At 70.6% G+C, this 66284-nt stretch overlaps 5 protein-coding genes across 8 annotated transcripts in view; 3 read left to right on the plus strand and 2 right to left on the minus strand.

The window, feature by feature from the left end:
- SNRNP70 (small nuclear ribonucleoprotein U1 subunit 70) overlaps nucleotides 1–8282 on the minus strand; it is a 9568-nt gene extending 1286 nt beyond the window's left edge. Inside the window, exons 1-9 of one of the 3 annotated variants that reach the window (XM_068929260.1) lie at nucleotides 8159–8282; nucleotides 7154–7311; nucleotides 6994–7056; nucleotides 5867–5921; nucleotides 5700–5764; nucleotides 5549–5611; nucleotides 4079–4160; nucleotides 954–1055; nucleotides 795–882 (exon numbers count right to left, since the gene is read on the minus strand). In XM_068929260.1, coding sequence (XP_068785361.1) covers nucleotides 795–882; nucleotides 954–1055; nucleotides 4079–4160; nucleotides 5549–5611; nucleotides 5700–5764; nucleotides 5867–5921; nucleotides 6994–7056; nucleotides 7154–7300 — 665 coding nt within the window. In that variant the 5' untranslated portion in view covers nucleotides 7301–7311; nucleotides 8159–8282. The remainder of the gene's footprint in view (nucleotides 1–794; nucleotides 883–953; nucleotides 1056–4078; nucleotides 4161–5548; nucleotides 5612–5699; nucleotides 5765–5866; nucleotides 5922–6993; nucleotides 7057–7153; nucleotides 7312–8158) is intronic. The other 2 variants (XM_068929262.1, XM_068929261.1) reach the window with 2 other exon arrangements.
- Nucleotides 8283–13086: 4804 nt separating this feature from the next.
- KCNA7 (potassium voltage-gated channel subfamily A member 7) lies at nucleotides 13087–18170 on the plus strand. The gene is made up of 2 exons (XM_068929253.1): nucleotides 13087–13605; nucleotides 16836–18170. The coding sequence occupies exons 1-2, from the start codon at nucleotides 13087–13089 to the stop codon at nucleotides 18168–18170; spliced, it is 1854 nt and encodes a 617-aa protein (XP_068785354.1).
- Nucleotides 18171–21520: 3350 nt separating this feature from the next.
- Nucleotides 21521–34164, plus strand: PNKP (polynucleotide kinase 3'-phosphatase). Its single transcript, XM_068929254.1, has 16 exons — nucleotides 21521–21730; nucleotides 24029–24091; nucleotides 25091–25365; nucleotides 25495–25574; nucleotides 25683–25740; nucleotides 26582–26689; nucleotides 27352–27423; nucleotides 27959–28007; nucleotides 28486–28556; nucleotides 29178–29270; nucleotides 30198–30294; nucleotides 30387–30448; nucleotides 30886–30995; nucleotides 31965–32052; nucleotides 32581–32642; nucleotides 33953–34164. The coding sequence occupies exons 1-16, from the start codon at nucleotides 21613–21615 to the stop codon at nucleotides 34071–34073; spliced, it is 1527 nt and encodes a 508-aa protein (XP_068785355.1). The 5' UTR covers nucleotides 21521–21612; the 3' UTR covers nucleotides 34074–34164.
- A 1-nt stretch (nucleotide 34165) lies between these two features.
- RUVBL2 (RuvB like AAA ATPase 2) lies at nucleotides 34166–48859 on the minus strand. Of its 2 annotated transcripts, none has more exons than XM_068929257.1 (15): nucleotides 48760–48859; nucleotides 47683–47731; nucleotides 47337–47392; nucleotides 46209–46350; nucleotides 45445–45574; nucleotides 45264–45330; nucleotides 43716–43822; nucleotides 41795–41888; nucleotides 41560–41683; nucleotides 39094–39188; nucleotides 38889–39007; nucleotides 38671–38790; nucleotides 37459–37588; nucleotides 35223–35337; nucleotides 34166–34230 (listed from the first exon to the last, which is right to left on the minus strand). In XM_068929257.1, exons 1-15 carry the CDS (start codon nucleotides 48769–48771, stop codon nucleotides 34205–34207), a joined length of 1386 nt encoding a protein of 461 aa, XP_068785358.1. In that variant the 5' UTR covers nucleotides 48772–48859; the 3' UTR covers nucleotides 34166–34204. The 2 variants fall into 2 exon arrangements, with proteins under 2 accessions (XP_068785358.1, XP_068785359.1); XM_068929258.1 differs by having other exon boundaries at nucleotides 35223–35322; nucleotides 48760–48839.
- Nucleotides 48860–49978: 1119 nt separating this feature from the next.
- GYS1 (glycogen synthase 1) overlaps nucleotides 49979–66284 on the plus strand; it is a gene marked incomplete at its 3' end in the record, with an annotated part of 24565 nt that continues 8259 nt past the window's right edge. Inside the window, exons 1-8 of the mRNA XM_068929259.1 lie at nucleotides 49979–50039; nucleotides 52482–52602; nucleotides 54267–54448; nucleotides 59125–59316; nucleotides 64053–64241; nucleotides 65123–65267; nucleotides 65365–65482; nucleotides 65962–66082. Of these exons, the coding sequence (XP_068785360.1) occupies nucleotides 52485–52602; nucleotides 54267–54448; nucleotides 59125–59316; nucleotides 64053–64241; nucleotides 65123–65267; nucleotides 65365–65482; nucleotides 65962–66082 (1065 nt within the window). The remainder of the gene's footprint in view (nucleotides 50040–52481; nucleotides 52603–54266; nucleotides 54449–59124; nucleotides 59317–64052; nucleotides 64242–65122; nucleotides 65268–65364; nucleotides 65483–65961; nucleotides 66083–66284) is intronic.

Consider the following 66284-nt stretch of genomic DNA (forward strand, 5'->3'; position numbering starts at 1 on the left):
CCAAAAGCCTTTTAACCCCCCACGGGGTCCTCCAGCACCCCAAAACCTACCCTGTGCCTACTCCATACCACCCACGGGGTCCTCCAGCACCCCAAAACCTATCCTGTGCCTACTCCATACCACCCACGGGGTCCTCCAGCACCCCAAAACCTACTCCACACCCCCCAAAAACCCCCCACGGGGTCCTCCACCACCCCAAAACCTACCCTATGCCTCCCCCAAACCTCCCACAGGGTCCTCCAGCACCCCAAAACCTACCCTATGCCTCCCACAACCCCCCCACGGGGTCCTCCAGCACCCCAAAACCTGCCCAGAGGCTCCCACAAACCCCCATGGGGTCCTCCACCACCCCAAAACCTACCCTATGCCTCCCCCAAACCTCCCACGGGGTCCTCCAGCACCCCAAAACCTACTCCACACCCCCCAAAAACCCCCCACGGGGTCCTCCACCACCCCAAAACCTACCCTATGCCTCCCCCAAACCTCCCACAGGGTCCTCCAGCACCCCAAAACCTACCCTATGCCTCCCACAACCCCCCCACGGGGTCCTCCAGCACCCCAAAACCTGCCCAGAGGCTCCCACAAACCCCCACGGGGTCCTCCACCACCCCAAAACCTACCCTATGCCTCCCCCAAACCTCCCACGGGGTCCTCCAGCACCCCAAAACCTACCCTGCACCTCCCACAAACCCCCCACGGGGTCCTCCAGCACCCCAAATCAGGACCCCACAGCCCCAAACCACCCCCACAGCGCCTCCCGACACCCCCCAAACTCCCCCCCCCCCAACACTCACCGCTCGTCGTAGCGGGACGTGTCGTCGCGGCCCGAGTGCCGGATGTTGACGTCGGCGCCTCCCCGGCGGGTGCCCCCCAGGCCGCCCCCTGCGGAGAGGAGGGGGTCAGTGGGGAGGGGTGGGGGGATTTGGGGTGCTGGGGGGGGGAGGGATCCTCACCGAGGCGTCGGGGGCGCCAGCCCTTGACCGTCCGCCCGCGCTCCACGTCCACCAGCACCCGGCGGCCGTCGATCTTCTTGCCGTCGGCGTGTTTGTAGGCGGCTGTAACGGGGTGGGGGGGGGGGGTGGAAATTGGGGAGGGGGCGGGGAGGTTGCCGAGGGTGGGGGGAGGGGGGCAAAGGGGGGGGCGGTTAGGCGCAGGCCGTCCGCGCCAGCCCGCCCCCCCCCAAAAAAACCGAACCTCCCCCTTCCCAAAAATTGAACAAAAAAAAAAAAATCACTCTAGACCCAACTATTTGCCCCAAAACGGAGCACAAACACCCCCCCCCTCCAAACCACGGTGCTGCTTTTTCGGCGGGGGGGGGGGGGGGAACACCGCGGTGCCCCCCCCCCGGCGCACGGCTGCAAAGGAAAAAGGTTACGGACGTCAGCGTGTCCCCCCCCCGCCCCCCCCATGCAGCGCCACGAAGCCGGTCCGCGTCCCCGTGTCCCCCCCGAGGGGGGGGTCACCCCAAAATATCCCTCCGCGACACCCCCCCCCCCCGCGCTGTCACCACCAAAGAGCACGGGGCGGTGGGGTTTTTTTTTTTTTTGGGGGGGGGGGGAGACAAAAACAGCCTTTACCTGGAGGCTAAAGCACCCCAACTCATCACATCGGGTCTCGGCGCGCGTGGCGGGGGGGGGGGGCGCCGCCTTACCTGGGCGGCATCATGGCCGCAGCCCCCCCCCCAAACCTTTTGTGTCCTGTGTGTCCCCCCCCGCCCAACCCAACCTCCCTCCCCCACCATTTCGGAGGTGAGGGGGCACCGAAGGCGGTTCGGGTGCCCCCGCCTCCCCCCCCCCCCTCGGAGGGGCCGGCAGGGTGACGGCGGCCCCCCCCGCCTCTCCCCAACCCCCAAAACCATCGGGTGCCCCCCACCCTTATGAGTCCTTGCGTGGGGGGGTGGGGGGCGAGAGCGAGCGGTGGGGAGCGGGTCCGTGCCCCCCCCCTCCCCTTTCCCGGGTGACGCTGTGCGGCGGCGGCGGCTGTTGGGGGGGGGGGGGGGAAGCCAAATCCGGCTGATGCTGCTCCTGGACAGGCGGCTGGGGCCTTACCTGAGACCCGTCCTACCTCATCACACCAGTAACCCCCCCCAACCCCGAAACCCCCCCCCTTCCTTCACACACACCCAAAAACCACTGGTGGGGAGGGGTTTCCATAGCGATACCCCCCCCCACACACACACACGCACATACACCCCGCTCTCCTTGCCGCGGGGTTGGGGGGGGGCAACAGCCCCCCTTACCCCAGCTCGTCACCCCACCGCCACCAACAACCCCCCCACCCTCGCCCGCGGTCACCGGGGACCGCGGGGGCCGGTTGTCCCCACCCTGGGGGGGGGGGCCCACCACGGCCCCCCCCCCAAATCCCGACACCCCCCCCGCCCCAAAGGATGCTATCGGCGTTGTGGGGGGGGGGGGAGCTGCGCGACGCTGTAGGCCCTACACAAACAGCCCGGCTCGGGGCGGGGGGGGTCCCCGGCCGGCTGTATTTTTTGGGGCAAAGGGGGTGGGGCGCCGTTGGCACCCTACCCCCCCCCCCCCAATAATTTTGGGCAACGCGTCACCTCCGCTCACACCCCCACCCCATGCGGGGTGGGGGGGGACAGGAAGGTGCTAACGAGCCGAGTTAACGAACAACCTGGTGGTGGGGGCCGGCCCTGCCTTGCTGCCCCCCCTTCCCCCCCCCCAAAAAATCAGCTCCAAGGGGGCAATGGGGGGGGGGGTTCCCCCAATTCGGTCCTGTCCCCCCCCCAAAGTGGGGGCCACGCGGCCCCCCCGGCTCAGCAGAGACTGAGACCGAGAGGGTGCGGGATGTGGGGGGGGGGGACACACACACGCACCGGCGGGGACACGGCTGCATCACGCCAGCCACACGCGTGTGCGGTGGCAGCGGTGGGGGGGGGGGCTAAACGCCGCCGAACGGGTGTTTTGGGGGGGGGGGGCAAGGAGACACCCCCCGCAGCGTACCGAATCCACCGGGATTCCCAAACGGGATAACCCCAGCTGGGAGGGGGGGGGGGGCGGGGAGGACAAACACCTCTCCGAACCGCGAAACAACAGCGGCCGGGATGACCGAAACGAGGGTTTAACACCCACCCGGCGTCGGGACGGCGGTGTCCCGGCGTCGAGGAAGGGGGGGGGCGAAAAAAAAAAACACCCTTTTTTCTTTTTCCTCCGTGCTCCCCCCCCTCCTTCGGCGGCGGGTTAGCTTAAGGGAGCCCCTACCTGCCTGAAGGGTGTGCGTCGCGGTGTTCGTCGGGGACGGGGTAGGGTGGGGAACGGTGTAGTCTTACCAAGCATACAAACCCTTATACCAACCATACACTGAGGTGTTGTAAGGGGGAAGCATAAGGATCAGCTGCAAGCCAGCAGTGGCAATAGCCATCAGAAAGGTGGCTGCAGTGACAACAAGAACACAGAGTTAATACACGCCGCCCGCGACAGGCGTCCCCGAGAGCGCCGCTCCTTTCAAAACACATATATCTCGCTATATACCATAACCCTGCTTTTTTTTTTTTTTAAATATAGTGGGGGAAAAAAAAAGCAGCCCCGCCGGCCGGAGGCGCTTCGGGCCCCCCCCTCCCCGAGAAGGGGGGAAAAAAAAAAAAGCCGGAGGACGATTGAAAAGAAATAAAAGAGGGGGAAGCGAGTGAAGGGGGCGCAGGGGGCTGCGCTTCGCCCCCGCCTGTCTCCTCGGCGGAGCCGCGAAACAAAAAGCAGGAGGAAAGGAAAAACCGTGGGGAAAAATGAAGCCGTGCCGGGGGTATTTCTTTTTTTTTTTTGGCCCCCCCCCCCACCCCGCGCCGTGCCCGCTGCGTACTTACCTGCGGCGCCGAGCCGGGTCCTCGAGGGACCCGAGGGCCGGGGACCGCACGGCGCAATCGACAGGCGTGAAAACATGCGGGTTTTGGTTTGGTTTTTGGTTTGGTTGGTTCGGTTGTCTCGGGTTTTGGGGTTGTTTTTTCCCCACCCCTTTTTTTTTTTTTTTTAAATGTGTGGTTTGGTTTTTTTTGTTTGTTTTCGGTGCGGTTGAAAGGGGGAAGGCGGAAAAAGGGGGAAGGGGGCCGGGGGGGGGTACTCACAGTGCATGTCCCGCTCGTGCTCGTACTCGATGAAGGCGTAGCCGCGGGGTTTGCCGGAGCGCTTGTTGTACACCATGTAAATCTGGGGGGGGGGCGGGATGGGTTGTCTGTCTACCCCGGGACCCCCAGCGAGCTGTTTGTCACCCACCTCCGCGCCGGGACCCCCACTGAGCCCCCTGACCCGGTCCCGAATCAGCCGCTTGCCCCCCAAGACCCCCATTGAGCCCCCTGCCCCGGTCCTGAATCAGCCGCTTGCCCCCCAGGACCCCCACTGAGCCCCCTGCCCTGGTCCCGAATCAGCCGCTTGCCCCCCAGGACCCCCACCGAGCCCCCTGCCCTGGTCCCGAATCAGCCACTTGCCCCCCAGGACCCCCACTGAGCCCCCTGCCCTGGTCCCGAATCAGCCGCTTGCCCCCCAGGACCCCCACCGAGCCCCCTGCCCTGGTCCCAAATCAGCCATTTGCCCCCAGGACCCCCACCGAGCCCCCTGCCCTGGTCCCGAATCAGCTGCTTGCCCCCCAGGACTCCCACCGAGCCCCCTGCCCTGGTCCTGAATCAGCCACTTGCCCCCCAGGACCCCCACCGAGCCCCCTGCCCTGGTCCCGAATCAGTCGCTTGCCCCCCAGGACCCCCATTAAGCCCCCTGCCCTGGTCCTGAATTAGCCGCTTGCCCCCCCAGGACCTCCACCGAGCCCCCTGCCCTGGTCCCGAATCAGCCGCTTGCCCCCCAGGACCCCCACCGAGCCCCCTGCCCTGGTCCCAAATCAGCCATTTGCCCCCAGGACCCCCACCGAGCCCCCTGCCCTGGTCCCGAATCAGCTGCTTGCCCCCCAGGACTCCCACCGAGCCCCCTGCCCTGGTCCTGAATCAGCCACTTGCCCCCCAGGACCCCCACCGAGCCCCCTGCCCTGGTCCCGAATCAGTCGCTTGCCCCCCAGGACCCCCATTAAGCCCCCTGCCCTGGTCCCGAATTAGCCGCTTGCCCCCCCAGGACCTCCACCGAGCCCCCTGCCCTGGTCCCGAATCAGCCGCTTGCCCCCCAGGACCCCCACCGAGCCCCCTGCCCTGGTCCCGAATCAGCCGCTTACCCCCCCAGGACCCCCACCGAGCCCCCTGCCCTGGTCCCGAATTAGCCGCTTGCCCCCCCAGGACCTCCACCGAGCCCCCTGCCCTGGTCCTGAATCAGCCACTTGCCCCCCAGGACCCCCACCGAGCCCCCTGCCCTGGTCCTGAATCAGCCACTTGCCCCCCAAGACTCCCACCGAGCCCCCTGCCCTGGTCCCGAATCAGCCGCTTGCCCCCCAGGACCCCCACCAAGCACCCTGCCCTGGTCCCGAATCAGCCGCTTGCCCCCCAGGACCCCCACCGAGCCGCCTGCCCCAGCCCGAACAACCCGCTTGCCCCCCAGGACCCCCAGCGAGCCACAGAGGACCTCAGAGCCCCCCCAGGACCCCCCCCCGGCTCCCTCACCCGCTTGATGGGGCCGTAGACCTCGAACTCGCGTCTCAGCTTGGACTCCGTCGTGTCGTAGTTCTGCGGGGAGGGGAGAGCGCGGGCTGGGGGGGGGGCGACGGCGGAGCCCCCTCCCCAGCCCCCTCGCAGCCCCCAGCCCCGCACTCACCACTCTGGCCACGAAAAGGGTTTTGAAGGCGTCTCCCTGAGCGTTGGGGTCGTTGTGGGGGTCCCCTAGGGGCAGGAAAAAGGGTGGAAAACAGTCGGAAAACGGCTCCCGGTTGCCCCCCCCCGACGGAAAAGCCGGAAGCGTCCGTCTGTCCCGGCGCCACTTACACATCTTGAGTTCGTTTTCCACCTCCTGCTGCCGCCGCTCGATCTTCTCGCGTCTCTGCGGGGAGCGAGAGGGGGTCGGAGAGGGGAGCGCGGCGCCCGCCAGCCTCCAAACCCCGCGATTTTGGGGGTCGGTGGTGCTTCGGGGTCCCTCGGCGGGTGGGGAGAGCCCAAAACCCCAAGGCCGAGCCCCACGGCGGGCACGGCGGACCCCAAAACCCACACAGGTCACGCAGAGAGCGACGTCGAGGTGAAGCAGCCCCAAAATCCAACCCGAATCCCCAAAATCCCGCGATTTCGGGGGGCCGACGGTGCTCCGCGGCCCCTCGGCGGGCACGGGGGGAGCCCCAAAACCCCACGGCGGGCACGGGGGGAGCCCCAAAACCCACACAGGTCACGCAGAGAGCGACATCAAGAAGCAGCAGCCCCAAAACCCAACCCGAATCCCCAAAATCCCGCGATTTTGGGGGGCCGACGGTGCTCCGCGGCCCCTCGGCGGGCGGGGGGAACCCCAAAACCCCACGGCGGGCACGGGGGGAGCCCCAAAACCCCACGAAAGGCACGGGGGGAGCCCCAAAACCCACACAAGTCACGCAGAGAGCGACGTCGAGGTGAAGCAGCCCCAAAATCCAACCCGAATCCCCAAAATCCCGCGATTTTGGGGGGCCGACGGTGCTCCGCAGCCCCTCGGCGGGCGGGGGGAACCCCAAAACCCCACGGCGGGCACGGGGGGAGCCCCAAAACCCCATGACAGGCACGGGGGGAGCCCCAAAACCCACACAAGTCACGCAGAGAGCGATGTCGAGGTGAAGCAGCCCCAAAATCCAACCCGAATCCCCAAAATCCCGCGATTCTGGGGGGCCGACGGTGCTCCGCGGCCCCTTGGCGGGCGGGGGGAACCCCAAAACCCCACGGCGGGCACGGGGGGAGCCCCAAAACCCCATGACAGGCACGGGGGGAGCCCCAAAACCCACACAGGTCACGCAGAGAGCGACGTCGAGGTGAAGCAGCCCCAAAACCCAACCCGAATCCCCAAAATCCCGCGATTTTGGGGGGCCGACGGTGCTCCGCAGCCCCTCGGCGGGCAGGGGGGATCCCCAAAACCCCACGGCGGGGCGGGCGGCACCTACCTTGCGCTCCATGCGCTCCTCCCGCGTCTCGGCGCGGGTCGGCGGCGGGGCATCGCGAGGGTCCTGCGGAGACGGGGGGGGGGATATAGGGGGTGATATAGGGGGTGGTATAGGGGGTGGTATAGGGGGGCCAGGCGGGGGGCCGCGGGGCCGGGCGCACCTCGAACTCGCGGATGTAGGGGGCGATGCCGCTGTAGGGCTGGTTGTGGTGCTTCTCGTGGGGCAGCTTCTCCAGGGGGGGCAGGTAGGGGATGGGGTCGCGGGGGGCGAAGAGGGCCAGCAGGTTGGGGGGCAGGAACTGCGTCATTTTGGGGCTGACTGCGGGCAAAAAAACCCTGTGACTGAGTGGCGCCCCCCCCCCCAGCCCCACGCAGCCCCCCTGGACCCCTTTTTCCCACACCCCCAGCCCCACAGAGCCCCCCCAGCCCCACACCAGGCTCCTCCCCGCGCTCCTAACCCCACACAGCCCCACAACAGGGCCCTTCCCCAAACCTACAGCCCCCCCGGCCCAACAACAGGCCCCTTCCCCACACCCACAGTCCCACCAGCCCCACAGAGCCCCCCCCAGCCCCACACCAGGCCCCTCCCTGCACTCCTAACCCCACACAGCCCCACACCAGGCCCCTCCCCGCACTCCCGGCCCCCCCAGCCCCACACAGCCCCCCGCCCGGCCCCATAGAGGCCCCCCCCCGCACCCCCGGCCCCACACAGCCTCACACCAGGCCCCTCTCCGCACCTCCGGCCCCCCCAGCCCCACAACAGGCCCCTTCCCCACACCCACAGCCCCCCCCGGCCCCACACAGCCCCCCCGGCCCAACAACAGGCCCCTCCCTGCACCTCCAGCCCCCCCCAGCCCCACACATCCCCCCCCAGCCCCACACCAGGCCTCTTCCCCACACCCACAGCCCCCCCCCGGCCCCTTACAGCTCCCTCGGCCCCACACAGCCCCCCCCGGCCCCCCACCAGGCCTCTTCCCCACGCCCACAGCCCCCCCCGGCCCCACACAGCCCCCCCAGGCCTCACACAGCCCCCCCCGGCCCCCCACCAGGCCCCTCCCCGCACCTCCGGCCCCCCCGGCCCCACACCAGGCCCCCTTCCCGGCACGGCCCCGGCCCCACACCGCCCCCCCCACCCCCATCCCCATCCCCCCCCCACGTGACCGCACCCGCCGCACCGGCCCCCCGGGCGCTCGCGCTCCCTCCGCCTGCTCCGGCCTGGCCGCTGCGCGCGCTCTGCGCCTGCGCGGCCGCATCACCGCGGCCCCCGGATCGCGCCGCCGCCGCCGGGACTCGCTGCGGGCGCCGGCGGCTGTGGGCGGAGGAGGGGGGGGGGGAGGGGGCGGGGCCCGCGCGCGCGCGCCGCTGGGGACGCGGAACCGCCGCCGCCAGGCAGCGGATCCCTCCGCCGCGCCGCTGCCGGCAATATAGTCCCCACCCCCCCCACCCCGGCCGCTGCCGCCGCCGCCGCGCTGTTGTCAAGGCGACGGGCCCGCCCCCCCCTCCATAGCAACCTGAGGGCGGGAGACCCCTTCCTTAGCAACCGGCGGGAGGGGGGGGGCCCTGGGGGCGCCATGGCGACCGGGGTGGTGACCTCTGACCCCTCCTCCATGGTGACCGGGGTGACGACCCCTGACCCCTCCTCCATGGCGACCAGGGTGGTGACCTCTGACCTCCTCCATGGCGACTGGGGTGGTGACCCCTGACCTCCTCCATGGCGACCGGGGTGGTGACCTCTGACCCCTCCTCCATGGTGACCAGGGTGGTGACCCCTGACCCCTCCATGGCGACCGGGGTGGCGACCCCTGACCCCTCCTCCATGGTGACCAGGGTGGTGACCTCTGACCCCTCCCCATGGCGACCAGGGTGGTGACCTCTGACCCCTCCTCCATGGCGACCGGGGTGGTGACCTCTGACCCCTCCTCCATGGTGACTGGGGTGGTGACCTCTGACCCCTCCTCCATGGCGACCGGGGTGACGACCCCTGACCCCTCCATGGCGACCGGGGTGACGACCCCTGACCCCTCCCCATGGCGACCGGGGTGGCGACCCCTGACCCCTCCATGGCGACCAGGGTGGTGACCCCTGACCCCTCCTCCATGGCGACCGGGGTGGTGACCCCTGACCCCTCCTCCATGGCGACCAGGGTGGTGACCTCTGACCCCTCCATGGCGACCGGGGTGGTGACCTCTGACCCCTCCTCCATGGCGACCGGGGTGGTGACCTCTGACCCCTCCTCCATGGTGACTGGGGTGGTGACCTCTGACCCCTCCTCCATGGCGACCGGGGTGACGACCCCTGACCCCTCCATGGCGACCGGGGTGACGACCCCTGACCCCTCCCCATGGCGACCGGGGTGGCGACCCCTGACCCCTCCATGGCGACCAGGGTGGTGACCCCTGACCCCTCCTCCATGGCGACCGGGGTGGTGACCCCTGACCCCTCCTCCATGGCGACCAGGGTGGTGACCTCTGACCCCTCCATGGCGACCGGGGTGGTGACCTCTGACCCCTCCTCCATGGCGACCAGGGTGGTGACCTCTGACCCCTCCTCCATGGCGACCAGGGTGGTGACCCCTGACCCCTCCTCCATGGCGACCGGGGTGGTGACCTCTGACCCCTCCATGGCGACCGGGGTGACGACCCCTGACCCCTCCATGGCGACCAGGGTGGCGACCCCTGACCCCTCCTCCATGGCGACCGGGGTGGTGACCTCTGACCCCTCCCCATGGCGACCAGGGTGGTGACCTCTGACCCCTCCATGGCGACCGGGGTGGTGACCTCTGACCCCTCCTCCATGGCGACCAGGGTGGTGACCCCTGACCCCTCCTCCATGGCGACCGGGGTGGTGACCTCTGACCCCTCCCCATGGCGACCAGGGTGGTGACCTCTGACCCCTCCATGGCGACCGGGGTGGTGACCTCTGACCCCTCCTCCATGGCGACCAGGGTGGTGACCTCTGACCCCTCCTCCATGGCGACCAGGGTGGTGACCCCTGACCCCTCCTCCATGGCGACCGGGGTGGTGACCTCTGACCCCTCCATGGCGACCGGGGTGACGACCCCTGACCCCTCCATGGCGACCAGGGTGGCGACCCCTGACCCCTCCTCCATGGCGACCGGGGTGGTGACCTCTGACCCCTCCCCATGGCGACCAGGGTGGTGACCTCTGACCCCTCCATGGCGACCGGGGTGGTGACCCCTGACCCCTCCTCCATGGCGACCGGGGTGGTGACCTCTGACCCCTCCTCCATGGTGACCGGGGTGACGACCCCTGACCCCTCCATGGCGACCGGGGTGGTGACCTCTGACCCCTCCTCCATGGCGACCGGGGTGGTGACCTCTGACCCCTCCTCCATGGTGACCGGGGTGGTGACCTCTGACCCCTCCATGGCGACCGGGGTGGTGACCTCTGACCCCTCCCCATGGCGACCGGGGTGGTGACCTCTGACCCCTCCTCCATGGCGACCGGGGTGGTGACCCCTGACCCCTCCTCCATGGTGACCAGGGTGGTGACCCCTGACCCCTCCATGGCGACTGGGGTGGCGACCCCTGACCCCTCCTCCATGGCGACCGGGGTGGTGACCCCTGACCCCTCCATGGCGACCGGGGTGGTGACCTCTGACCCCTCCTCCATGGCGACCGGGGTGGTGACCTCTGACCCCTCCTCCATGGCGACCGGGGTGGTGACCCCTGACCTTCCCCATAGCAACCGAGGTGACCACCTCATCCCCTCCCTAGCAACCAGGGTGACGACCCTCCTCCCATAGCAACAGCCACCTTATCCCTGCCATAGCAACCAGGGTGACGACCCCCCCATAGCAACCACAACACTGTTCCTGTCACCTCTTAGCAACCAGGCAAACAGCCCCCCGTCACCTCCTAGCAACCGCGTGACAACCGCTATCCCCCCCACGGCAACCAGGGTGACAACGTACCCACAACAACCCTCATCTACCTTTGTCTTAGCAACCAGGGTGACAATTCTCACCATAGCAACCATGACCTGTCCTTGCCCTAGCAACCGCGGTGACGACCCCCCCTCAGCACCCGTGACCTGTCCCAGCCATAGCAACCGGGGTGACAACCCCCCCCCAGCAACCCCAACAACAGTCCCGTCACCCTGTAGCGCCGGGTGACAACGCCCATGCGGACGGGGCCCGGACGCCTGGGTCCCTCCCCCACCCCCGCTATGGGGCCGGGTGTCACGGCTGGGGGGGGGGAAGGACACGGGAGAGGGCCCAGGCGTCCGGGCTCCCCATCCCCCCCCCGAACCGCCGTCGCCACCTCGTTATTTTTAGCCCGCGGGGTGTTTTGGTGGCGGGGGGGGGGGGAACCCGACACCGTCGGAGCCGGGCGGGTGTTTACGGGACACAGCCGGCGGCGGGACGGCGGTCGGGGACGCCCCGGTGACGGGGGGGGGTGGGGGGACGGACGGTGGTGGGGGACACCCGGGGGGCGGCGGTGGGGGACAACCCCTCCCCGGGGCTGGCGCGGTGACGGCGGCGGGGACCCCTGGGTGACGCGGGGACAGCGGACGGTGACAGGCGGACGGCGGCGGTGGGGATCCCTCGGTGACGACGGTGGGGGGTGGTGGGGGCAGGGGACCTCCAAGGACTTAGCGGGTGACCCACGGGTGTAGGAGGACACCTGGGACCTCCAAGGACTTAGGGGGTGACCCACGGGTGTAGGAGGACACCTGGGACCTCCAAGGACTTAGGGGGTGACCCACGGGTGTAGGAGGACACCTGGGACCTCCAAGGACTTAGGGGGTGACCCACGGGTGTAGGAGGACACCTGGGACCTCCAAGGACTTAGGGGGTGACCCACGGGTGTAGGAGGACACCTGGGACCTCCAAGGAATTAGTGGGTGACCCATGGGTGTAGGAGGACACCTGGGACCTCCAAGGCCTTAAGGGGGTGACCCACAGGTGTAGGAGGACACCTGGGACCCACAAGGACTTAAGAGGGTGACCCATAGTTGTAGGGGGGCACCTGGGACCTCCAAGGACTTAGAGGAGGTCCCAGGTGTCCCTCTACATAGGGGCTTAAGGGAGTGCCCTATAGCTGTAAGGTGGCACCTGGGAGGGTCCCTGTCACCAGTGGGGTCCCCCCATTACTCTCACTAGGGAAGGGTCCCCACCACCAGGTGGGATCCCATCCCCATCACCAGGAGGTTCCCCATCACCAGGTGGGTCCCCATCACTAGGTGAGATCCCATCACTACCACCAGGTGGGTCCCCACCACCAGGTGGGATCCCATCCCCATCACCAGGAGGTTCCCCATCACCAGGTGGGTCCCCATCACTAGGTGAGATCCCATCACTACCACCAGGTGGGTCCCCACCACCAGGTGGGATCCCATCCCCATCACCAGGAGGTTCCCCACCACCAGGTGGGTCCCCATCACCAGGTGAGATCCCATCCCCATCACCAGGAGGTTCCCCATCACCAGGTGGGTCCCCATCACCAGGTGAGATCCCATCCCCATCACCAGGAGGTTCCCCACCACCAGGTGGGTCCCCATCACCAGGTGAGATCCCATCCCCATCACCAGGAGGTTCCCCATCACCAGGTGGGTCCCCATCACCAGGTGAGATCCCATCCCCATCACCAGGAGGTTCCCCACCACCAGGTGGGTCCCCATCACCAGGTGAGATCCCATCCCCATCACCAGGAGGTTCCCCACCACCAGGTGGGTCCCCATCACCAGGTGAGATCCCATCCCCATCACCAGGAGGTTCCCCACCACCAGGTGGGTCCCCATCACCAGGTGAGATCCCATCCCCACCACCAGGAGGTTCCCCACCACCAGGTGGGTCCCCATCACCAGGTGAGATCCCATCCCCATCACCAGGAGGTTCCCCATCACCAGGTGGGTCCCCATCACCAGGTGAGATCCCATCCCCACCACCAGGAGGTTCCCCATCACCAGGTGGGTCCCCATCACCAGGTGAGATCCCATCCCCACCACCAGGAGGTTCCCCATCACCAGGTGGGTCCCCATCACCAGGTGAGATCCCATCCCCACCACCAGGAGGTTCCCCACCACCAGGTCCCATCGTCCCCCGCCTTCCTCCTTCCCCGGGGACGGCAGCCATGGGCGAGCCGCAGGGCTGCTGCGAGCGGGTGGCCATCAACGTGGCGGGGCTGCGGTTCGAGACGCAGCTGCGGACGCTGCACCGCTTCCCCGACACCCTCCTGGGCGACCCGCGGCGCCGGCGCCGCTTCTTCGACCCCCAGCGCCGCGAGTACTTCTTCGACCGCCACCGGCCCTGCTTCGACGCCGTCCTCTACTACTACCAGTCCGGCGGGCGCCTGCGGCGGCCCCCCAACGTCCCCCTGGACGTCTTCCTGGAGGAGCTGCGCTTCTACCAGCTGGGCGAGGAGGCCCTGGGGCGGCTGCGCGAGGCCGAAGGCTTCCTGGCCGAGGAGGAGCGGCCGTTGCCCCGGCGGGATTTCCTGCGCCAGGTGTGGCTGCTCTTCGAGTACCCCGAGAGCTCGCAGGCGGCCCGGGCGGTGGCCCTCGTCTCCGTCCTCATCATCCTCGTCTCCATCGTGGTCTTCTGCCTGGAGACGTTGCCCGAGTTCCGGGACGAGCGGGACTTCTCGTTGCCCGTGAGCGCGCCCGCCGCCGCGTCCTCGTCCCCCTCGTCCTCCTCCTCCTGCTCCGTGTTCTCCTTGTCTTCATCCTCCTCCTCCTCCTCCGTGTTCTCCTTGTCTTCATCCTCCTCGCCCTCTTCCTTGTTCTCCTTGTCTTCATCCTCTTCTTCCTCCTCTGTGTTCTCCTTGTCTTCATCCTCCTCCTCTTCCTCACTCTCATCCTCTTCTTTGTCTTCATGCTCGTTCTCCTCTTTGCTCTCCTTCTCTTCGTTCTCCTTGCCCTCCTCGTTGTCATCATCCTCGTTCTCCTTGTTTCTCGTCTTCTTCATCCTTATCCTCTTCGTCCTCGTCCTCCTCGTCCTCTTCCTCCTCCTCGTTCTCTTTGTCTTCATGCTTCTCGTCCTCCTTGTCCTCCTCGTCCTCCTCGTCCTCGTCCTTCTCCTCGTTCTCCTTGTCTTCATTCTCCTGGTCCTCCTCATCCTCCTTTTCCTCATCCTCATCCTCCCGTTCTTCCTTGTCCTCCTCGCGCTCATCTTTGTCCTTCTTCTCCTCATGCTCCTCGTCCTTCTTCTCGTCGTCCTCGTCCTCCTCGTCCCTCTCGTCCTTGCTCTCTTTCTGCTCCTCGTTCTCCTTGTTCTCCTTGTCTTCATCCTCCTCCTCCTCGCTCTCCTCTTTGCCCTCGTTTTCCTCCTCTTCCTCATCCTCCTCTTCGTTCCCCTGGTCCTCCTCTCCCTCGTCCTCCTCATCCTCCACCTCCAGGCGTCCGGGTGCCCTCCAACCCCCACCAACCCTGCACGGGGAAGGGGCCCAGGCGTCCGGGTGCCCTCTAACCTCTTTGTACCCTGCACCGGGAAGGGGCCCAGGCGTCCGGGAGCCCTCCAACCCGCACCAACCGTGCACGGGGAAGGGGCCCAGGCGTCCGGGTGCCCTCTAACCTCCTTGTACCCTGCACGGGGAAGGGGCCCAGGCGTCCGGGAGCCCTCTAACCCCCTCCAACCCTGCACGGGGAAGGGGCCCAGGCGTCCGGGTGCCCTCTAACCCCCTCCAACCCTGCACGGGGAAGGGGCCCAGGCGTCCGGAAGCCCTCCAACCCCCTCCAACCCTGCACGGGGAAGGGGCCCAGGCGTCCGGGAGCCCTCTAACCCCCTCCAACCCTGCACGGGGAAGGGGCCCAGGCGTCCGGGGGCCCTCTAACCTCCTTGTACCCTGCACCGGGAAGGGGCCCAGGCGTCCGGGAGCCCTCTAACCCCCTCCAACCCTGCACGGGGAAGGGGCCCAGGCGTCCGGGTGCCCTCTAACCTCCTTGTACCCTGCACCGGGAAGGGGCCCAGGCGTCCGGGAGCCCTCTAACCCCCTCCAACCCTGCACGGGGAAGGGGCCCAGGCGTCCGGGTGCCCTCCAACCCCCTCCAACCCTGCACGGGGAAGGGGCCCAGGCATCCGGGAGCCCTCTAACCTCCTTGTACCCTGCACAGGGAAGGGGCCCAGGCGTCCGGGTGCCCTCTAACCCCCTCCAACCCTGCACGGGGAAGGGGCCCAGGCATCCGGGAGCCCTCTAACCTCCTTGTACCCTGCACAGGGAAGGGGCCCAGGCGTCCGGGTGCCCTCCAACCCCCTCCAACCCTGCACGGGGAAGGGGCCCAGACATCCGGGAGCCCTCTAACCCCCTCCAACCCTGCACGGGGAAGGGGCCCAGGCATCCGGGAGCCCTCTAACCTCCTTGTACCCTGCACAGGGAAGGGGCCCAGGCGTCCGGGTGCCCTCTAACCCCCTCCAACCCTGCACGGGGAAGGGGCCCAGGCATCCGGGAGCCCTCTAACCTCCTTGTACCCTGCACAGGGAAGGGGCCCAGGCGTCCGGGTGCCCTCCAACCCCCTCCAACCCTGCACGGGGAAGGGGCCCAGGCGTCCGGGGGCCCTCTAACCCCCTCCAACCCTGCACGGGGAAGGGGCCCAGGCGTCCGGGTGCCCTCCAACCCCCTCCAACCCTGCACGGGGAAGGGGCCCAGGCGTCCGGGTGCCCTCCAACCCCCTCCAACCCTGCACGGGGAAGGGGCCCAGGCATCCGGGAGCCCTCCAACCCCCTCCAACCCTGCACGGGGAAGGGGCCCAGGCGTCCGGGGGCCCTCTAACCCCCTCCAACCCTGCACGGGGAAGGGGCCCAGGCGTCCGGGTGCCCTCTAACCCCCTCCAACCCTGCACGGGGAAGGGGCCCAGACATCCGGGAGCCCTCTAACCCCCTCCAACCCTGCACGGGGAAGGGGCCCAGGCGTCCGGGAGCCCTCTAAGCCCCTCCAACCCTGCACGGGGAAGGGGCCCAGGTGTCCGGGAGCCCTCTAAGCCCCTCCAACCCTGCACGGGGAAGGGGCCCAGGCGTCCGGGTGCCCTCCAACCCCCTCCAACCCTGCACGGGGAAGGGGCCCAGGCGTCCGGGGGCCCTCCAACCCCCTCCAACCCTGCACGGGGAAGGGGCCCAGGCGTCCGGGTGCCCTCTAACCCCCTCCAACCCTGCACGGGGAAGGGGCCCAGGCGTCCGGGAGCCCTCTAACCCCCTCCAACCCTGCACGGGGAAGGGGCCCAGGTGTCCGGGAGCCCTCTAAGCCCCTCCAACCCTGCACGGGGAAGGGGCCCAGGCGTCCGGGTGCCCTCCAACCCCCTCCAACCCTGCACGGGGAAGGGGCCCAGGCGTCCGGGTGCCCTCCAACCCCCTCCAACCCTGCACGGGGAAGGGGCCCAGGCGTCCGGGTGCCCTCCAACCCCCTCCAACCCTGCACGGGGAAGGGGCCCAGGCGTCCGGGTGCCCTCTAACCCCCTCCAACCCTGCACGGGGAAGGGGCCCAGGCGTCCGGGTGCCCTCTAACCCCCTCCAACCCTGCACGGGGAAGGGGCCCAGGCGTCCGGGTGCCCTCCAACCCCCTCCAACCCTGCACGGGGAAGGGGCCCAGGCGTCCGGGGGCCCTCTAACCCCCTCCAACCCTGCACGGGGAAGGGGCCCAGGCGTCCGGGAGCCCTCCAACCCGCACCAACCGTGCACGGGGAAGGGGCCCAGGCGTCCGGGTGCCCTCTAAGCTCCTTGTACCCTGCACGGGGAAGGGGCCCAGGCGTCCGGGAGCCCTCCAACCCGCACCAACCGTGCACGGGGAAGGGGCCCAGGCGTCCGGGTGCCCTCTAAGCTCCTTGTACCCTGCACGGGGAAGGGGCCCAGGCGTCCGGGTGCCCTCTAAGCCCCCCTTTCCCCCCCCCGCAGATGCTACCGTCGTCGAGCAGCCGCTCCAACGGGAGCGACGTCCCTCCGCCGGACTCCTGGGCCCCGGCGGGTGGGGCGAGCGACCCGTTCTTCGCGGTGGAGACGCTGTGCGTGTGCTGGTTCAGCCTGGAGCTGGCGGCCCGCTTGGCCTCCAGCCCCAGCAAAGGGGCCTTCTTCCGGGACGCCCTCAACGTCATCGACGCGGTGGCCATCGCGCCCTACTTCGTGGCGCTGGGCACGGAGGTGGCGCGGCGGCGGGGGGCCGGCGGCGGCGGCGGGGGGCCGGGCCAACAGCCGGCGGCCGCCCTGGCCGTGCTGCGGGCCGTGCGGCTGGTGCGGGTCTTCCGGGTGTTCAAGCTGTCGCGGCACTCGAGCGGGCTGCAGGTGCTGGGCCGGACGCTGCGGGCCAGCCTGCGCGAGCTGGGCCTGCTCGTCTTCTTCCTGCTCGTCGGCGTCGTCCTCTTCTCCAGCGCCGTCTACTTCGCCGAGGCCGAGGCCGCCGGCACCGCCTTCACCTCCATCCCGCAGGCCTTCTGGTGGGCCGTGGTGACCATGACCACGGTGGGCTACGGCGACATGGCGCCCGTCACGCCCGGCGGCAAGCTGGTGGGCTCGCTGTGCGCCCTGGCCGGCGTGCTCACCATCTCGCTGCCCGTGCCCGTCATCGTCTCCAACTTCAGCTACTTCTACCGGCGCGAGGGCAGGGCCGACGCGCCGGCCCGCGCCGCCTCCCCCCGGCCCTGCCCTCGCCACCCGGCGCCCCCCTCGCCCAAGGGCGCCGCCGGGGCCCTGCAGAACGGGGCCTTGGGCGAGGGCGCGCCGCGCGACGGCGCGCTGCGCGACGGCGCGCTGCGCGATGCTGCATTGCACGACGGTGCATTGCACGACGGTGCGCTGCGCGACGGTGCATTGCACGATGGTGCATTGCATGACGGTGCACTGCGCGACAGTGCATTGCACAACGGTGCATTGCACGATGGTGCATTGCGCGACGGTGCATTGCGCGACAGTGCATTGCACAACGGTGCATTGCACGATGGTGCACTACACAATGGTGCATTGCACAACAGTGCACTACGCGATGGTGCGTTGCACGATGGTGCGTTGCACGACGGTGCACTACGCGACGGTGCGTTGCACGACGGTGCATTGCAGGATGCTGCGTTGCACAACGGTGCGTTGCACGACAGTGCACTATGCAACGGTGCGTTGCACCACGGTGCATCGCACAGCGCTGCGTTGCAGGATGGTGCATTGGGCGACGGTGCGTTGCACCACGGTGCGTTGGGCAGCGGCACCGTGGCCCCCACGGGGCGCCGGGTGACGCAGGTGTGAGCGGGGCGCACGGGGGCGCACGGGGGTGCTGGGGCCGGGGCTGGGGCTGTGCTGCGCGACGGTGCACTACGCGACGGTGCATTGCACGACGGTGCACTGCGTGACGGTGCACTACGCGACGGTGCGTTGCACGATGGTGCGTTGCAGGATGGTGCGTTGCACAACAGTGCGTTGCACGACGGTGCACTATGCAACGGTGCGTTGCACCACGGTGCGTTGCACGATGGGGCATGGCAAAACGGTGCGTTATGCAACGGTGCATTGGGTGACGGTGCATTGCACGACGGTGCATCGCACGATGGTGCACTATGTGACAGTGCATTGCCCGACGGTGCGTTGCAAAACGGTGCACGGGGCGGCGGTGCATGGGGCAGGCGGGTGACGCAGGGCCGAGTGTGCGACACCGGGTGTGCACGAGGGTGCACGGGGAGGTGCCAGCGGGGAGACCCGGCCATGGGTGCGCGCGAGGGGGCACGCACGAGGACGCACACTCGCACGAGGATGCACACGGTGCACGCAGAAGGACATTCGCACAAGGACGCTCACACGAGGATGCACGCGGTGCACGCACGACGGTGCACGCACGAGGACATTTGCACAAGGATGCACACGATGCGTGCACAAGGGTGCACGCACAAGGACATTTGCACAGGGACACTCGCACGAGGAAGCACACGACACACGATGGTGCATGCACAAGGACGTTTGCACAAGGCCGCTCGCACGAGGATGCACACGATGCATGCACAAGGGTGCACGCACAAGGACGTTTGCACAAGGATGCTCGCACGAGGGCGCACGCGTGGGAACGTGCGCACAGGGACACAGGCCGGAGGACGCGGCCACGGGGGGGACGCGCACAAGGGTGCGCACACGCAAGGACACGTGCACGAGGACGCGTGCATGATGATGCATGCACAAGCACACACGCACGGGGCTGCACATGCACAAACAGATGTGCACAAGCACACGTGTGCAGGGACACGTGCACGAGGACATGCGCATGGAGCCCCACGTGCACGAGAACGCGTGCACCGGGACACGTGCACAAGCACACGCGCACGGAGCTGCACACGCACGAGCACACGTGCACGAGGACACGCCTGCACCAGCACACGCCTGCACCAGGACACGCCTGCACGAGGACACACCTGCACGAGGACACATGCACGGAGCTGCACACGTATGAACACGCGTGCACGAGGACACGTGCACAAGGACGCGCGCACGGAGCCCCACACGCACGAGCACGCGTACACCGGGACACGTGCACGAGGACATGCGCACGGAGCTGCCCACGCACAAGCACGCATGCACCAGGACACGCATGCATGAGGACACACATACATGAGGACACATGTGCACGAGGACACACGTGCACGAGGACACGTGCACGAGGACACGCCTGCACGAGGACATGTGCAAGAGGACACGTGCACGAGGACACGCGTTCATGAGAACACGAGTGCACGAGGACATGCCCGCACCAGGACACGCATGCACCAGGATACGCGTGCACGAGGACACACCTGCACGAGGACACGCATGCACGAGGACACATGTGCACGAGAACATGCATGCACGAGAACACGCGTGCACGAGGACATGCCTGCATGAGGACACGCGTGCACAAGGACACACGTGCACGAGAACATGCGTGCACGAGGACACATGTGCACGAGGACACGTGCACGGAGCTGCCCTCGCACGAGGACACGCGTGCATGAGGACACACGTTCACGAGAACACGCGTGCACGAGGACACGCCTGCACGAGGACACGTGCACGGAGCTGCCCTCGCACGAGGACACGCGTGCACGAGGACACACGTTCACGAGAACATGCGTGCACGAGGACACGCCTGCACGAGGACACGTGCACGGAGCTGCCCTCGCACAAGGACACGCGTGCACGAGGACACACGTTCACGAGGACACACGTGCACGAGGACACGCCTGCACGAGGACACGTGCACGGAGCTGCCCTCGCACGAGGACACGCGTGCACGAGGACACACGTTCACGAGGACACGCGTGCACGAGGACACGCCTGCACGAGGACACGTGCACGGAGCTGCCCTCGCACGAGGACACGCGTGCACGAGGACACACGTGCACCGGGACACGGGGACCCCCGGGGACGCTCGCCGCCCCGCTGCGGCCCCACGCGTGTGCGCGGCCCCCGCCCCCGGCCCCGTCACCGGCCCCAAATAGCCGCGGCGGTGACACCCGATCTCCCCCCCTCCCCCGCCCGGCCAATAAAGGTGACGCCTGGGTGACGCGCGGGGGGTCGCGCCGCGTCCTGGGGCCCCCCGGACGCCTGGGCCCCTGGTGGGGGGGGGGGCGCCCGGACGCCTGGGCCCCTGGTGGGGGGGGGCACCCGGACGCCTGGGCCCATGGTGGGTGGGGGGGGGCCCCCCGGACGCCTGGGCCCCTGGTGGGGGGGGGCACCCGGACGCCTGGGCCCCTGGGTGGGTGGGGCACCCGGACGCCTGGGCCCATGGTGGGTGGGGGGGGGCCCCCCGGACGCCTGGGCCCCTGGTGGGGGGGGGCACCCGGACGCCTGGGCCCCTGGGTGGGTGGAGGCGCCCGGACGCCTGGGCCCCTGGTGGGTGGGGGGGGGGCACCCGGACGCCTGGGTCCCTGGGTGGGGGGGGGCACCCAGACACCTGGGCCCCTGGTGGGTGGGGGGGGGCACCCGGACTCCTGGGCCCCTGGTGGGTGGGGGGGGGGTGCCCGGACTCCTGGGTCCCTGGGTGGGGGGGGGCGCCCGGACGCCTGGGTCCCTGGGTGGGGTGAGGGCGCCCGGACGCCTGGGCCCCTGGTGGGTGGGGGGGGGCGCCCGGACGCCTGGGTCCCTGGGTGGGTGGGGGGGGCACCCGGCCTCCTGGGCCCATGGGGGGGGATGGGGACCCCCCCGGACGCCTGGGCCCCTGGGTGGGGGGAGCGATTGGGGTGCCCCGGAGTGGGGGCGGGGGGGGGAGAAGCGGTCGGGCGAGCTCACGTGACCACCCCCCAGGTGGGGGGGGCAGATCACGTGACAGACACCCGCCCCCATTGGAGGCGGAGGTCACGTGACAGAGCCCCTCCCCTCCCCCCCCGGGGAGGTCCGTCCCCAGCGGGCGCCGCCAGGGGGCGCGCGGGCTCCTCCCCCCCCCCCGCCCGGAACCTTGAAGGGCCGGAACGTTTGTGCGCGGCGCGGGCGGCAGCGGCGCCGGCGCCATTTTGCGGCGCCATTTTCCGGCGCCATTTTGCGGCGTCGTTTTCCGGCGCCATTTTGCGGCGTCGTTTTCCGGCGCCATTTTGCGGCGTCGTTTTCCGGCGTCATTTTCTGGCGTCATTTTCCGGCGCCGTTTTGCGGCGGCGGCGGCAGCAGCAGGTCGCGGTGCCGGTTCGGTGCCGGTTCGGCCCCCGGTTCGGCCCCGGCGGCCTCGGGCCGGACCATGCGCTGCTTCCTGCAGGGCGCGGGCGAGCCGGTGGCGCTGCCCGACGGCGTGGCCGTGCTGCTGGGCCGCGGGCCGCTCACCGGCGTCACCGACCGCAAGTGCTCCCGCCGCCAGGGTCCGTCCGGGCCCCCTCGGCGGACCCCCCTCCCCTTCCTTCTCCCCCCTCACCGGGCACCTCCGCCCCCCGGGGTACCTCGACCCCCCCCCCGGGACACCCTGACCCCCCCCCGGGGCACCTCGACCCCTCCCCGGGGCAGCCTGACCCCCCCGGGGCACCTCGACCCCTCCCCGGGGCACCTCGACCACCCTCAGGGCACCCTGACCCCCCCCGAGGCATCCTGGGACCCCCCCTGGGGTACCTCGACCCCCCTCAGGGCACCCTGGAACCCCCCCGGGGCACCTCCACCCCCCCGGGGTACCCCGACCCCCCTCAGGGCACTCTGACCCCCCCCCCGGGCACTCTGGAACCCCCCTGGGGCACCTCTGCCCCCTGGGGTACCCTGACCCCCCCCCCAGGGCAGCCTGACCCCCCCGGGGCACCTCGACCGCCCTCAGGGCACCCTGACCCCCCCCCCCGGGGCAGCCCGACCCCCCCCCGGGGTACCTCGACTCCCCTCAGGGCACCCTGACCCCCCCCGGGGCACCCTGACCCCCCCCGGACACCCTGACCCCCCCAGGGCAGCCTGACCCCCCCGGGGCACCTCGACCGCCCTCAGGGCACCCTGACCCCCCCCCCCCGGGGCAGCCCGACCCCCCCCCGGGGTACCTCGACCCCCCTCAGGGCACTCTGACCCCCCCCGGGCACCCTGGAACACCCCCCGGGGCACCTCTGCCCCCCGGGGCACCCCGACCCCCCCCCCGGACACCCTGACCCCCCCCCCGGGGCAGCCGGGACCCCCCCCTAGGGCAGCCGGGATCCCCCCCCCCCGGGGCAGCCTGACCCCTCCCTGGGGCACCTCGACCCCCCCCCGGACACCCTGACCCCCCCCCCGGGGCACCCCGATTCCCCCCCCCCACGGTACCTCGACCCCCCAGGGGCACCTCGACCCCCCCCGGGGTACCTCGACCCCCCTTAGGCCACGCTGGGGCCCCCCCAGGGTGTCTGACCCCCCCTCCCGTTAGGGCAGCCTGACCCCCCCCCACTTGGAGCACCCCGATCCCCCCCCAGGGCAGCCTGAACTCCCCCCCCCGGGGCACCTCAACCCCTCCCTCAGGGCACCCTGGGACCCCCCCAGGGGGCACCTTGACCCCCCCCTTAGGGCACCCTGGGGCCCCCCCGGGGCGTTCACACCCCCACAGGGCACCCTGGGACGCCTCCGGGGCACCCTGACCCCCCCCGGGGCAGCTGGGACCCCCCCCTTATGGCAGCCTGACCCCTCTGGGATACCTTGACCCCCCCCGGGGCACCCTGACCCTTCTCAGGGGCACCTTGATTCCCCCCCCAGCGCATCCTGGCCCCCCTCCCTCCCCGGCACCGTGACCCCTGCCAGACACCCTGGGGCACCCTGGGACCCCCCCCCAGACCCCCCCCAGCACCCTGGGCACCCCAGGACCGCCCCCGACCCTCCCCTAGCCCCCTGGATGCTGCAGTTCCCCCCCCCGGGCACCCCAGGACCCCCCTAGACCCCCCCCAGCACCCTGGGCACCCCAGGACCGCCCCCGACCCTCCCCTAGCCCCCTGGATGCTGCAGTTCCCCCACCCCGGGCACCCCAGGACCCCGCTAGACCCCCCCCAGCACCCTGGGCACTCCAGGACCCCCCCCCAGACCCTCCCCTAGCTCCCTGGATGCTGCAGGTCCCCCCCCCCGGGCACCCCAGGACCCCCCACCACCCCCCTGGGCACCCCAGGACCCCCCCCCCAGACCCTCTCCTAGCTCCCTGGATGCTGCAGGTCCCTCCCCCTAGGCACCCTGGGACCCCCCACCACCCCCCTGGGCACTCCAGGACCCCCCTAGACCCCCCCCAGCACCCTGGGCACTCCAGGACCCCCCCCAGACCCTCCCCTAGCTCCATGGATGCTGCAGGTCCCTCCCCCAGGCACCCTGGGACCCCCCACCACCACCCCAGGCACCCTGGGACCCCCCAGGACCCCCCTGGGCACCCTGGGACCCCCCCCAGACCCTCCCCTAGCTCCCTGGATGCTGCAGGTCCCCCCCCCCCCAGGCACCCTGGGACACCCCAGACTCCCCCAGGCACCCCGGGACCCCCCCCCGATCCCCCCCCAGCACCCTGGACACCCCCCAGGCCCCCCCCCAGACCCTGCGCAGCCCCCCCCCCCGGACCCTGCCCGCCCCTGGGCCCCCCCCAACCCAACACCTGCCCTCCTGGGGTCTCACCCCCCCAGGTGCCGGGTTGTGGGGTGGGGGGGGTCCCGGGGGTCCCCATTTCTCACCCCCCCTTCCCCCCCCCGCAGTGGAGATCGTGGCCAACTACGCGGAGCGCACGGCCCGGGTCACCCAGGTGGGGCCGGGGGGGGGTCGGGGGGGGTGTTTGGGGCATAACAGGGGTGTTCAGGGGGGGTGGGGGGTATTTGGGGCATGATGGGGGCATTTGGGGGGTGCTTGGGGCTGCTGGTGGGGTTTGGGGGGCAATAGGGGCATTTGGGGGGTATTTGGGGGGTGCTGGGGCAGTTTGGAGGCAATAGGGGCATTTGGGGGGGCTGAGGGGTATTTGGGGCATAATGGGGGTATTTGGGGTTTTGGGGGGCAATAGGGGCATTTGGGGGGCTGGGGGTATTTGGGGCATAATGGAGGGGTTTGGGGGGCAATAGGGGTATTTGGGGGGCTGGGGGATATTTGGGGCATAATGGGGGGGTTTGGGGGGTGCTCGGGGTGGCTGGGGGGATTGGGGGGCAATAGGAGCATTTGGGGGGGCTGGGGGGTATTTGGGGCATAATGGGGGGGTTTGGGGGGTGCTCGGGGTGGCTGGGGGGATTGGGGGGCAATAGGAGCATTTGGGGGCGGGGGGTATTTGGGGCATAATGGGGGGGTTTGGGGGGCGCTTAGGGTGGTTGGGGGGATTGGGGGGCAATAGGAGCATTTGGGGGCGGGGGGGTATTTGGGGCATAATGGGGGGGTTTGGGGGGCGCTTAGGGTGGTTGGGGGGATTGGGGGGCAATAGGAGCATTTGGGGGCGGGGGGGTATTTGGGCCATAATGGGGGGGTTTGGGGGGCGCTTAGGGTGGTTGGGGGGATTGGGGGGCAATAGGAGCATTTGGGGGCGGGGGGGGTATTTGGGCCATAATGGGGGGGTTTGGGGGGTGCTCGGGGTGGCTGGGGGGGATTGGGGGGGCAATAGCATTTGGGGGGGCTGGGGGGGATTTGGGGTGTGACAGTGATGTTTGGGGTAGGTGGGGGTATTTGGGATGAATGTAGCTGTTTTTAAAAGGGCTCCAGCTGGTTAGGGGGGTCGGGGGGCTCTCGGGGGGGTCACATCACACCCCGAGGGGGGGCACTGACCCCCCCCCCGCCGGCAGCGGGGCGTGAACCCCACGTCGGTGGGGCCGGCGGCGCTGGGCCGGGGGGGCTCGGCCACGCTGCGGCCCGGGCAGCCCCTCTGGCTGGTCAACGGGCTCTACCGGCACGAGCTGCGTTTCGAGGAGCCCCCCGAGACCCCCTCCCCACCCCCCAAAAGACCCCGCCGCTCCCCCGAGCCCCCCCCGGCCCCCGAGCCCCCCCCAGCGGCTCCGCTTGGCACCGCCACGGCCCCCTGCTCGTCTTCGCCGCCCCCGGCCTCCGGCCCAGCGCCCAGGTACCGGCCCCTCTTTTTTTTTCGGGGGGGGGAGAGGTCCCCCTATTTTGGGGGGGTCCCCCTATTTTGGGGGTCCCCCCCTGGGATTTTGGGGGGGATTTGGATGATTTTTGCTCCCCCACCCCCCAGATCGCCGGGTTCGACCTGGACGGCACGCTCATCGGCACCAAGTCGGGGAAGGTGTTTCCCACCGGCCCCGAGGACTGGAGGTGGGGAGGGGTCCGGGGGGGTCCTGGGGGGGGGCTGGGGGGCAGGGGGGGCCCCTCGGCCTCGTTTTTGGGCTGACCCCCCCCCCCCTTATTTTTCTTTTTCTTTAGGATTTTGTACCCTGAAATCCCCAAGAAGCTGAAGCAGCTGCACAGCGACGGCTACAAGGTGCGGAGCCCCTCCTGCCCCCCAGCCTGCCCCATAGCCCCCCCCCAGCCTGCCCCATAGCGTCCTCTCTGCCCCCCATCCTGCCCCATAGCGTTCTCCCAGCCCCCCAGCCTGCCCCATAGCCCCCCCCACCACCCCCCAGCCTGCCCCATAGCGTTCTCCCAGCCCCCCAGCCTGCCCCATAGCCCCCCCCACCCCCCAGCCTGCCCCATAGCATCTTCTCTGCCCCCCATCCTGCCCCATAGCCCCCCCACAGCCCCCCAGCCTGCCCCACAGCCCCCCATCCTGCCCCATAGCCCCCCACAGCCCCCCCATCCTGCCCCATAGCCCCCCCACAGCCCCCCAGCCTGCCCCATAGTGTTCTGTCTGCCTCCATCCTGCCCCCTAGCTTTACATAGCTCCCCTCAGCCCCCCAGCCTGCCCCATAGCCCCCCCACAGCCCCCTAGCCTGTCCCATAGCCCCTTTCTGCCCCCATCCTGCCCCATAGCGTTCTCTCTGTCCCCCAGCCTGCCCCATAGCTCCCTACAGCTCCCCATCCTGCCCCATAGCCCCCCACAGCCCCCCCATCGTGCCCCATAGCGTCCTCCCTGCCCCCCAGCCTGCCCCATAGCCCCCCACAGCCCCCCCATCCTGCCCCATAGCGTCCTCCCTGCCCCCCAGCCTGCCCCATAGCCCCCCACAGCTCCCCAGCCTGCCCCGCAGCCCTCCCCACTCCCTCGTTCCTCCCCACCTCCCCCCATACCCCACTGTTGCCCCCCTGCCCCCCATCCCGCCCCCAACCCACCCCCCGAGCCCCCCATCAGCCCCCGCTGACCCCCCCCTTGCCGCCCCCCCCCCCAGATCGTCGTCTTCACCAACCAGCTGGGCCTGGCGCGGGGCCGCCTGCGCCCCGCCGACTTCCAGGCCAAGGTGGAGGCCGTGGGGCAGCGCCTGGGGGTGCCCCTGCAGGTGAGCCCCCCCCCCCGGGACCCCCACCACCCTGAGGAAACCCCCCCGGGACCCCCACCCCAAGCAACACCCCCCCCCCCGGGGACTCTCGCCCAGGGGGCTTCCACCCTGGGGGCACCCGCAGTGGGGGGGCTGCCACCCCGGGGACCCTCATGCTGGGGGGGGGGCTCTGCGCGACACCCCCCTGGGAACCCCCCCCCACCCTGAGGAACCCCCCCCGGGGACCCCCACCTCAGGGATCCTCATGCTGGGAGGGGGGGTTCTGGAGGTGGCCACCCTGGGGGGGCTCTGGGGACCCCCCCCCACCCCAGGGACACCCCCCTGGGGACCCCCACCCTGAGGAAATCCCCCCCCCCCAGGGACCCTTGACCCAGGGGCTTCCATCCCGGCGGCACCCGCAGTGGGGGGGGGCACTACCCCAGGGACCCTCATGCTGGGGGGGGCGGCTCACCCTGGGGGGGCTCTGGGGACCACCCCTACCCCAGGGACACCCCCCTGGGGACCCCCACCCCAAGGGCCTGCACCCCGGGGGTCTTTGGAGACCCCCACCCTATGCCCCCCACCCGAGGGACCTCTACCTTGTGTGCCCCCCCGCCCCAGGGGACTCCGGGCCCCCCCACCATCTCAGGGCCCCCCCCCATGACCCCCCACCCACCGCGCAGGTGCTGGTGGCGACAGGGCCGGGGATCTACCGCAAACCCGTGCTGGGCATGTGGGAGCACCTGTGCGAGCAGGTACTGGGGGCACTGGGAGGGGCTGGGGGGGCACTGGGAGCACTGGGAGGGGCTGGGGGGGCCACTGGGGGGCACTGGAAGGAGCTGGGGGACGCTGGGGGGCACTGGGAGGAGCTGGGAGGCCACTGAGAGGAGCTGGGGGGGCCCTGGGAGCACTGGGAGGGGCTGGGGGGATGCTGGGGGGCACTGGGAGGAACTGGGGGGCACTGGGAGCCCTGGGGGGGGGGCCTGTGGGCCACTGGGCATGCTGGGGGGGCACTGGAGGGGCACTGGGAGGTACTGGGAGGGGCTCAAGGGGCACACTGGGAGCACTAGGGGGGCCTGGGGGGGGCGCTGGGTGTGCTGGGGAGCACTGGGAGCACTGGGGGGGGCCAGGGGGGCACTGGGCACACAGGAGGGCACTGGGGGGGCTTGGAGGGGGGCACTGGGCAGACTGGGGGTTACTGAGGGGGCCTGAGGGGGGCACTGGGTGCACTGGGGGGGTCCGGGGGGGCACTGGGCGCGCGGGGGGGCCGGGACTGAGGGTCTCGCGCAGGCGAACGAGGGTCTGGCCGTGTCGGTGGAGAAGAGCTTCTACGTGGGGGGTGAGCGGGGTCGGGGGGGGGCTTTGGGGTCCTGGGGGGGTCCCGGAGGGGTCCTGGGGGGGTCTTTGGGGTCCGGGGGGGGTCCCGGAGGGGTCCTGGGGGGGTCTTTGGGGTCCAGGGGGGGCCCAAGGGGTCTTTAGGTAGCTTTGGGTGGGGGTCTTTGGGGTCCTGGGGGGCGTGGGGGGGCTTCAGGGTCCCAGGGTGGTCCTGGAGGGGCTGTGGGGGGGGCCCTGGGGGGGGGGGCTGGGGTCCCAGGAGGGGGTTGGGGGGCCCTAGGGGGGGTTGGGGGGCGCTGGGGGTCCTGGGGGGGGGAGTTGGGGGCTATTGGGTCTCAGGGTGGTATTGGGGGGCACTGAGGGAGTTTTGGGGGTCCAGAGGAGGGTGGGGGGGCACTGGGGGTCCCGGGGGGGTCCCAGGGCTGCGGGGGGGGGCTCTGGCCCCCCCCAACCCCCACCAACCCCCCCCCGTTTGCCCCCAGACGCCGCCGGGCGCCCCCCGAACTGGGCCCCCGGGCGCAAGAAGAAGGATTTCTCCTGCAGCGACCGCCTGGTGCGACCCCCCCCCCACTCCCAGTGCTCCCAGTGCTCCCAGTTCCCCCCCCCCGGGGCTCCCAGTGCCCCCAATGCCCCCCCTGGGCTCCCAGTGCTCCCAGTTCCCCCCTGGGGCTCCCAGTGCCCCCCCCCAGGGCTCCCAGTCCCCCCCTGGGGCTCCCAGTGCCCCCCCCCAGGGCTCCCAGTCCTCCCCCCTAGGGTTCCCAGTGCCCCCAGTGGGGTCCCAGTGCCCCCCCCACCAGGCTCCCCAGTGCCCCCAGTGGGGTCCAATGCCCTCTCCCAGGCTCCCCAGTGCCCCCAGTGGGGTCCTAGTGCCCCCCCCGGGTCTCCCAGTGCACCCTGTGTGGTCCCAACCCCCCCCAGGGTCTCCCAGTCTCCCCAGTGTAGTCCCAGCCCCCCCCCGGGGCTCCCCAGTGCCCCCAGTGGGGTCCCAGTGTCTGCTCAGGTTCCCCAGTGCCCCCAGTGGGGTCCCAGTGCCCGCTCAGGCTCCCCAGTGGCCCCCCCCCAGGGTCTCCCAGTGCCCCAGTGTGGTCCCAGCCCCCCTCCCCCCTCTCGGGGGCTCCCAGTGTCCCCAGCGGGGTCCCAGTGCCCCCAGTGGGTGACGCGGCGGCGCCCCCAGTTCGCCCTCAACGCGGGGCTGCGCTTCCACACGCCGGAGGAGTTCTTCCTGGGCTGGGGGCCGGCCGCCTTCGCCCTGCCCGCCTTCGACCCCGTGAGTGTCACCCGGCGTCACCCGGCGTCACCCGGCGTCACCGCGCGGCCCCCCCACGCGGCCCCCGGCCCCGCGCGTCCCGTCCCGCGTGTCCCCCCCCCGACCCCGGGCTCTTCCTGGGCTGGGGGCCGGCCGCCTTCGCCCTGCCCGCCTTCGACCCCGTGAGTGTCACCCGGCGTCACCCGGCGTCACCCGGCGTCACCGCGCGGCCCCCCCACGCGGCCCCCGGCCCCGCGCGTCCCGTCCCGCGTGTCCCCCCCCCGACCCCGGGCTCTTCCTGGGCTGGGGGCCGGCCGCCTTCGCCCTGCCCGCCTTCGACCCCGTGAGTGTCAGCCGGCGTCACCCGGCGTCACCCGGCGTCACCACGTGGCCCCCCCACGCGGCCCCCGGCCCCGCGCGTCCCGTCCCGCGTGTCCCCCCCCCGACCCCGGGCTCTTCCTGGGCTGGGGGCCGGCCGCCTTCGCCCTGCCCGCCTTCGACCCCGTGAGTGTCACCCAGCGTCACCCGGCGTCACCCGGCGTCACCGCGCGGCCCCCCCGCGCGTCCCCGCAGCCCCCGGCCCCGCGCGTCCCGTCCCGCGTGTCCCCCCCCCCCACCCCGGGCTCTTCCTGGGCTGGGGGCCGGCCGCCTTCGCCCTGCCCGCCTTCGACCCCGTGAGTGTCACCCGGCGTCACCCGGCGTCACCCGGCGTCACCGCGTGGCCCCCCCACGCGGCCCCCGGCCCCGCGCGTCCCGTCCCGCGTGTCCCCCCCCCGACCCCGGGCTCTTCCTGGGCTGGGGGCCGGCCGCCTTCGCCCTGCCCGCCTTCGACCCCGTGAGTGTCACCCGGCGTCACCCGGTGTCCCGCGCCACGTCCCCTGCGTGTCCCCACGTCCCCCCCCCTGCGCCCCCCCCCCACGTCCCCCCCTGACGCCGATGCCGGGGCAGCGGGCGCTCGACCCGGCGGCGCCGCTCTGGGACCCCCCCGAGGCCGCCCTGGTGTCCCCCCGCCCCGAGGTGCTGGTGGCCGTCGGCTTCCCGGGAGGTGAGTGACCCCCCCCCCAACCTCGCTGAGCCCCCCCACCCCAAAACGGTGACCTCTGACCCCCCAGCGCCTCCCCCCCCCCCCCCCCGCAGCCGGCAAGACCACCTTCCTGCGGAGGCACCTGCTCCCGGCGGGATACGTCCACGTCAACCGGGTGAGGGGGGTCCGGGGGGGGTCCTGGGGGGGGATCCAGGCCCCCCGTGACCCCCCAAGCCCCCCCCAGACCCCCCAGGACACGCTGGGCTCGTGGCAGCGCTGCGTGGCCGTGGGGGGCTCCTGGGGGCTCTGGGGGGGTTCAGGGAGCTCCGGGGGGCTCTGGGGGGGCTCTGGGGGCTCCAGGGAGCTCTGGGGGGGTTGAGGGGGCTGTGGGGGGGTCCAGGCCCCCCGGATCCCCCCCGTGACCCCCCCGTGCCTCCCCCAGGACACGCTGGGCTCGTGGCAGTGCTGCATGGCCATGGGGGGCTCCGGGGGGCTCCAGGGAGCTCCGGGGGGGGTTCAGGGGGCTCCAGGGAGCTCCGGGGGGGTTGAGGGGGCTCTGGGGGGGTCCAGGCCCCCCGGACCCCCCCCGTGACCCCCCCGTGCCCCCCCCAGGACACGCTGGGCTCGTGGCAGCGCTGCGTGGCCGCCTGCCAGGCCGCCCTGGCCCAGGGCCGCAGCGTCGCCGTCGACAACACCAACCCCGACCCCGAGTCGCGGCAGCGGTGGGGGGCCCCGGCGTCCGGGGGGGGGTCCCGGGACTGGGGGGGGCTTCCTGGATCTGGGGGAGGAGTCCTGGGATCCTGGGGGGGGGTCCTGGGACTGGGAGAGATCCTTGGGATTCACTGGGGTGTCCCTGGGATCGGGGGGGGGGTCGTGGGACCGGGGGGACCCTGGGATCTGCAGGGGGGTCCTGGGATCCTGGGGGGGGGGGGTCCTGGGACTGGGGAGGGGCCCCAGGATCTGCGGGGGGGTCCTGGGATCCTGGGGGGGGGGTCCTGGGACTGGGGAGGGGCCCCAGGATCTGCGGGGGGGTCCATGGGATCCTGGGGGGGTCCTGGGATTGAGGGGGGTGGTCCTGGGATTGAGGGGATTCCCGGGATCGGGGGGGGGTCCTGGGACTGGGAGAGATCCTTGGGATTCACTGGGGTGTCCCTGGGATCGGGGGGGGTCCTGGCATCTTGGGGGGGGGTCCTGGGACCGGGGGGACCCCGGGATCTGCAGGGGGGTCCATGGGATCCTGGGGGGGTCCTGGGATTGAGGGGATTCCCGGGATCGGGGGGGGGTCCTGGGACTGGGAGAGATCCTTGGGATTCACTGGGGTGTCCCTGGGATCGGGGGGGGTCCTGGGATCGGGGGGACCCCGGGATCTGCAGAGGGGTCCATGGGATCCTGGGGGGGTCCTGGGATTGAGGGGGGTGGTCCTGGGACTGGGGGGGGGGCCCAGGCTTCTGGGGAGGGGTCCTGGATCCTGGGGGGGGGGGTCCCGGGATCGTGGGGGGGGTCCTGGGATCTGGAGGAGGAGTGTCCCTGGGATCAGGGGGCTCCTGGCATCCGGGGGGGGTCCTGGGATTGAGGGGATCCCCGGGATCGGGGGGGACCCTGGGATTGAGGGGGGGTCCCCGGTGGAGGGGGGGGGTCCCCGGGATCAGGGGGGACCCCCGGGACCCGCTGACCCCCCGCCCCCCCCCCAGGTACGTGGCCTGCGCCCGAGCCGCCGGGACCCCCTGCCGCTGCCTCCTCTTCACGGCCTCCCTGCAGCAGGCCCAGCACAACAACCGGGTCAGTCCTGCCCCACGGCTGCCCCACGGCCCCCCCCCGCCCCACGGCTGCCCCCCCTGCCCCACGGCCACCCCCCCGCCCCAGCCCGGACCCCCCCCCCCCCGCCGCCGCTGCCTCCTCTTCACGGCCTCCCTGCAGCAGGCCCAGCACAACAACCGGGTCAGTCCTGCCCCACGGCCGCCCCACGCCCCCCCCCCGCCCCACGGCTGCCCCACGGCACCCCCCCAACGGCCTCGACCCCCGGCTGCCCCACAGCCCACTCCTCCCATGGCCTGCACCCCCTGGCACTGCCCCATGGCCTGCCCCACGGCGCTGCCCCATGGGGTGCCCCACGGTACTCCCCCCACACACAGCCAGCACCCCTGGCTGCCCCCCGGCACCCCCCCACAATTTCCCCACGGCCCCCTCCCCACGGCCTGCCCCATGGCCTGGACCCCCGGGCTGCCCCACGGCACCCCCCCCGGCCTGCCCCACGGCACCGCCCCGGGGTGCCCCCCGGCGCCCCCTGAGCCCTCTGTCCCCCCCCAGTTTCGGGAGATGACGGAGTCGGGTCACGTGCCGGTGTCGGACGTCGTCCTGCTCAGCTACAAGTGAGGGGCGCCGGGGGGCCCTAGGGTGGGGGGGGCTGGGTGCTGGGGGGAGGGGGGGTGCTGGGGGGTGGATGGTACCGTGGGGTGGGTGCTATGGGGCAGGGTAGGTGCCGTGGGGTGGGTGCTGAGGGACTGGGTGCCATGGGGGGGGTGTCGTGAGAGGGGGTGCTATGGGGCAGGGTAGGTGCTGTGGGGTGGGTGCTGCCATGGGGTGGGGGCTGGGGGGGCTGGGTGCCGGGGGGGTGCCATGAGGGAGGTGCTGTGGGGCAGGGTAGGTGCTGGGGGGTGGGTGCTGCCGTGGGGTGGGTGCTGTGGGGTGGGTGCTGCCATGGGGTGGGTGCTGGGGGGGGCTGGGTGCTGTTGGGGGGGCGCCATGGGGTAGAGTAGGTGCCGTGGGGTGGGTGCCCCCATGGGGTGGGTGCTGACGGACTGGGTGCCATGGGGGGGGTGCCATGGGGGAGGGGTGGGTGCTGTGGGGGGGGGAATGGTACCGTGGGCTGGGTGCTGGGGGGGGGTGGGTGTCGTGGGGTGGGTGCTGTGGGGCGGGTGCTGCCGTGGGGCTGGGTGCCCCATGGGGTGGGTGCTGGGGGGGGGTTCACACGTGACCCCTTCCCCCATTTTGATACTTTCTCCCATTTCCTCCCCCCCCGTTGTCACCCCCCATTGTTCCCACTCCCATTGTCCCATTGTTCTCCCATTGTCCACATCATCCCGTTGTTCCCTCCCGTTGTTCTCCGTATTCTTCTCCCCGTTGTTCCCCCATTACCCCCATTGTCCCCGTCACCCCCCATCGTTCTCCCTGTTCTTCTTCCTGTTGTCCCGTTACTCCCGTTGTTCCATGACTCCGTTGTTCTCTGCATCACCCCATTGTCCCCATTGTTCCCCATTGTTCCCCATTGTTGTCCCCATTGTCCCCGTCACCCCCCATTGTTCTTCCTGTTCTTCTTCCTGTTGTCCTGTTGCTCCCGTTGTTCCATGACTCCGTTGTTCTCTGCATCACCCCATTGTCCCCATTGTTGTCCCCATTGTTGTCCCCATTGTTGTCCCCATTGTCCCATTACTCCCACTGTTCCCCCGCTGTTCTCCCTATTCTTCTCCCCGTTGCCTGTTGTTGTCCACATCATCCCATTGTTCCCCCACGTTGTTCTCCCCGTTGTTCCCCCATTACCCCCCATTGTTCTGTTCTTCTTCCTGTTGTCCCATTACTCCCATTGTCCCCCCCCCCACGTTGTTCTCCCCATTTTGTCCCGTTGTCCCCGTTACTCGCGTTGTTGGTCCGCGTTGTCCCCCTGCCGCGGTGACGGCGACAGGCGGCGGTTCGTGGCGCCGGAGGAGGCCGAGGGCTTCGCCCAGGTGCTGCGGGTGCCCTTCGTGCCGCACTTCGCCGACCCCCAGCGCCGCCGCCTCTTCTGCCAGTTCAGCCAGGGCTGAGCCCCCCCCCACCCCACCCCGGCGAGGGGCCCCGGCGTCCGGGCCGCCCCCCCAACCCCCCCAATAAAGGACCCAGGCGTCCGGGCAGCGGCTCCTCTTTGGAAAACACGGTTTATTCCCGGCCGGGGGGGTCACGGCGTCTCCATGCTCTCGCCTTCTGCAAGGGGGCGGGGGGGCGGTGAGGGCCTCCGTGTCCCCCCCCCCGTGTCCCCCAATGTCCTCCATGTCCCCCTGTGTCCCCCAATGTCCTTCCTGTCCCCCCATATCCCCCCATGGCCCCCAATGTGCTCCATGTCCCCCCGTGTCCCCCCATGTCCCGTGTCCCCCAATGTCCCCCCATGGCCCCCAATGTCCCCTGTGTCCCCCCGTGTCCCCCAATGTCCTTCCTGTCCCCCCATGTCCCCCCATGTCCCCAATGTGCTCCATGTCCCCCTGTGTCCCCCCATGTCCCGTGTCCCCCAATGTCCTTCCTGTCCCTTATGTCCCTCCATGTCCCCCCCATGGCCCCCAATGTCCCCTGTGTCCCCCCGTGTCCCCCAATGTCCTTCCTGTCCCCTATGTCCCCCCATTGTCCCCCATGTCCCATGTGTTCCATGTCCCCTCATGTCCCCCTATGTCCCTCCATGTCCCCCCCATGGCCCCCAATGTCCCCTGTGTCCCCCAATGTCCTTCCTGTCCCCTATGTCCTCCCATGGCCCCCAATGTCCCCCAATGTCCTTCCTGTCCCCTATGTCCCCCCATGTCCCCCCATGTCCCACGTGTTCCATGTCCCCTCATGTCCCCCTATGTCCCTCCATGGCCCCCCCATGGCCCCCAATGTCCTCCATGCTCCCCACGTCCCCTCGTGTCCCCCACGTCCCTCCATGTCCAACGTCCTCTCTGTCCATGTCCCCCCACGTCCCTCCACGCCCCCCAATGTCCTCCACGCTCCCCATGTCCCCCCACATCCTCTGTGTCCCTTCGCGTCCCCCCACGTCCGTGTCCCCCATGTCCCCTCGCGTCCCCCATGTCCCCCCACGTCCCTCCACGTCCGCTCGTATCCCCATGTCCCTGTTTCCCCTCCCATCCTCCGTGTCCCTCCACGCCCCCCACATCCCGTGTCCCCTCGCGTCCCCCCCCGCGTCCCCCCCCCGCGTGTCCCCCGCTCACTGAGCTCGTTGAAGAGGAACGCCTCCTGGTACTCCTTCATGTACTGCGTCGAGCGCGACTCGTCCAGGAAGAGCGAGTAAACCCGCTTGATGTCCTCCACCTGCACCTCCGCCCCCTGCCGCCCCCGTGAGCCCCGGCGGCCGGCGGGCCCCGGCGTCCGGGCGCCCGCCCCCGCCCCCAGGAGGGACCCCGGCGGCCGGGCGCCCGCCACGCCGCCCCCGGGACCCCGGTGTCCAGCCCTGCACCCCCCAGGAGGGACCCCGGCGGCCGGGCGCCCGCCACGCCGCCCCCGGGACCCCGGTGTCCAGCCCTGCACCCCCAGGAGGGACCCCGGCATCCGGGCGCCCGCCACGCCGCCCCCGGGACCCCGGTGTCCAGCCCTGCACCTCCCAGGAGGGACCCCGGCGGCCAGGCGCCCGCCACGCCGCCCCCGGGACCCCGGTGTCCAGCCCTGCACCCCCCAGGAGGGACCCCGGCATCCGGGCGCCCGCCACGCCGCCCCCGGGACCCCGGTGTCCAGCCCTGCACCTCCCAGGAGGGACCCCGGCGGCCAGGCGCCCGCCACGCCGCCCCCGGGACCCCGGTGTCCAGCCCTGCACCCCCCAGGAGGGACCCCAGTATCCAGGCGCCCGCCACGCCGCCCCCGGGACCCCGGTGTCCAGCCCTGCACCCCCCAGGAGGGACCCCGGCATCCGGGCACCCGCCACGCCGCCCCCGGGACCCCGGTGTCCAGCCCTGCACCCCCCAGGAGGGACCCCGGCGGCCGGGCGCCCGCCACGCCACCCCTGGGACCCCGGTGTCCAGCCCTGCACCCCCCAGGAGGGACCCCAGTATCCAGGCACCCACCACGCCGCCCCCGGGACCCCGGTGTCCAGCCCTGCACCCCCCAGGAGGGACCCCGGCGGCCGGGCACCCGCCACGCCGCCCCCGGGACCCCGGTGTCCAGCCCTGCACCCCCCAGGAGGGACCCCGGCATCCGGGCGCCCGCCACGCCGCCCCCGGGACCCCGGTGTCCAGCCCTGCACCCCCCAGGAGGGACCCCGGCATCCGGGCGCCCGCCACGCCGCCCCCGGGACCCCGGTGTCCAGCCCTGCACCCCCCAGGAGGGACCCCGGCGGCCGGGCGCCCGCCACGCCGCCCCCGGGACCCCGGTGTCCAGCCCTGCACCCCCCAGGAGGGACCCCGGCATCCGGGCGCCCGCCACGCCGCCCCCGGGACCCCGGTGTCCAGCCCTGCACCCCCCAGGAGGGACCCCGGCATCCGGGCGCCCGCCACGCCGCCCCCGGGACCCCGGTGTCCAGCCCTGCACCCCCCAGGAGGGACCCCGGCGGCCGGGCGCCCGCCACGCCGCCCCCGGGACCCCGGTGTCCAGCCCTGCACCCCCCAGGAGGGACCCCGGCGGCCGGGCGCCCGCCACGCCGCCCCCGGGACCCCGGTGTCCAGCCCTGCACCTCCCAGGAGGGACCCCAGTATCCAGGCACCCACCACGCCGCCCCCGGGACCCCGGTGTCCAGCCCTGCACCCCCCAGGAGGGACCCCAGTATCCAGGCACCCACCACGCCGCCCCCGGGACCCCGGTGTCCAGCCCTGCACCCCCCAGGAGGGACCCCAGTATCCAGGCACCCACCACGCCGCCCCCGGGACCCCGGTGTCCAGCCCTGCACCCCCCAGGAGGGACCCCGGCGGCCGGGCGCCCGCCACGCCACCCCTGCGACCCCAGTGTCTGGGCCTCCACCCCCCCCAGGAGGGACCCAGGTGTCCAGAGAGCCCCCAGGGGGGACCCAGGCGTCCAGGCACCCGCCGCGTCACCCCCAGCACCCCAGTGTCTGGGACTGCACCACCCCAGGAGGGACCCTGGCGTCCGGGCACCCACCACGCCACCCTCGGGACCCTGGTGTCCAGGCCTCCACCCCCCCCCCCCCCCCCCGGAGGGACCCAGGCGTCCGGACACCCGCCGCGTCACCCCCAGCACCCCAGTGTCTGGGACTGCACCACCCCAGGAGGGACCCAGGCATCTAGGCACCCACCGCGTCACCCCTGGGACCCCAGTGTCCGGGCCTGCACCCCCCAGGAGGGACCCAGGAGGGACCCAGGCATCCGGGCACCCACTACACCACCCCCCAGCACCCCGGTGTTTGAGCCTCCGCTCCCCCAGGAGGGACCGAGGCGGGGCCCAGGCGTCCGGGCAGCCACCGCCGGGAGCCCGGTGGCGGCGGGGCCCAGGCGTCCGGCGCACCTTGCGCTTGCGGGCCACCAGGCTGGCGGCGGTGATGAGCTGGATGGCGTAGCGCAGCGACGTCTCCAGCCCGATGCGGGTCAGCACCGAGTAGGCGTCTTCCGTCATCTCCACGTCCTCCTCCTCGCACCTGCGGGTGGGGGGCACCCAGGGGGCTCGGCGGGTGGGGGCTACGGGGTGCTGCTGGGGTCGGGGGAGGGTGCTGTTGGGTGCCCCAGGTGTCTATGGGTGCCGTGGGGTGCTCGGGGTGTCGTGGGGAGCCATGGGGTGCTCAGGGTGTTGTGAGGTGCTCAGGGTGTCCATGGGGGCTGTGGGGTGCTCAGGGTGTTGTGGGGTGCTCAGGGTGTCTGTGGGGGCTGTGGGGTGCTCAGGGTGTTGTGGGGTGCTGTTGGGTGCCCAGGGTGTCGTGGGGAGCCATGGGGTGCTCAGGGTGTTGTGGGGTGCTCAGGGTGTCTATGGGGGCTGTGGGGTGCTCAGGGTGTCGTGGGGTGCCATGGGGTGCCCAGGGTGTCGTGGGGAGCCATGGGGTGCTCAGGGTGTTGTGGGGTGCTCAGGGTGTCGTGGGGTGCTGTGGGGTGCTGAGGGTATCATGGGGTGCCATGGGCTGCCCAGGGTGTCTATGGGAGCCATGGGGTGCTCAGGGTGTTGAGGGGGTGTTATGGGGTGCTCAGGGTGTCATGGGCTGCCATGGGGTGTTGCGGGGTGCCCAAGGTGTTTGTGGGATGCCCAGCGTACCTATGGGGACCATGGGGTGCAGGGAGGACTCTGGGGGGGGCTGTAGGGTACAGAAGCTAGTGTGGGGTGCCTATGGGGTGCCTATGGGGTGCCTATGGGGTGTCTCAGAGTGCGTACAGGAGCTGTAGGGTGCCCAGGGTGCCTATGGGGGCTGTGGGGTGCAGGGGGGCCCGGGGGGGTGCTGTGGGGTGCCATGGGGTGCCCAGAGGTGACTGCTGTGGGGCACAGCAGGACCCAGGGGTGCTGTAGGTCACAGCGGGACGTCAGGGAGCCGCTGGGGGGGTCCCATGGGACCCCGGGAGCCCTGGCGGGACCCCAGGGGGCTGCCGTGGGTCACGGGGGGACCTCGAGCAGGCGCCACGCGACACCGCGAGGTGCCGGGGGGGCCCGGGGTGGGCAGACAGCACGGTGGGGGGCAGGCAGTGCAGTGCGGGGGCGCAGTGGGGGGCGGGGGGCGCCGTGGGGAGGGGTCCCCACCGGATCTTGAGGATCTGCTTGGTCTCCTTGTCGCTGTAGGGCGCCGTGGAGATGATGAGGAGCCGGTCGAGCAGGTCGATGGGCAGCCCGTGGGGGCTCTGGTAGTTGGTACCCCGAATCCTGAAGGGGGGTTGGGGGGACAACACAGAAGGGTCAAGGCGGGGGGGGGGGGTCTCACAACCCCCCCACCCTGCCCGGGGCGCCCCCCCCGGCCTCACCGGGTGATGCCGCGGTTGGTGGCCATGATGAGGACGGGCGCCATGTCGCTCTCCAGCGCCCGGTTGAGGAAGGAGAAGCACTCGATGTCCAGCATGTGCACCTCGTCGATGAAGAGCACCTGGGCGGCGGGGCGGTTGGGGAGGGGGGCTGGGGGGGGGGGGCCCCCCGCCGCGTCCCCCCCCCCCGCCCCGCGTCCCCGCTCACCCCCGGGATGACCTCGGCTTTGCCTTCCTCCCGCCACTCGGCCACTTTGGCGTTGATCTGCTCCCGCACCTCCGTCTTGATCTCGCCCGTGTCGCCTGCGGGGGGGGGGGGGGGGGCCGTTGTGGGGACGGCCGGGGGCCGTTGTGGGGGCCGGGGGGCGCTTAGGGGGCAGCTATGGGGGGATGGAGGCACTTAAGGGGCAGCCAGGGGTACTTAGGGGGCAGCCAGGGGCACTTAGGGGCAGTTATGGGGGGATGGAGGGCACTTTGGGAGCAGTGGGGGGCAGTTGTGGGGGCCAGGGGTACTTAGGGGGCAGCCAGGGGCACTTAGGGGCAGTTATCGGGGGATAGAGGGCACTTTGGGAGCAGTGGGGGGCAGTTGTGGGGGCCAGGAGGTGCTTAGGGGGCAGCCGGGGGTACTTAGGGGCAGTTATGGGGGGATGGAGGGCACTTTGGGAGCAGTGGGGGGCAGTTGTGAGGGCCAGGGGGCGCTTAGGGGGCAGCTGGGGGCAGCTATGGGGGGAATGGAGGCACTTAAGGGGCAGCCAGGGGTACTTAGGGGGCAGCCAGGGGCACTTAGGGGCAGTTATGGGGGGATGGAGGGCACTTTGGGAGCAGTGGGGGGCAGTTGTGGGGGCCAGGGGGTGCTTAGGGGGCAGCCGGGGGTACTTAGGGGCAGTTATGGGGGGATGGGGGGCACTTTGGGAGCAGTGGGGGGCGGTTGTGGGGGCCAGGGGGCGCTTAGGGGGCAGCTATGGGGGGATGGAGGCACTTAAGGGGCAGCCAGGAGTACTTAGGGGGCAGCGGGGGGCAGTTACGGGGGGATGGAGGCACTTGGGGGCAGTTATGGGGGTACCTAGGGGGCATCTGGGGGGATGGAGGCACTTATGGGGCAGCCAGGAGTACTTAGGGGGCAGCGGGGGGCAGTTACGGGGGGATGGAGGTACTTAGGGGGCATCTGGGGGGATGGAGGCACTTAGCGGGCAGCTGGGGGCGATCATGGAGGGCTGGGGGCAGTTATGGGGGGCCAGGAGGCACCTAGAGAGCAGCCGGGGGCAGTTATGGGGGGCCGGGGGGTGCTTGGGGGCAGCAGGGGGCGATTGTGGGGGGCCGAGGGCAGTTATGGGGGGGATGGGGTACTTGAGAGGAGAACCAGCAAGGTGTAGGGGGTGCTGGGGGGCAGTTGGGGGGGCTGGGGGCAGTTAGGTGGTATCGGGGGCAGTTGGGGGTCCCAGGGGCCGTTGGGGGGTATCCGAGGACGGCGCGAGGAAGCCCTGGGCTGGGCAGGGAGCACTTGGGGGGCATCAGGGGCAGTTTGGGGGTACCAGGGCAGTTCGGGGGTACCGGGGGGCAGTCGGGGGTACCTCAGAACAGCGCGAGGAAGCCCCGGGCTCAGCAGGGAGCAGTTGGGGGGTGTCAGGTGGTACCAGAAGTCAGTTAGGGGGTACTGGGGGCAGTTTGGGGATACTAGGAGCGATTAGGGGGGTACTGGGGGCAGTTGGGGTGTACCGGGGGTGGTTGGGGGTATTAGGGGTGGTTGGGTGTACCTAAGGACAACGTGAGGAAGCTTTGGGCTGGGCAGGGAACAGTTGGGGGGTACTGGAGACAGTCGGGGGGTATGGGAGGCACTCCGGGGGTACCGGGGGGCAGTCGGGGGGTATCAGGGGTGATCGGGTGTACCTAAGAACAATGTGAACAAGCTTTGGGCTGGGCAGGGAGAAGTTGGGGGGTACTGGAAGCAGTTGGGGGGTACCAGGGGGCATTCGGGGGGTATCAGGGGTGTTTGGGTGTACCTAAGAACAACATGAGGAAGCTTTGGGCTGGGCAGGGAGCAGTTGGGGGATACTGGAGACAGTCGGGGGGTATGGGAGGCACTCCGGGGGTACCGGGGGGCAGTCAGGGGGTATCAGGGGTGATCGGGTGTACCTAAGAACAACATGAGCAAGCTTTGGGCTGGGCAGGGAGCAGTCGGGGGGTACCAGGGGTGATTGGGTGTACCTAAGAACAACGTGAGCCCAAGCTTTGGGCTGGGCAGGGAGCAGTCGGGGGGTACCGGAGGCAGTCGGGGGGTACTGGGGGACAGTCAGGGGGTACCAGGGGGCAGTCAGGGGGTATCAGGGGTGATCGGGTGTACCTAAGAACAACATGAGCAAGCTTTGGGCTGGGCAGGGAGCAGTCGGGGGGTACCAGGGGTGATCGGGTGTACCTAAGAACAACGTGAGCCCAAGCTTTGGGCTGGGCAGGGAGCAGTCGGGGGGTACCGGAGGCAGTCGGGGGGTACCGAGGGACAGTCAGGGGGTACCAGGGGGCAGTCGGGTATCAGGGGTGATCGGGTGTACCTAAGAACAACGTGAGCAAGCTTTGGGCTGGGCAGGGAGCAGTCGGGGGGTACCGGAGGCAGTCGGGGGGTACCGAGGGCAGTCCGGATGTACCGGAGGCAGTCGCGGGGTACGGAGGGGGACGGTACCGGAGAACAGGGCGAGGAAGCCCTGCGTGCGGCTGTTGATGACGTCGATCTCGTGCAGCGAGACGGTGTGCACCACCTCCTTGCGCTTCTGCAGCTCGCCGTCGGGGCACTGCACGAACTTGGTCTGCGGGGAGGGGGGGGACACACACACACACACACGAAAACGCCACCGGGTCAACCCGAGGCGCCCCGAAAGCGGCCCGATCCGCCCCGAAACCCGCCCGCCGGCGCCCACCTGGGAGCCCATGGCGTCGTAGTCGCGCGCCCGGGTGAAGGAGCGGCCCAGCTTGGTGATCTTGCCCGTGGCCTTGTCGATGGTGATGACGTCCCTGCGGCCGGGCCGGGGGCGCTGGCGGCGGTGGGGGGGGCCGCTCGCGACCCCCACCCCACACGCCGCCCCCGTTTTGGGGTGGCCCGCACCCCGTTTCGGGGCTTTTTTTCCCCGTTTCGGGGCTTTTTTTCCCCGTTTCGGGGTTGCCCCATCCCGTTTTGGGGGTCGTTTCCCCGCTTTGGGTCCCCTTTACTCCACTTTGGTACTCTCCTGCCCTGTTTTGGGGTCTCATTCCCCAGTTTGGGGTCCCCTCGCCCTGTTTTGGGATCCCCCCACCCCGTTTTGGGGGTCCTTTCCCCATTTTGGGTCCCCTTTACTCCACTTTGGCACTCTCCTGCCCTGTTTCGGGGTCCCCTCGCCCCAGTTTGGGGTCCCCTCGCCCCATTTTGGGGTCCCCTCGCCCCATTTTGGAGTCCCTCACCCTGTTTTGGGATCACCCCACCCCGTTTTGGGGGTCCCTTCCCCATTTTGGGTCCCCTTTACTCCACTTTGGTACTCTCCTGCCCTGTTTTGGGGTCCCTTTCCCCATTTTGGGGTCCCCTCACCCCATTTTGGGGGTCCTTTCCCCATTTTGGGTCCCCTTTACTCCACTTTGGTATTCTCCTGCCCTGTTTCAGGGTCCCTTTCCCCATTTTGGGGTCCCCTCACCCCATTTTGGGGGTCCTTTCCCCATTTTGGGTCCCCTTTACTCCACTTTGGTATTCTCCTGCCCTGTTTCAGGGTCCCTTTCCCCATTTTGGGGTCCCCCCACCCCGTTTTGGGGGTCCCTTCCCCATTTTGGGTCCCCTTTACTCCACTTTGGCACTCTCCTGCCCTGTTTCGGGGTCCCGTTCCCCGGTTTAGGGTCCCCTCGCCCCATTTTGGGGTCCCCTCACCCTGTTTTGCGATCCCCCCACCCCAAATGGGGGTCCCTTCCCCATTTTGGGTCCCCTTTACTCCACTTTGCTACTCTCCTGCCCTGTTTCGGGGTCCCGTTCCCCAGTTTGGGGTCCCCTCACCCCATTTTGGCATTCCTTTCCCCATTTTGGGGTCCCGTTCCTCATTCCAGGCCCCCATTTTGGGGTCCCGCACCTGTTTCAAGGTGTCCCCAGCCTGTTTTCGGGTGTCCCTAGCCCTGTTTTGGGGTCCTCCAGCTGGTTTTGGGGTGAGCCCCTCCTATTACAGTGACCCAACCCTGTGTCAGGGTGTCCCCAGCTCTGTGTCAGGGTGTCCCTGGCCCTGTTGGGGTGTCCCCAGCTCTGTGTCAGGGTGTCCCTAACCATGTCAGGGTGTCCCTGGCCCTGTTGGGGTGTCCCCAGCCCTGTGTCAGGGTGTCCCTAACCGTGTCAGGGTGTCCCCAGCTCTGTGTCAGGGTGTCCCTGGCCGTGTTGGGGTGTCCCCAGCCCTGTGTCAGGGTGTCCCTGGCTCTGTTGGGGTGTCTCCAGCCACATCAGGGTGTCCCTGGCCCTGTTGGGGTGTCCCCAGCCCTGTGTCAGGGGGTCCCTGACTGCGTCGTCAAGGTGTCCCCAGCCTGTTTCGGTGTCCTCAGCCCCGTGTCAGGGTGTCCCCAGTCCTGTATCAGGGCGTCGCCAGCTGCATCGCGGTGTCCCTAGCCCCACGTCAGGGTGTCCCTAGCCCCGGATCGGGGTGTCCCCAGCCCCGGATCGGTGTATCCCCCGTGTCGGGGTGTCCCCGGCGCCACTCACCCCTCCTGCACCTTCTCACGGGTCAGCAACTCGACTCGGGGTCCCCAGCCCCGTGTCGGTGTCCCCGGCTGCGCCGGGGTGTCCCCAGCCCCGTGTCGGGGTGTCCCCAGCCCCGTCGGGGCGTCCCCGGCGCCACTCACCCCGCCTGGACCTTCTCGCGCGTCAGCGACTCGATCATCTTGGTGCCCAGGTCGTAGATGGTCTCCATCTCCGTCGTCTTCAGCGTCAGCTTCCCCACCTTGGCGCCCTGCGGGGACGGCCACCGCGCTGCCGCGCCCCCCGCCACGTGTCCCCGCGCCCCTGCCACCTCCGCGTCCCCGTGTTCCCTCAGCCACCCGCACGTTGCCTCCTGCCACCTCCGCGTCCCCCGTGCCACCTCCGTGTCTCTGTGTTCCTCTGGTCACCTCCGTGTCCCTGTGTCCCCCCTGCCACCTCCACGTCCCCATGTCCTCTCAGCCACCTCCGTGTCCCCATGTCCCCCCCAGCCACCTCCGTGTCCCCGTGTCCCCCCTGCCACCTCCACATCCCTGTGTCCCCCCTGCCACCTCCGTGTCCCCATGTCCTCTCAGCCACCTCCGTGTCCCCCTCGGCCACCTCCACGTCCCCGTGTCCCCCCTGCCACCTCCGTGTCTGCCCTGGTCACCTCTGCGTCCTCCATGTCCCCACCACCACCTCTGTGACCCCCCAGCTACCTCCATGTTCCCCCCAACCAACTCCATGTCCCCCCTGTCCACCTCCATGTCCCCGTGTCCCCCCCAACTACCTCCATGTCCCCCCTGGCCACCTCCATGTCCCTGTGTCCCCCCAACCACCTCCGTGTCGCCCCCAACCACCTCCATGTCCCCCCCGGCCACCTCCATGTCCCCCCTAGCCACCTCTGCGTCCTCCACGTCCCCCCAGCCACCTCCATGTCTCCGTGTCCCCCCCCGTCTACCTCCATGTCCCCATGTCCCCCCCAACCACCTCCGTGTGCCTCCCAACCACCTCTGTGTCCCCCCCGGCCACCTCCATGTCCCCATGTCCCCCCCAACTACCTCCATGTCCCCCCTAGCCACCTCCATGTCCCTGTGTCCACGCCGGCCACCTCCATGACCCCGCGTCCCCCCCAACCACCTCCATGTCCCCCCCAACCACCTCCATGTCCCCCCCGGCCACCTCTGTGTCCTCCATGTCCCCCCAGCTACCTCCATGTCCCCGTGTCCCCCCCAACCACCTCCATGTCCCCACCACCACCTCCATGTCCCCCCCGGCCACCTCTGCATCCTCCATGTCCCCCCGGCTACCTCCATGTCCCCGCGTCCCCCCCAACCACCTCCATGTCCCCCCCAACCACCCCCGTGTCCCCGTGTCCCCCCCGGCCACCTCCATGTCCCCATGTCCCCCCCAACCACCTCCATGTCCTCGTGTCCCCCCCAACCACCTCCATGTCCCCCCCACCACCTCCATGTCCCCCCCGGCCACCTCTGCGTCCTCCATGTCCCCCCGGCTACCTCCATGTCCCCGCGTCCCCCCCAACCACCTCCATGTCCCCCCCAACCACCCCCGTGTCCCCGTGTCCCCCCCGGCCACCTCCATGTCCCCATGTCCCCCCCAACCACCTCCATGTCCCCGTGTCCCCCCCAACTACCTCCATGTCTCCCCCGGCCACCTCCCTGTCCCCGTGTCCCCCCCCCCGCGTCCCCGCTCACGGTGCCGGTGGCCGGCCGGTCGATCTGGATCTCCACCACTTCGCCCTCGATGATCTCCGTCTCCTCCCTGCGGGGCCGAGAGCTGAGCGGGGGCCGCCGCCGGCCCCGGGGTGGGGCGGGGGACGGGGCCCAGGCGTCCCCGAGGGGCCCCGGCGTCCCCGAGGGGCCCCGGCGTCCTCACTTGATGCGGACGCCGATGGAGCGCCGGAAGGCCTGGGTGAGGGCCTCGGTGCGGCTCATCTCCAGCGAGAAGATCTCGCTGCCCGCGATGGCCGTGAAGGGGGTGTCGGGGCCCAGCGCCTGCGCCATGCCTGCGGGGGGGGGGGGCGGACACGCGTGTCAGCCCAGCGCCCACGCGTGTGCGGGGGCGGGCACGCGCACCCGGGAGCGGCACGCGTGGGAGGGCACGCGGCGGCGGGGCCCAGCGCCCGCGGCGGGCGGGCAGGGGGGCGGGCACGTGTGTCAGCGCCGCGCACACGCGTGTGCGGGGGGGGTGGACACGCGTGTGCAGGGGGGGGTGGGTGGAAATGCTTGTGGTGGGATGAACACGCGTGTGGTGGCCCGTAGCGTCCCCGCGGCGGCAGGGCCGAGCGCCTGCGTGGGGGGGTTGAGACACGCGTGTCAGCGCCGCGCACACGCGTGTGCGGGGGGGACGAAAACACCCGCGGGGGGGGCCGACACGCGTGGGCGAGCACGCGGCGCCCCCACGGGGACAGCCAGCGGCGGGGCCCAGCGCCTGCGCCGTGCGGGCAAGGGGGCGGGCACGCGTGTCAGCGCGGCGCACATGCGTGTGCAAGGGCCGACACGCGCGTGAAGGGGCCGACGCGCGCGTGTGCGGCCCCGTAGGGCACGGCGGGGCGCTCGGGCGCCTCCGGACAGCGCGCAGGCGTGCCGGCGCGGGGCACACGCGTGTCGGCGCGGCGCACACGCGTGTGCGGGCCCTACCCATGGCGATGGCGGTCTTGCCGGTGCCGGGCTGCCCGGCGATGAGCACGGCTCGGCCCGCGATCTTCCCCTCCTTGATCATCTCCAGGATGACGCCGGCCGCCCGGCGCGCCGCCAGCTGCCCCACCATGCCCTGCGACACCTTTGGGGGGGGGTCCGGGGGGGTGGGGGGTCGTGGGAGCGCCGACCACCCCCCAAAACCCCCCCCAAATCCACCCGGGACCCCCCCAGAACCTCCCTGACCCCCAAAACACCCCAAAACCACCCCCCGGCGCGCCGCCAGCTGCCCCACCATGCCCTGTGACACCTTTGGGGGGGGGTCCGGGGGGGTGGAGGGTCGTGGGAGCGCCGACCACCCCCCAAAACCCCCCCCCAAATCCACCCGGGACCCCCCCAGAACCTCTCTGACCCCCAAAACACCCCAAAACCACCCCCCGCGGCACGCCGCCCGCTGCCCCATCGTGGCCTGTGAGAGCTGGGGGGGGTGGGGACCCCCAAAATCCCCCCAGGACCCCCCACATCCACCCCAGGGCCCCCTAAAATGCCCCCCTGCACCCCCAAGTTGCTCTAAAACCTCCCCAAACCCACCCCAGGCTCCCCCCAGACCCCCAGGGAGCCCCCAAAAGCACCCCAGGACCCCCCCAAGGCACCCAGGGACCCCCCCAAAAGCACCTCAGGACCCCCCCCACCCCCCAAGGCACCCAGGGACCCCCCCAAAAGCACCCCAGGACCCCCCCAACCCCCCTCCAAAGCATCCAGGGACCCCCTAGAAGTGTCCAGGACCCCCCTGAGCCCCCCCCAAAACCCCCAGGGACCCCCTAAAACCACACCTGGCTCCCTCTAAGACCCCCCCAAACCATCCCAGGGCCCCCCAGGACCCTCAGGGCCCACCCACGACCGCCGGAGACCCCCCAAAACCAGTCCAGGCCCCCCCCCAAAAGCCTCCCCAAACCACCCCAGGATCCTCCTGCCCCCCCTAAGACCCCCAGAGCCCCGCCCCGGCACCTCTAAGACCCCCAGGGACCCCCAAAACCCACCCAAGGCTCCCCCGAGCCCCCCCCAAACCCCTAGAGCCCCCCCCAACACCCCAAATCCCTGGACACCCCCCCCAGACCCCTCCCCCGGTACCTGCCGGGGCTCCAGCGCGTCGTCCAGGCCCAGGCCGCGGATGTGGGAGTGGGCGCCTGTGGGGTGGGGGGGTGGGGATTTGGGGGAGGCCCGGACCCCTCCCCCCGGGTGGGGGTCTGCCCCCCCCCCAAGGATTTGCTCCCCCTCACAGTAGGGATTTCCCCCCACGCTGTGATTTCTGCCCCTCCCAGGGAGATCCCCCCCCCATAGGGGTATTTACCCGTCTTCAAGGCTCGGGTTTCCCCCCCCCCATAGCAGCGTTTTGACCCCCCCGGGGGGGCTTTTGCCCCCGCCACGTGGGGATTTGCCCCCTCCCCGGGGATTTGCCCCCCCCCCCGGCGCTCACCGATGCGCTCGATCCGCGTCACATCCCGCACCTCGGGCACCTTCGTCGTCTGGGGGGGTCGGGGGGGGTCAGAACCCCCCCCAACCCCAGATCTCCCCCCCCGGATCTGCCCCCAGACCCCCCCCAATCCCTTGCTGCCCCCCTCCATGGTCCCTCGTATCCCCTCAGCCCCCCCCGAGCCCCCCAGATCCCCCCTCCCCTCCTGCCCCCCTCAGACCCCCCTGAGCCCCCCCAGACCCCTCCATTTCTTCCAGCCCCCCATCCCCTCCTGCCTCCCCAGACCCCCCCAGACCCCCTATCTCCTCCAGACCCCCATCCCCTCCTGCCCCCTCAGAACCCCCTGAGCCCCCCAGACCCCCCTGGACCCCCCATCTCCTCCAGCCCCCCCAGGCCCCCCAGAGCCCCCATCTCTTCCTGCCCCCCCGAGCCCCCCAGACCCCTCTGAGCCCCCCCAGACCCCCCCATCCCCTCCTGCCCCCCAGAACCCCCTGAGCCCCCCAGACCCCCCATCTCCTCCAGACCCCCCCCGGGCCCCCCATCCCCTCCTGTCCCCCTGGACCCCTCAGACCCCTCTGAGCCCCCCAGACCCCCCTGGACCCCCCATCTCCTCCTGCCCCCCCCGAGCCCCCCAGACCCCCCTGGACCCCCCATCTCCTCCTGCCCCCCCCGAGCCCCCCAGACCCCCCTGGACCCCCCATCCCCTCCTGCCCCCCTGGACCCCTCAGATCCCTCTGAGCCCCCCCAGACCCCCCTGGACCCCCCATCCCCTCCTGCCCCCCTGGACCCCTCAGACCCCTCTGAGCCCCCCCAGACCCCCCTGGACCCCCCATCTCCTCCTGCCCCCCCCCGAGCCCCCCAGACCCCCCTGGACCCCCCATCTCCTCCAGCCCCCCAGGCCCCCCATCTCCTCCTGCCCCCCCCCCGAGCCCCCCAGACCCCCCTGGACCCCCCATCTCCTCCAGCCCCCCCAGGCCCCCCATCTCCTCCTGCCCCCCCGAGCCCCCCAGACCCCCCCATCCCCTCATTCCTCCCCCCCCCCGGGCCCCCCTCAGCCCCCCGGGCCGGGCCGGGCCGCACCGCCGTTGCCATGGCGCCGCCCGCTCCCGCTCCCGCGCTCGCGCTCGCCTCGCGTTCGCCCGGCGGAAGTGACGCGCGGGGGGGGAAGGGGAAGTGGGGAAAGGGACCGCTCCGGCCGCGCCGCTCGATGGTGCGCGGTCCTCCAGCCCCGCCGGGGGGGCTGCCCCATGGGCTGCCCCGTAGCCTGCCCCATAACCCGCCCCATAGCCCAACCTGCCCCATAACCCGCCCCATAGCCTGTGCTATAACCTACCCCATAGCTCAGCCTGCCCCATAGCCCACTCCATAATCCGGCCTGCCCCATAACCTGCCCCATGACCTGCCCCACAGCACAGCCTGACCCATAACCCGCCCCATAACCTGCCCTATAAGCTACCCCATAGCCCAGCCTGCCCCATAGCCTGCCCCATAACCCGACCTACCCCATAACCTGCCCCACAGCCTAACCTGCCCCATAGCCTGCCCTATAACCCGGCCTGCCCCATAACCTGCCCCATGACCTGCCCCACAGCACAGCCTGACCCATAACCTGCCCTATAAGCTACCCCATAGCCTAGCCTGCCCCATAGCCTGTCCCATAACCCGACCTGCCCCATAGCGTGCCCCATAGCCTGCCCCATAACCTGCCCCATAACCTGGCCTGCCCCATGACCTGTCCCATAGCCCAACCTGACCCATAGCCTGCCCCATAACCTGCCCCACAGCCTAACCTGCCCCATAGCCTGCCCTATAACCCAGCCTGCCCCATAACCTGCCCCATGACCTGCCCTGCCCCATAAACTGCCCCATAGCCCACCCCACAGCCCAGCCTGTCCCATAACTTGCCCCATGACCTGCCCCATAGCCCACCCCATAGCCCAGCCTGCCCCATAACCTGCCCCCTAACCTCTCTCATAACCTGACCTGCTTCATGACCTGCCCCATGACCTACCTCGTAGCCCCGCCTGCCCCATAGCCCAGCCTGCCCCACCGCCCGCCCCCCAACCTGCCCCGTGGCCTACCCCACAACTCAGCCTGCCCCCCCCCCCAACCTGCCCCACCGCCCGCCCCGCGGTGGGCCCCACCTCGACCCGCCCCGCCGCCGTTTCCCCTTTAAGGCGCGCCCCCCCTCCTTCCCGCACGTGGGGGGGGGGAAAAAAAACCCGCCGCCTGTCCATCACCCGCCGGCGCAGCCAATCAGCGTCGGGGAGGGCCGGGCCGGAGGGAGGGAGGGGCGGGGCCTCGCGGCGACGGCGGGCGGGAGGGGTCATTCCTCGCTGAGCTGCGGGAGCGCGAAGGAGGTGAGCGGGACGGAGGGGGGAGGGGGAGAGAGAGGGGGGCCCCCCCCAACCGGGACCCCCCCCAAAAGTCCAGGTGGAGGGGGGGGTCCCACTGAGCCCCCCCCAGGGCCCCATTAACCCCCCCCAGGGCCGGCCCCCCCCCCCAAAAAAAGTCACTTTTTGGGGGGGGGGGAACCCCTGGAGTCTTCCATGGGGCGGGGAAGGGGGGGGCCGGGGGGGTCGCAGGGGTGGGGGGGGACCCCGGGGGTGGGGGGGGCTGGAGGGGGGACTCGATGGGGGGGGCGACTGGGGGGCGGTTCCGGGATCTGGGGGGGGGCCGTGGGGGGGGGCTCTATAGGGGGCCTGCGGGGGGGGTTATGGTGGGGGGGGCCTATAGGGGGCAATGGGGGGGTCCATGGGTTGGGGGGGCTCTATAGGGCGGCTGGGGGGGGCTATGGGGGTGTTGGGGGGCTCTATAGGGCGGCTGGGGGGGGGCTATGGGTGGAAGGGCCTATAGGGGGTCACTGGGGGGGCCCATCATGGGTTGGGGGGGCCTATAGGGGGCTGGAGGGGCTATGGGTGGGGGGGCCTATAGGGGCTATGGGGGGGCCCATGGGTGGAGGGGGCCCTATAGGGGGCCTGGGGGGGCTATGGGTGGGGGGCCCTATAGGGGGCAATGGGGGAGGCCCATGGGTTGGGGGGGCCCTATAGGGGGCTGGGGGGGGCTTGAGAGGGGAAATGGGGGGGCTCTATGGGGGGGCTCTATGGGGGGGTGGGGGGGGCCCTGGGAGGAGCCTGAGAAGGGAAATGGGGGGGGGATATGGTTGGGGGGCCTATAGGGCCCCTGAGGGGGGCAATGGGGGGGGCCAAGGGTTGTGGAGACCCTATAGGGGGTCTGGGGGGGGCCTATGAGTGGGGGGGACATGAGGGAGCAATGGGGGGGGCTCTATGGATTGGGGGGCCCTATAGGGGGCCTGGGGGGGCCCACTAGTTTTGGGGGGAACTATATGTGCGGGGGGCCCTGAGGGGACAATTGGGGGGGGGTCCTGGCCCTGGGAGGGGCCCCCCATGGGTGGGGGGGGCTGGGGGGGTCCCTATGGGTGGGGGAGATCTCTGAGGGGGGGCTGTGCCCGGGGGGGACCCCTATGGGGGCACTTGGGGGGGGTCCTAAGGTGGGGGAGGGTCCCCAGGTGTTGGGGGGGGCCTATGGGTGGGGGGCTCCATGGGTGGGGGGTACAGTTTCAGGATGTCCCCACGTGACCCCGTTTTGGGGGGATTTCCCTCGTTTCCAGCTGCCCCCGGGACCCCTGGGGGCGGGGGGGAGATGCTCCCGTTTCGGGGTGCCCCCCCCGTGGTGGTTTTGGGGCGGTTTCCCCATTTTTTGTGCCCCCCCGTGACAATTTGGGGGGTTTCCCCTGCTTTCAGAGTGCCGCCGTGCCCCCAATCGGGGGCGGGGGCATTTCGGGGCACCCCCGGGACGGTTTGGGGCCGATTCCCCCGTTTTTGGGGCACCCCGGTGACGTTTTGGGGACATTTCCCCCCTTTTCAGTCTCCCCCAGGGTCATTTTGGGGCATTTCCCTATTATTATTGCTCCTTTTTGGTAACGTTTTTGGGGTTTTTACCCCATTTGAAGCCCCTGATGGCATTTTTGGGCTGTTTCTCCCCATTTTTGCTCCCCACTGGGGACGTTTTGGGGGCGTTTCTCCTATTCTCAGCCCCCCAGTGCCATTTTGGGGCCATTTCCCCCATTTTTGGCCCCCCACCGGTGACACTTTGGGGGCATTTCCCCTATTTCAGGGCACCCCGGTGCCATTTTGGGGGTAATTTCCCTGCTTTTGGGGTCCCGGGTGACACTTTGGGGGCACTTCCCCTATTTTCAGCCCCCCCCAGTGCCGTTTTGGGGACGTTTCTCTTATTTTCGTCCTCCCAGCGACGTTTTGGGGGCGTTTGTTCCACTTTCAGGCCCCTCAGTGACATATTGGGGGGGTGTTTCCCTTGTTTTTGGGCACTTCAATGCTATTTTGGGGGTAACTTCCCTGTTTTGGGGGTGTCTGGCGCCATTTTGGGGCCATTTCCCGCATTTTCAGCCCCCTCCGTGCCATTTTGGGGGTAACTTCCCTGTTTTTGGGGTGTCCGGTGCCATTTTGGGGCCATTCCCCCCATTTTCAGCCCCCTCAGTGCCATTTTGGGGGTAATTTCCCTGCTTTTGGGGTGTCCGGCGCCATTTTGGGGCCATTTCCCGCATTTTCAGCCCCCTCGGTGCCATTTTGGGGGTAATTTCCCTGCTTTGGGGCTGCCTGGTGACATTTAGGGGACAGTTCCCCCCTTTCCGCCTCCCTCCGGGACATTTTGGGGCTGTTCTGCCCGTTTTGGGGTGCCCCCGTGCCCCTGGCAAGGGGGGTGCTGGTTTTGCCCCCACCCCGGTGACGTTTTGGGGCCGTTTCGGCCGTTTTGGGGCGCAGGCCATGCCGCTGGCCCGCAGCGTCTCGGTGAGCTCCCTGCCGGGGCTGGAGGACTGGGCCACCGGCGAGAGCCTCGACAACGTCGTCCTCTTCGAGGTGGCCTGGGAGGTGGCCAATAAGGGTGAGTGGGGCCCGCCCGGACGCCGGGGCCCCTCCTCGCGCCGGGACAGGGGGGCGGCAGCACCGGGGGTTGGCGTGACCTTGGGGTGGGCAGGAGCACCCCGGGGTTGGCGTGACCACCACGAGGTTGGCGTGACCACCACGGGGTTGGCGTGAACACCATGGGGTTGGCGTGACCACCATGGGGTTGGCGTGAGCCATGGGGTTGGTGTGACCACGAGGTTGGCGTGACCACTGTGGGGTTGACGTGACTCTGGGATTGGCGCGACCGCCGTGGGGTTGGCGCGACCGCCGTGGGGTTGGCGCGACCGCCGTGGGGTTGGCGCGAGCCGTGGGGTTGGCGTGACTCTGGGGTTGGCGTGAGCACTGTGGGGTTGACATGAGCTATGAGGTTGACCCAAGGTATGGGGTTGGTATGACCCTGGGGTTGACGGGACTGACATTGGCGTGGGTGCTATGGGGTTGGCACGAACACCGTGAGGTTGACATGAGGAGCCTGGGGTTGGCGTGACCCCCATGGGGTTGACGCGAGCCCTGGGGTTGCGTGACCACCGTGAGGTTGGTGTGAGCCACGCGGTTGGCGTGAGCATGGGGTTGGCGCGAGCACCCTGGGGTTGACGTGACCACCGTGGGGTTGGCGTGACCACCATGGGGTTGACGTGACCGCTGTGGGGTTGGCACAACTGCCGTGGGGTTGGCATGGCCACCATGGGGTTGACGTGACCACCACGGGGTTGGCGTGGCTGACATGGGGTGGGCGCGAATGTGGGGTTGGCGCAACCGCTGTGGAGTTGGCATGACCTTGGGGTTGGTATGACCAGGACTTGACATGAAAACCATGGGATGGACACGAGCCGTGGGGTTGGCCCGACCCTGGGGTTGGGGTGACCACTGCGGGGTTGGCGTGACCACTGCGGGGTTGGCGTGAGCACCATGGGGTTGACATGACCCTGGGGTTGGTGTGACCACCGTGGGGTTGGCATGACCTTGGGGTTGGTGCAACTGCTGCGGGGTTGACGTGACCACCGTGGGGTTGACGTGACCACCGTGGGGTTGGCGTGACCACCATGGGGTTGGCGTGACCTTGGGGTTGACGTGACCACCGTGGGGTTGACGTGACCACCGTGGGGTTGACGTGAGCACCACGGGGTTGACGTGACCCTGGGGTTGGTGTGACCACCATGGAGTTGACGTGACCACCAAGCGGTTGGCGTGACCCTGGGGTTGGCGTGACCACCCTGGGGTTGACGTGACCCTGGGGTTGGCATGAGCACCATGGGGTTGACGTGACCCTGGGGTTGGTGTGACCAGCATGGGGTTGATGTGACCGGCATGGGGTTGGCGCGACCCTGGGGTTGGTGCGACCAGTACGAGGTTGACGTGACCCTGGGGTTGGTGTGACCAGTACGGGGTTGGTGTGACCACCGTGGCGGTTGGTGTGACCCTGGGGTTGACGTGAGCACCATGGGATTGACATGACCGTGGGGTTGGTGTGACCGCCGTGGGGTTGGTGTGTCCACCGTGGGGGTTGGTGTGACCCTGGGGTTGGCGTGAGCACCGTGGGGTTGGCGTGAGCACCGTGGGGTTGGCGTGAGCACCGTGGGGTTGGCGTGACCGCGGCGGGGTGGGCGCGAGCGCCCCGGGGTGACGCCCGCCGCGCCCCAGTGGGCGGCATCTACACGGTGCTGCAGACCAAGGCCCGGGTGACGGCGGACGAGTGGGGCGACGGCTACTTCCTGGTGGGGCCCTACGTGGAGCAGAGCGTCCGCACCCAGGTGGAGCTGCTGGAGCCGCCCAGCGCCGCCCTGCGCCGCACCCTGGCCGCCATGAACGCCCAGGGCTGCAAGGTGAGCCGGGGGGCCCAGGCGTCCGGGGGGGCCCAGGCGTCCGGGAGGGACCCAGGCGTCCGGGAGGGGCCCAGGCGTCCGGGGGGAGAGCCCAGGAGCTGCCCTGCGCTGCACCCTGGCCGCCATGAACGCCCAGGGCTGCAAGGTGAGCCGGGGGGCCCAGGCGTCCGGGGGGGCCCAGGCGTCCGGGAGGGACCCAGGCGTCCGGGAGGGGCCCAGGCGTCCGGGGGGAGAGCTCAGGAGCCGCCCTGCGCCGCACCCTGGCCGCCATGAACGCCCAGGGCTGCAAGGTGAGCCGGGGGGCCCAGGCGTCCGGGGGGGCCCAGGCGTCCGGGAGGGACCCAGGCGTCCGGGAGGGGCCCAGGCGTCCGGGGGGAGAGCCCAGGAGCTGCCCTGCGCTGCACCCTGGCCGCCATGAACGCCCAGGGCTGCAAGGTGAGCCGGGGGGCCCAGGCGTCCGGGGGGGGGGCCCAGGCATCCGGGGCATGGGGGGGCCCAGGCGTCCGGGAGGGGCCCAGGCGTCCGGGGGGAGAGCTCAGGAGCCGCCCTGCGCTGCACCCTGGCCACCATGAACGCCCAGGGCTGCAAGGTGAGCCGGGGGGCCCAGGCGTCCGGGAGGGACCCAGGCGTCCGGGGCCTGGGGGAGCCCAGGCGTCCGGGAGGGGCCCAGGCGTCCGGGAGGGGCCCAGGCATTCAAGAAAGCAGCCAGGCAGCCAAGGGACCCAGGCGTCCGGGCAAAGAGGGGCCCAGGTGTCCGGGCGGGGACCCAGGTAGCCAGAAGGGCCCAGGCGTCCGGGGTTGAGCCAGGGGGTCCAGACAGTCAGGGCCCAGGCGTCCAGGCCACGTGAGGGGCCCAGGCATCCGGGAGCGGCGAAGGGCCCAGGTCGCCCTAGGGACCCAGGCGTCCGGGGGGGACCCAGGTAGCCAGAAGGGCCCAGGCGTCCGGGGCTGAGCCAGGGGGGTCCGGACAGGCCGGGCCCAGGCGTCCGGGTGGGGGGACCCAGGTGTCCGGGGCATGTGAGGGGCCCAGGCGTCCGGGGGGGACCCAGGTAGCCAGAAGGGCCCAGGCGTCCGGGTGGGGGGACCCAGGTGTCCGGGGTACGTGAGGGGCCCAGGCGTCCGGGGGGGACCCAGGTAGCGAGAAGGGCCCAGGCATCCGGGTGGGGGGACCCAGGTGTCCGGGGGGGACCCGGGTAGCGAGAAGGGCCCAGGCATCCGGGTGGGGGGACCCAGGTGTCCGGGGCACGTGAGGGGCCCAGGCGTCCGGGGGGGACCCGGGTAGCCAGAAGGGCCCAGGCATCCGGGTGGGGGGACCCAGGTGTCCGGGGCACGTGAGGGGCCCAGGCGTCCGGGAGCGGCGAAGGGCCCAGGTCGCCCTAGGGACCCAGGCGTCCGGGGAGAGCCGGGGCCCAGGCGTCCGGCTGCCCCCTCCCCCTCCGCCACGTGGGGGCTATTTTTAGCCCCCGGCTCTGGTTACCCTCCCCCGCACGGGAAAGGTCGTGCCCCCCGCCCCTCCCCCGCCACCCGCCACCCCCCCGAGGGCTCTTTTGGGGCGATTTTACCCCGTTTTGGGATTAGGTTCAACCCCAGCCCCGTTTTGGGTGGTTTTACAGTGTTTTAGGGGGGCAGGCAGGCCAGGCCCCGTTTTGGGGTGATTTTGCTGGATTTTGGGGATGCGATGAAGCCAAACCCCCATTTTAGGGTGATTTTGCCTGTTTTGGGGCTTGGGGGCGGGGCAGGCTCCCGTTTCGGGGCGATTTTGCCTGATTTGGGGAACGTAACGAAGCCACAACCCTCTTTTTAGGGAGTTTTACCCGATTTTGGGGGGTGCAGCCAGGCCGGGCCCCTTTTTGGGGAGAATTTGCCCGTTTTAGGGGACGCCGCCAGGGCAGGGCTCCGTTTTGGGTTGATTTTACTCGGTTTTGGGGGCGCTAGCGGGTCAGGCCCCCGTTTTGGGGAGGATTTGGCCGTTTCGGGGTGCAGCGGCGCCTGGGCCCCGTTTTGGGGAGGAACGGGGTGTTTTTGGGGGCGGGGGGGTGGCTTTTGGGGACAAATGTGCCCGGTTTGGGGGTGCGCGCAGCCGTTTTGGGGGCAAACGTGCCGGTTTTGGGGCCGCGCACCCCGCTTTGCAGCCGTGCACGCGTGTTGTGCAGCCGTGCACGCGTGTTGTGCACCCTGCGCGCCGCTTCGCAGCCCGTGCACGCGTGTTGTGCAGCCGTGCACGCGTGTTGTGCACCCTGCGCGCCGCTTCGCACCCCGTGCACGCGTGTTGTGCAGCCGTGCACGCGTGTTGTGCACCCTGCGTGCCGCTTCGCACCCCGTGCACGCGTGTTGTGCAGCCGTGCACGCATGTTGTGCACCCTGCGCGCCACTTCGCACCCCGTGCACGCGTGTTGTGCAGCCGTGCACGCGTGTTGTGCACCCTGCGCGCCGCTTCGCACCCCGTGCACGCGTGTTGTGCAGCCGTGCACGCGTGTTGTGCAGCCCGCGCGCCGCTTCGCACCCCGTGCACGCGTGTTGTGCACCCCGCGTGCCGCTTCGCACCCCGTGCACGCGTGTTGTGCAGCCGTGCACGCGTGTTGTGCACCCTGCGCGCCGCTTCGCACCCCGTGCACGCGTGTTGTGCAGCCGTGCACGCGTGTTGTGCACCCTGCGCGCCGCTTCGCACCCCGTGCACGCGTGTTGTGCAGCCGTGCACGCGTGTTGTGCACCCTGCGCGCCGCTTCGCACCCCGTGCACGCGTGTTGTGCAGCCGTGCACGCGTGTTGTGCACCCTGCGTGCCGCTTCGCAGCCCGTGCACGCGTGTTGTGCAGCCGTGCACGCGTGTTGTGCACCCTGCGCGCCACTTCGCACCCCGTGCACGCGTGTTGTGCAGCCGTGCACGCGTGTTGTGCACCCTGCGCGCCGCTTCGCACCCCGTGCACGCGTGTTGTGCAGCCGTGCACGCGTGTTGTGCAGCCCGCGCGCCGCTTCGCACCCCGTGCACGCGTGTTGTGCACCCCGCGTGCCGCTTCGCACCCCGTGCACGCGTGTTGTGCAGCCGTGCACGCGTGTTGTGCACCCTGCGCGCCGCTTCGCAGCCCGTGCACGCGTGTTGTGCAGCCGTGCACGCGTGTTGTGCACCCTGCGCGCCGCTTCGCACCCCGTGCACGCGTGTTGTGCAGCCGTGCACGCGTGTTGTGCAGCCATGCACGCGTGTATTTGCAGGCCACCCGCTGCTTTGCACCCCCGCACCCCCGTTTCACAGCACGCGTGCCGCTCTGCACCCCGTGCACGCCCGCTTTGCACCCACGCACCCCTGTTTTGCACCATGCACGCCGCTCTGCACCCCATGCACGCCCGCTTTGCACCCCGTGCACGTCTCTCTGCACCCACACACCCCCCTTTTGCACCATGCATGCTGCTCTGCATCCCGTGCACGCCGTTTTGCACCCCGTGCACGCCCGCTTTGCACCCCCGCACCCCCGTTTTGCACCCTGCGTGCTGCTTTGCACCCCGTGCACCCCCGCTTTGCACCCACGCACTCCCGTTTTGCACCGTGCACGCTGCTTTGCACCCTGTGCACCCCCGCTTTGCACCCACACACCCCCGTTTTGCGCCGTGCACGCTGCTTTGCACCCCGTGCACCCCCACTTTGCACCCACGCACTCCCGTTTTGCACCGTGCACGCTGCTTTGCACCCTGTGCACCCCCGCTTTGCACCCCGTGCACGCCCGTTTTGCACCGTGCACGCTGCTTTGCACCCCGTGCACCCCCGTTTTGCAGCATGCACACCGCTCCGCACCCCGTGCACACCTGCTTTGCACCATGCACGCTGCTTTGCACCCCGTGCACGCCGCTCCGCACCCCGTGCACCCCCACTTTGCACCCCCGCACCCCCGTTTTGCACCATGCACGCTGCTTTGCACCCCGTGCACCCCTGTTTTGTAGCATGCACGCCGCTCCGCACCCCGTGCACGCCGCTCCGCACCCCGTGCACCCCCGTTTTGCACCATGCACGCCACTCCGCACCCCGTGCACCCCCGCTTTGCACCCTGTGCACCCCCGTTTTGCACCATGCACGCCGCTCCGCACCCCGCACACGCCTGCTTTGCACCGTGCACGCTGCTTTGCACCCCGTGCACCCCCGTTTTGTAGCATGCACGCCACTCCGCACCCCATGCACACCGCTCCGCACCCCGTGCACCCCCGCTTTGCACCCCCGCACCCCCGTTTTGCACCATGCACGCCGCTCCGCACCCCGCGCACGCCGCTGCGCACCCCGTGCACGCCCGCTTTGCACCCACACACCCCCGTTTTGCACCATGCACGCCGCTCCGCACCCCGCGCACGCCGCTGCGCACCCCGTGCACGCCCGCTTTGCACCCACACACCCCCGTTTTGCACCATGCACGCCGCTCCGCACCCCGCGCACGCCGCTGCGCACCCCGTGCACGCCCGCTTTGCACCCACACACCCCCGTTTTGCACCATGCACGCCGCTCCGCACCCCGCGCACGCCGCTGCGCACCCCGTGCACCCCCGCTTTGCACCCCCACACCCCCGTTTTGCACCATGCACGCCGCTCCGCACCCCGCGCACGCCGCTGCGCACCCCGTGCACGCCCGCTTTGCACCCCCGCGCCCCCGCTGGGCACCCCGTGCGCCCCGGGGCCGGGCTGAGCGCGGGCGCCGCAGGTGCACTTTGGCCGCTGGCTCATCGAGGGCAGCCCGGCGGTGGTGCTGCTCGACGTGGCCGCCACGGCCTGGAGCCTGGAGCGCTGGAAGGCCGAGCTGTGGGAGAGCTGCGCCATCGGCGTGCCCTGGTACGACCGCGAGGCCAACGACGCCGTCCTCTTCGGCTTCCTCACCGCCTGGTTCCTCGGCGAGGTGGGCCGGGGGGGGCCCGGGGGGGGGGTTGGGGGGTTTTGAGGGGCCCTGGAGGGTCCCAGGGGGGATTTGGGGGGTCCTAGGGGGGATTTGGGGGGTCCTAGGGGGGATTTGGAGGTCCCAGGGGGGGACCCAGGGGGCCTTGGAAAGTCCCAGAGGGGATATTGGGGGTCCTGGGGGGGATTGTGGGGGTCCTGGAGGGTCCCAGGGAGGATTTGGGGGGTCCTAGGGGGGATTTGGAGGTCCCAGGGGGGGACCCAGGGGGCCTTGGAAAGTCCCAGAGGGGATATTGGGGGTCCTGGGGGGGATTGTGGGGGTCCTGGAGGGTCCCAGGGGGGATTTGGGGGGTCCTAGGGGGGATTTGGAGGTCCCAGGGGGGGACCCAGGGGGCCTTGGAAAGTCCCAGAGGGGATATTGGGAGTCCTGGGGGGGATTGTGGGGGTCCTGGAGGGTCCCAGGGGGGATTTGGGGGGTCCTAGGGGGGATTTGGAGGTCCCAGGGGGGGACCCAGGGGGCCTTGGAAAGTCCCAGAGGGGATATTGGGGGTCCTGGGGGGGATTGTGGGGGTCCTGGAGGGTCCCAGGGGGGATTTGGGGGGTCCCAGGGGGGATTTGGAGGTCCCAGGGGGGGACCTAGGGGGCCTTGGAAAGTCCCAGAGGGGATATTGGGGGTCCTGGGGGGGATTGTGGGGGTCCTGGAGGGTCCCAGGGGGGATTTGGGGGGTCCTAGGGGGGATTTGGAGGGTCCCAGGGGGGACCCAGGGGGCCTTGGAAAGTCCCAGAGGGGATATTGGGGGTCCTGGGGGGGATTGTGGGGGTCCTGGAGGGTCCCAGGGGGGATTTGGGGGGTCCCAGGGGGGATTTGGAGGTCCCAGGGGGGGACCCAGGGGGCCTTGGAAAGTCCCAGAGGGGATATTGGGGGTCCTGGGGGGGATTGTGGGGGTCCTGGAGGGACCCAGGGGGGATTTGGGGGGTCCCAGGGGGGATTTGGAGGTCCCAGGGGGGGACCCAGGGGGCCTTGGAAAGTCCCAGAGGGGATATTGGGGGTCCTGGGGGGATTGTGGGGGTCCTGGAGGGTCCCAGGGGGGATTTGGGGGGTCCCAGGGGAGATTTGGAGGTCCCAGGGGGGGACCCAGGGGGCCTTGGAAAGTCCCAGAGGGGATATTGGGGGTCCTGGGGGGGATTGTGGGGGTCCTGGAGGGTCCCAGGGGGGATTTGGGGGGTCCCAGGGGGGATTTGGAGGTCCCAGGGGGGGACCCAGGGGGCCTTGGAAAGTCCCAGAGGGGATATTGGGGGTCCTGGGGGGGATTGTGGGGGTCCTGGAGGGTCCCAGGGGGGATTTGGGGGGTCCCAGGGGGGATTTGGAGGTCCCAGGGGGGGACCCAGGGGGCCTTGGAAAGTCCCAGAGGGGATATTGGGGGTCCTGGGGGGGATTGTGGGGGTCCTGGAGGGTCCCAGGGGGGATTTGGGGGGTCCCAGGGGGGATTTGGAGGTCCCAGGGGGGGACCCAGGGGGCCTTGGAAAGTCCCAGAGGGGATATTGGGGGTCCTGGGGGGGATTGTGGGGGTCCTGGAGGGTCCCAGGGGGGATTTGGGGGGTCCCAGGGGGGATTTGGAGGTCCCGGGGGGGACCCAGGGGGCCTTGGAAAGTCCCAGAGGGGATATTGGGGGTCCTGGGGGGGATTGTGGGGGTCCTGGAGGGTCCCAGGGGGATTTGGGGGGTCCCAGGGGGGATTTGGAGGTCCCAGGGGGGATTTTGGGGTCCCTGGAGGGTCCCAGGGGGATTGGGGGGGTCCCAGGGGGGCCTGGAAGGTCCCAGAGGGGATATTAGGGGTCCCAGGGGGGATTTTGGGGCGTCCTGGAGGATCCCGGGGGAGATTTGGGGGGTCCCAGGGGGGACCCAGGGGGCCTTGGAAGGTCCCAGGGGGATTTTGGGGGTCCTAGGGGGGATTGTGGGGGTCCTGGAGGGTCCCAGGGGGGATTTGGGGGGTCCCAGGGGGGATTTGGGGGGTCCCTGGGGGTCCTTGGAGGTCCCAGAGAGGATTGTGGGGGGCCCTGGAGGGTCTCTGGAGGAATTTGGGGGTTCCTGGAGGGTCCCAGGGGGGATTTTGGGGGTCCCAGGGGGACGTGGAGGGTTCTTGGGGGTCCTTGGAGGTCCTAGAGAGGATTGTGGGGGGTCCTAGAGGGTCCCAGGGGGGATTTTGGGGGTCCTGGGAGGGCCTGGAGGGTCCCAGAGGGGATATTGGGGGTCCTGGGGGGCCCTGGAGGGTCCCGGGGGGATTGTGGGAGTCCTTGGAGGTCCCAGAGGGGATTGTGGAGGGGGTCCCGGAGGGTCTCGGGGGATTTTGGGGGTCCCTGGGGGCCCTGGAGGGTCCCAGAGGGGATATTGGGGGTCCCAGAGGGGATTGTGGGGGTCCTGGAGGGTCCCAGGGGGGATTTTGGGGGTCCCTGGGGGACGTGGAGGGTCCTTGGGGGTCCTTGGAGGTCCTAGAGAGGATTGTGGGGGGTCCTAGAGGGTCCCATGGGGGATTTTGGGGGTCCTGGGGGGGATTGTGGGGGTCCTTGGAGGTCCCAGGGGGGATTGTGGGGGGTCCCAGAGGGTCTCAGGGGGGATTGTGGGGGTCCCTGGGGGCCCTGGAGGATCCCAGGGGGGTTTGGGGGGTCCCGGGGGGATATTGGGGGGTCTCAGCGGGGTTTGGGGGGTTCCTGGGGGTCCCGGTGTCCCCTCCTCCTCCCCCCCCCCCGGAAGGGCCCAGGCGTCCGAGGGTGCCACCCTCTGGCTCCCGCCGTGTCATGTCCCCCCCCCCGCGGGGGCCCAGGCGTCCTGGCCGCCGGCCCTCTTGCCTTAGCGGGAAAGGTCCCAGGCGTCCGGGCCCTCGGCCCGCCCCCCCCCCCCCGCCCGCCGCGGGCCCAGGCGTCCTCGGATCCCTCCTGAGGGACCCAGGCGTCCGGGCTGACCCTGAGGGGCCCAGGCGTCCGGGCACGTGTGGGGCAGGCGCCCAGGCGTCCGGGCACCCCCCAGGGAAGGGGCCCAGGCGTCCGGGCTGACCCTGAGGGACCCAGGCGTCCGGGCACGTGTGGGGCAGGGGCCCAGGCGTCCGGGCGCCCTTGGGTCAGGGGCCCAGGCGTCCGGGCACCCCCCAGGGAAGGGGCCCAGGCATCCGGGCGCATGTGGGTCAGGGGCCCAGGCGTCCGGGCTGACCCTGAGGGACCCAGGCGTCCGGGCACGTGTGGGTCAGGGGCCCAGGCGTCCGGGTGCCCTTGGGTCAGGGGCCCAGGTGTCCGGGCACCCCCCAGGGAAGGGGCCCAGGCATCCGGGTGCCCTTGGGTCAGGGGCCCAGGAGTCCGGGCTGACCCTGAGGGACCCAGGCGTCCGGGCACCCCCCAGGGAAGGGGCCCAGGTGTCCGGGTGCCCTTGGGTCAGGGGCCCAGGCGTCCGGGCACCCCCCAGGGAAGGGGCCCAGGCATCCGGGCGCATGTGGGTCAGGGGCCCAGGCGTCCGGGCTGACCCTGAGGGACCCAGGCGTCCGGGCACGTGTGGGGCAGGGGCCCAGGCGTCCGGGTGCCCTTGGGTCAGGGGACCAGGCGTCCGGGCACCGCCCATGGAAGGGGCCCAGGCGTCCGGGCACCCCCCAGGGAAGGGGCCCAGGCGTCCGGGTGCCCTTGGGTCAGGGGCCCAGGTGTCCGGGCACCCCCCAGGGAAGGGGCCCAGGCATCCGGGTGCCCTTGGGTCAGGGGCCCAGGCGTCCGGGCTGACCCTGAGGGACCCAGGCATCCGGGCACCCCCCAGGGAAGGGGCCCAGGTGTCCGGGTGCCCTTGGGGCAGGGGCCCAGGCGTCCGGGCACCCCCCAGGGAAGGGGCCCAGGCGTCCGGGCGCCCCCAGGGAAGGGGCCCAGGTGTCCGGGCTGACCCTGAGGGACCCAGGCGTCCGGGCACCCCCCAGGGAAGGGGCCCAGGCGTCCGGGTGCCCTTGGGTCAGGGGCCCAGGCGTCCGGGCACCGCCCATGGAAGGGGCCCAGGCGTCCGGGCACCCCCCAGGGAAGGGGCCCAGGCATCCGGGTGCGCGTGGGTCGGGGGCCCAGGCATCTGGACACCCCCAGGGAAGGGGCCCAGGCGTCCGGGCGCATGTGGGTCAGGGGCCCAGGCGTCCGGGCTGACCCTGAGGGACCCAGGCGTCCGGGCACGTGTGGGTCAGGGGCCCCGGCGTCCGGGTGCCCTTGGGTCAGGGGACCAGGCGTCCGGGCACCGCCCATGGAAGGGGCCCAGGTGTCCGGGCACCCCCCAGGGAAGGGGCCCAGGCATCCGGGCGCGCGTGGGTCAGGGGCCCAGGCATCCGGACACCCCCAGGGAAGGGGCCCAGGCGTCCGGGCGCATGTGGGTCAGGGGCCCAGGCGTCCGGGCTGACCCTGAGGGACCCAGGCGTCCGGGCACGTGTGGGTCAGGGGCCCCGGCGTCCGGGTGCCCTTGGGTCAGGGGACCAGGCGTCCGGGCACCGCCCATGGAAGGGGCCCAGGCGTCCGGGCACCCCCCAGGGAAGGGGCCCAGGCATCCGGGCGTGCGTGGGTCAGGGGCCCAGGCATCCGGACACCCCCAGGGAAGGGGCCCAGGCATCCGGGTGCGCGTGGGGTCGGGACGCTGACCCTTGGGCCTCTCCGGGGGAGGGACCCAGGCGTCCGGGCGGGCGCCCCCGGCGCAGGGGGCCCCGGCGTGCGGGGAGCTGACCTGCCGCGGGGGCAGTTTGCGGCGCAGAGCGAGGCCGAGCGGCCCTTCATCGTGGGCCACTTCCACGAGTGGCTGGCGGGGCTGGGGCTGGTGCTGAGCCGGGCCCGGCGCCTGCCGGTGGCCACCGTCTTCACCACCCACGCCACCCTGCTGGGCCGCTACCTGTGCGCCGCCAGCGTCGACTTCTACAACAACCTGGAGCACGTGAGCGCCCCGCGGCATGGTGGGAAGGGCTGGTGGGATCCTGGGCCGGGGGGGGGTCACGGGATGGGTGGTGGGAGCCCTAAACCATCACGAGAAGGTTGGTGGGACCCCGGGGGGGTCATGAGAAGGGTGGTGGGACCCCAAGGGATCATGGAAAGGCTGGTGGGAACCCAGGGGGGTCACGGGAAGGGTGGTGGGACCCCGGAAGGGTCACGGGAAGGGTGGTGGGAGCCCTAAACCATCACGAGAAGGTTGGTGGGACTGGTGGGATATGGTGGGAAGGGTTGGTGGGACCCCGGGAGGGTCATGGGGAGGTTGGTGGGACCCCAAGGGACCATGGAAAGGCTGGTGGGACCTCAGGAGATTGTGGGAAGGGTGGTGGGAGCCCTAAACCATCACAAGAAGGTTGGTGGGACATGGTGGGAAGGGTTGGTGGGATTCCGGGGAGTCATGGGAAGGTTGGTGGGACCCCAAGGGGCCACGGGGAGGCTGGTGGGACCCCAGGGGGATCATGGGAAGGGTGGATGAGAGCCCTAAACCATCACGAGAAGGTTGGTGGGACTGGTGGGATATGGTGGGAAGGGTTGGTGGGACCCCGGGAGGGTCATGGGGAGGTTGGTGGGACCCCAAGGGACCATGGAAAGGCTGGTGGGACCTCAGGGGATCATGGGAAGGGTTGGTGGGAGGCCCACGGGCTCATGGGGAGGCTGATGGGAGCCCTAAGCCATCACGAGAAGGGTGGTGGGACTGTTGGGACACGGTGGGTGGGTTGGCGGGAGCCCTCAGGTGTCCCAGGAAGGTTGGTGGGACCCCAAGGGACCACGGGGAGGCTGGCGGGAGCCGGGCGGATGCCAGCCCCGGTGCATGATGGGCCGCGGCAGTTCGACGTGGACAAGGAGGCGGGCGAGCGGCAGATCTACCACCGCTACTGCCTGGAGCGGGCGGCCGCCCACTGCGCCCACGTCCTCACCACCGTGTCCCACGTCACCGCCACCGAGGCCGAGCACCTGCTCAAGCGGCGCCCTGGTAAGGCCCCCTGGTTTTGGGGGTGGAGGGGGGACCCAGGCGTCCGGGCGCCGCTCGACCCCTCCTCCTCCTCCTCCTCCTCCTCGTCTTCCTCCAGACCTGGTGACGCCCAACGGGCTCAACGTGCGCAAGTTCTCGGCCATGCACGAGTTCCAGAACCTGCACGCCCAGAGCAAGGCCCGCGTGCAGGAGTTCGTCCGCGGCCACTTCTACGGGTCAGGGGCCCAGGCGTCCGGGAGGGACCCAGGCATCTGGGGGGCCCAGGCGTCCGGGAGGGACCCAGGCGTCCGGGAGGGACCTAGGTGGCCAAGGGGGACTGAGGTGTCCAGGGGAACCCAGGTGTCCAGGAGACCCAGGTGTCTGGTAGCACTTAGGTATCTGGGAGGGACCCAGGCGTCCGGGAGGGACCCAGGCATCTGGGAGGGGCCCAGGTGGCCAAGGGGGACCCAGGTGTCCGGGAGACCCAGGTGTCCGAGAGGGGCCCAGGCATCCGGGAGGGGACCCAGTCGTCCAGGAAGACTCAGATGTCCAGGAGGGGCCCAGGCGTGCAGGGGGACCCAGGCGTCCGGGAGGGGCCCAGGCGTCCAGGAGGGACCCAGGTGTCCGGCAGGGGCCCAGGCGGCCGGGCCGGGGAGCTGAGGGGCGGGCGGCGGGCGGCCGGGGCGTTGGGGGCCATCGGGCCGCGTCCCCCCAGGCACCTCGACTTCGACCTGGACAAGACGCTCTTCTTCTTCATCGCCGGCCGCTACGAGTTCTCCAACAAGGGAGCCGACGTCTTCCTCGAGGCGCTGGCCCGGCTCAACTACCTGCTGCGGGTGCGGGGCGGGGGGGACGTGGGGGGACATGGGGGGGGTGGGGGACGTGGTGGGACATGGGACACATGGTGGGGCATGGGGGGTCATGGGGCACATGGAGGGGACATGGAGGGTCATGGGGGGTCATATGGGACATGGGGGGACATGGAGGGTTATGGGGGGTCATGGGGGACATGGAGGGTCATGGGGGGTCATGGGGGAC

The sequence above is a fragment of the Struthio camelus genome, unplaced genomic scaffold, assembly GCF_040807025.1.
Source record: "Struthio camelus isolate bStrCam1 unplaced genomic scaffold, bStrCam1.hap1 HAP1_SCAFFOLD_110, whole genome shotgun sequence".
NCBI lineage: Eukaryota > Metazoa > Chordata > Aves > Struthioniformes > Struthionidae > Struthio > Struthio camelus.

Coding starts and splice junctions, on each gene's coding strand:
- KCNA7 (XM_068929253.1), top strand. CDS start 13,087: ATGGGCGAGCCGCAGGGCTGCTGCGAGCGGGTGGCCATCAACGTGGCG. Junction 13,606..16,835: donor AGCGGGACTTCTCGTTGCCC/GTGAGCGCGCCC, acceptor CCCCCCCCGCAG/ATGCTACCGTCGTCGAGCAG.
- PNKP (XM_068929254.1), top strand. CDS start 21,613: ATGCGCTGCTTCCTGCAGGGCGCGGGCGAGCCGGTGGCGCTGCCCGAC. Junction 27,424..27,958: donor GGGAGCACCTGTGCGAGCAG/GTACTGGGGGCA, acceptor GGTCTCGCGCAG/GCGAACGAGGGTCTGGCCGT. Junction 30,449..30,885: donor GATACGTCCACGTCAACCGG/GTGAGGGGGGTC, acceptor TGCCCCCCCCAG/GACACGCTGGGCTCGTGGCA.
- RUVBL2 (XM_068929257.1), bottom strand. Junction 41,889..43,715: donor CGCGAGAAGGTCCAGGCGGG/GTGAGTGGCGCC, acceptor GCCCGGCCGCAG/GGACGTCATCACCATCGACA. Junction 34,231..35,222: donor GTTCCTCTTCAACGAGCTCA/GTGAGCGGGGGA, acceptor GCCCCCTTGCAG/AAGGCGAGAGCATGGAGACG.